This window comes from Oncorhynchus nerka, linkage group LG21 (genome assembly GCF_034236695.1).
Source record: "Oncorhynchus nerka isolate Pitt River linkage group LG21, Oner_Uvic_2.0, whole genome shotgun sequence".
Classification (NCBI taxonomy): Eukaryota; Metazoa; Chordata; class Actinopteri; order Salmoniformes; family Salmonidae; genus Oncorhynchus; species Oncorhynchus nerka.
In genome coordinates, this window is record NC_088416.1 from 31,959,007 (window position 1) to 32,019,954 (window position 60,948).

The 60,948-nt window shown below is 42.6% G+C and overlaps 1 protein-coding gene across 1 annotated transcript; it reads right to left on the minus strand.

Annotated features, from left to right (window-relative positions):
- Window positions 1-32,770: 32,770 nt before the first annotated feature.
- On the minus strand, window positions 32,771-52,380 carry LOC115104282 (acyl-coenzyme A thioesterase 1-like). Its single transcript, XM_029625647.2, has 4 exons — window positions 51,619-52,380; window positions 50,798-51,003; window positions 41,423-41,815; window positions 32,771-38,327 (listed from the first exon to the last, which is right to left on the minus strand). Exons 1-4 carry the CDS (start codon window positions 52,151-52,153, stop codon window positions 38,103-38,105), a joined length of 1,359 nt encoding a protein of 452 aa, XP_029481507.1. The 5' UTR covers window positions 52,154-52,380; the 3' UTR covers window positions 32,771-38,102.
- Window positions 52,381-60,948: the final 8,568 nt, after the last annotated feature.

Here is a 60,948-nt window from a genome sequence, read left to right on the forward strand (position 1 = left end):
GCAGAGAGAAACAACAGGTATAGACCAACCATAAAATGCTTACGGGCCCTTTCCAACAATGCAGAGAGAAAAACTGAAAAATAATAGAACGATAATAACACAAGAAATAAATACACAATGAATAATGATTACTTGGTTATATACACAGGGTACCATGTGCAGGGGTACGAGGAAATTGAGGTAGATAGCTAGGTACATATAGGTAGGGGTAAAGTGACCAGGCAACAGGATAGATAATGTGCAATATCAGCAGTGTATTTTTAAAATTTATTTTACCTTTATTTAACTAGGCAAGTAGACTGCAGTCAGTTAAGAACAAATTCTTATTTTCAAGGACGGCCTATAAACAGTGGGTTAACTGCCTGTTCAGGGGCAGAACAACAGATTTGTACCTTGTCAGCTCGGGGATATGAACTTGCAACCTTTCGGTGACTAGTCCAATGCTCTAACAACTAGGCTACCCTGCCGCCCCGAAGTGATGAGTCAAAGTTAGTGCTAAAGGGTGGGTTAATGTAGATAGTCTGGGTAGCTGTTTGGTTAACTAATTAGCAGGCTTATTATTTGTGTAACGGTTTTCATATAGTGAAGGAGAGTCGGACCAAACTGCAGCGTGTCGATTGCGATCCATGTTTATTTAAACAAACGTAAACACGACTAAACACGAACACTACAAAACAATAAACGAAACGAAAACCGAAAACAGCCTATACTTGTGTCAACTAACATCAAACAAGGACATCAAGACACTCAGGACAATCACCCACGACAAACTCAAAGAATATGGCTGCCTAAATATGGTTCCCAATCAGAGACAACGATAAACACCTGCCTCTGATTGAGAACCACTCCAGACAGCCATAGACTTTGCTAGATAACCCCACTAGCTACAATCCCGATACATACACACCAAACCCCCCAGACAAAACACACCACAATACAAAAACCCCATGCCACACCCTGGCCTGACCCAATACATAAAGATAAACACAAAATACTTAGACCAGGGCGTGACAATTTGGGGATAGAAGCTGTTTAGGGTCCTGTTGTTTCCAGACTTGGTGCATTGGTACCACTTGCTGTGCGGTAGCAGAAGCGGTACCAGAGAGAACAGTTTATGGATGTAGTGTTTGACCATTTTTAGGGCCTTCCTCTGATACCGCCTGGTATAGAGTAGTATAGAGTAGGGTACAGGGCCTTACATACCACCCTTTGTAGCACCTTGCGGTCGGATGCCAATCAGTTGCCATACCAAACGGCGATGTAGTCAGTCAATATGCTCTCAATGTTGTAGCTGTAGAACTTTTTGAGGATCTGAGGGCCCATGAAAAATATTTTCAACCTCCTGAGGGGGAAGAAGCGTTGTCATGCCTTCTTCACAACTGTGTTGGGGTGTGTGGACCAATGTTCGCTCAAAGAAATGTCGGCATCTGAGCAAATTCCAGGTCTGCTGAGCGTAAACTTGAACGTTGTGAAAATTCTGTGCAACTTCTAGCGCACATTTATTGTGAACACTGAGGATGTACCCGTGTAGTTACAACAGTGGCCAAGTAGGCTACTGTGGCTATTTGATCCTAATGTAGGCCTATCAGAGTGGCCTACCATCAAAAACAATGGAGAAAATGCATCCCATAATATTTTAACATGGAAATAGCTTTTCTGTCATTCAGCCTACTGTAGCAGCCAATGTGTGGTGTTCAATGTAGGCCTACATTCCGTGAGACTTTTGGAAAAAATATGCAGGGCTTGACATTAATCTGTTAATCCACTTGTCCTTCAGACAAGGAGGTGACTGAAAATGTGTTGTTTGATGCAAGAAACCACTTTACAAAATAAAGTTAATTATTATTCCCATAACATTATTACAGAGAATCAGACAAATTATGCTACCCTCTGCCTATTGGCTACTTAGCTTATTTAAGCCTGTCTCAAAATACAACATTGCCTCTTTAAGACAGAAAACACGCTGTTTACCTGACTCGCTTTTCAAAGATGGCTAGAAATGTACACGTTTGTGCTCTTTTTGGAAGCAACCACTCCCCATTGCTGACTATAAATGAGCTATAACTGGGCTCATAACTCACTTACTAGCAAATAACATGAACAAATGAGCACAAATAGCTACATGCAGCTGTCACCTTGATCTCAAAACAAGCACATCTACTTGCGACCACTCATTCTGTAAAAACAGTCCAGTTCAAAATGAATGGCACAGATCCATATATGGCAATGGTCACAACGGTCTGTAGAATTGTCCCTGTCAATGTAATAGAATCCTAGTCTGGTGTGTTCTGCTTAGAAGAAAATCTCTTGCATAGTTTTTTTTGCATGCTAAGTCTTGCATAGTTCGTTTTGTTTCGGTATGTATTGGTATGCATTGAAAGTGGCTAATATTGTCAATTCCCACAGTAGTTGAACATTTGATAGTGTTAACTAAAGGGGAAACTAGAAAGTTGAGAGAAGAATCTCGTGCTTCTCTGCATGGGCTGATTTTTATTCTCAGGGGAGCTGCACGCCCATGCACAGCTTAGAGGGAACATTGGTGTGGACCATGCTCATTCTTTAGTGAAGTGGACACAGAGGAACTCGAAGCTCTTAACCCGCTCCACTACAAACTGGTCGATGTGGATGGGGGCATGCTCCGCCATCCATTTTCTGTAGTCCATGATCAGCTCCTTTGTCTTGCTGACTTTGAGGGAAAGGTTGTTGTCCTGGAGCCACACTGCCATCCTGAGATGATGGCGTTGATGTGAGTCATGAACAGCCTTTCAGAGAATTTCATTGCTACAGATGTGAGTGCTACGGGGCGATAGTCATTTAGACAGGTTACCTTGGCATTCAGGGACTATGTTGGTCTGGTTGAAACATATAGGTATTAAAGACATGGTCAGGGAGAGGTTGAAAATGTCAGCGAAGACATTTGCCAGCTGCTCTGAGTATGCGTTCCTGGTAATCCATCTGGCCCTGCTGCCTTGTGAATGTTAACCTGTTTAAATGTCTTACTCACATCGGCTACGGAGAGCGAAATCACACAGTCATCCGGAACAGCTGGTACCACTCATGCATGGTTCAGTGTTGAATCCCTTGCAGTAGTATCTAACAATTCACACAAATCTAAAAGTAAAAGAATGGAATTAAGAAATATATACATGTAATTAAGAAATATATCAATATTAGGATGAGAACACTCCATACACTGGAGTTTGTTCTCCAGTGACTGTACATTCATGAACAGAACAGAGGCTAATGGCGATCAATTTGTTTGGCGATGTAATCTCGTCAGGAGGCCTCTTTTTCTCCACCACTTCCTCCTTCGAGTCCCGGGGATTAGTACCTGGTAAGCAGAATGTTTAGAGCTGCCGACTCATTGAAGTAGAAATCTTCATCCAAATCGAGGTTAGTGACCGCTGTGCTGATGTCCAGAAGCCGTTTCAGTCATAGGAAAGGATGGCAGAGAAAGTTAAGATCAGCATTAAAAAAAAAAAAAAATAGCGGAATTGGTCGGGAATGTAAAACGGCTACTATCCACTGTAACGCCATTACAAATACATTACTGTACTAATTTTACGCAAATGTTTTATAGATATCAACTCACAGACATAAAATAAGACTGGCTAGTATGGTCTCCTTGATGAACTTCTGCACACCAGGTCACGTACACATACAGTAACATGGTTAAGATGCTGCGACACACTGGCCTCCAATTCTACAATACAGTAATACGAGTCTATTCACCAGTCAATAGTTTAGAAATAATACACATACACAACCTTTCCAGTTTCTATTTTCCAGGCCCTCTTCCATCCCTCAATCATTCACACCCTTCATTCACAGTGAGGCTTAAGCATGGGAGAATGGGACTCCATGAAACAGAGAACGAAGCACCTTAATGGAGTCTAAATCAAGGGAGGCCTCAAAGAAACACTTGATGTCATCCCTCACACACACAAACACACACACACACACACACACGCACACACACATAGCCTCTTGGATTCCAAACGTGTTACACCCTCAGCATTTGACACAAACACCCTCAGACCCCCCTTCACTCACTTAATCACTCTCTCCCCATCTCCCTCTTTATTTCTCTCTTTCTCTCAACGCCTATGGTTCAAAAGCTGTATTTCTGGCTTACTAGATTGGAGCACAAAGGCTTTTCTCATGCATCTTGGAGAAGCCCCACTAGAGGCCTACATTCCTGCCTGGGTGCCCAAGAGCACATAGAGAGGGTTGGTTTTCATTCTTCTCATGACCATTTCCATACAGGATTAAGCCACTTGGCTTTTGGATGGTGTATACAATATTTTTCAGCCACCCCCTCACGATTCTCAGAGGCCTGAGGTGAATTATGGGTAAGACAATCAGCTCATAAACTAGCTCTTTTAATGTCTATTCACACACACTGTCAGGGCCAAAGTAGGTATGAGTGGAATAACATGTCAATGGTGGTGAAAGGATCTGCTCAACTAGGAAAGCCTTTCAGCTGCCTCACAGTAAACCGCTGTTCTCATCTTCCACCGTTTAAATAGACTATCCAAGAGACCAAACAAAGCAAGGAAGAAACTATCAACAATTTTTTGCCACTATTTTGGACACCTGATTGACATGAAAATTACATTGACTTTTCTAAACTTTTCTGCTGTGACCATTCCGAAATAAAACAGGGAAGAGGGTCAGAAAATAGTGGGTGAAATTGGAATGTTCCTGGCCCAGAATCCCCCTCTTTCCCCCTCACTTCATCAGAATACATTAATATCCGCAAGTGTTGGCTCAGGCGAAAAATACTCATGGACTCAACAAAGTGCACAGTGACTTTGGGGTCTGGGATCTTCAAATAAACCCTCACTTGGTGTCATGGGGACCAGGAAGTGGAATTAACTGCTATATTAGCTGACCTTCATCTTGTTGTTTCTCCAGACCTGCCTGGCTGGGCCCCATGGTGGCCTGTAACCACGGTCTCCAGGCCCAACAATGTGGGCATTTCCCTCAGCAAAACACAGGCCTGGGGTTTACTGAGCAAACAAGCCGAGCTCTGCCAAATACACTCGCTCCCACATTTCACAATCACTTTTCCCCTTTTGCTGTTGCCCCACCGAGGAGCCAAAAGAAACCACTGTACAACTCTGGGTATATATGGTGTGAAAGTCCTGAAGATGATAGTGAAGTTGATTCAAGGCATACATTTAGTGAGAGCGAGGTAGACAACCTTATATTCTCAGGGTGACTTGGTATGCTCAGTGCTTCTAGCATGCTTGTAAAGCCTCCAAAAGTGCTGCCCTACGATTTCCATAAAGTAAATGTGTCACAATACATATTGTTGAGACACTGCTGAAGATATCAGTCTCAGCATCTGGAAAGATGGTCTGTGTGGAGAATTAACTTGTACACATTGAATCACTATACAATGAAAATGTTAGAAACTGTACCAAGAAAACTCTTACCATGCTGCAATATGTTTAGGGGCATGGGTCTGGTTTTGCCATTACTGTCTGCCTGTAGTTCCTTCCTACTAAAAGCACAGTCAAAGCAAACTGCTCATAGGATGCTAATAAATCAGGCCTTTTGGTTGTCGGATTAATACAGGAAGACATCAAACTGTCACAAAGGAACATAACTGTACCTGCAGAACCGATGGAGAACTAGGAAATCAGTCTCCTTTACTACTTGACTGCCTCATAGTCCCTGTAACGAATAGAGCATCAGGTACTGTATTGATTGTTCATGTAAAAGAGAGATTTATCTTAGAAATAGAGTAAAGAGTGCAGAGCTCTGTGGCGACGGTAGGCCTTAAACCTTTTAGCTGAAGAGTCAGCTTGGTGACACATCAGCAGTCAGGATCAAAGAGGAACAGACTCCTCCACTTTGGAAATCAACTCTAATGCAGCTACTCCAAGAACAAGGGGTGATGTTCCAATACAAGTTCAGCATCGGCATCAAAACAGCATTGACATCAAAAGCCAAGCATCAATACAACATCAAAAACACCTAAGATGGCAATCTTCCACGGGATCAGAGAAGGAAAGCTTGGGTCAGACAGGAGGCTTAGCCACGGGGAAGGCCAATTCCAGCCCCCTGCCTTTACTGAGAGCACAACAAACATGTCTCTGGAAAATGACCTTAGACTACCAGGGCACCAGAAACTTTTGATCTGCCTGGTTGCCAGATTTGTGAATTCATTTTTAAAAAGTTGATACTGTATGTGTGCACTTTAAGGGATCTATTTTTGCTGCTGTTAAGGCAGCGATAGTGTCAAACGCATATTAGTTTGTAATTTTGTCACGTAAAAACTGGCGCACTGGCATTTTCCAGCCCGAACACCAGGTTCGGCAGTTTACTTGTCTTATATCAGCTCTCTTGGGCTCAGTTAGGCGCGGTGGAAATATGGTCCCTAAAAACATGATCCACAGTAAAATATCAGGCAGCGCTGATGGGAATATTTAAGACCAACCAAAAGCTGGTTTTAATTAATCATAATAATGTAATTGAACCTTTATTTAACTTACTAGTTCCCAACGCAGTTGGTTATGGCATGAATTTTGACAGCGGAAACGCAGCCTATCCAGCCGTGATGCACACTGCACATATTCGCATTGAACAACAGTAGTTCAATGTGCTTTTGGTGCCTGTATATTCCCCATTTGGTTTTATTTGATTAAAACCAAGCATGGCCTCCCCTGCTCTCAATTAATGCTTTTTTTGTCTGCCCAATGCAATAGCGAAGTAGTCAAGACTGTGAATAAATGGTTTGGCTCCTGAGACAGCTTGGAAATACATATTTATCACCAAAGCTTTATTAAAATATCAAGTTTGAGAGGAGTAAAATAGTGAGCTGACATTCCCTTTATATCTATGCACAGTAGGCAGGCCCTCATTATTTTAGCCATGCATGTGCGTAAATCCCCCTCCATGGTGTAGGCTACGTGTCCATGCCCATCAGTAGCTGAAAAGTTGCTGGATCGAATCCCCGACCTGACAAGATATAATTCAATGTTCTGAACAAGGCCATTAACCCACTGTTCCCCGGTAGGCCGTTATTGTAAATAAGAATCTGTTCTTAACTGACTTGCCTAGGTTAATAAAGTTTACGTTCACCGGTGAACCTGGTATTAAGAATTTATCTGTAACCTGTTACAATTGTCTTGTTTTCCGTTTCATATGTTCAAAACCCAAGACGTCCCTTAGACCTACTATAACGGAGGCTGGTTCAACAGCAATGCGTGTCTTTTTTAAACTGCCGATTTTATGATATCATTACATTTTATTCACCATACTGGTATTATGGTGACAATATCTGTGGCTTGCTTGCAATGCAACTTCTGGAGATGTGTGAATGCTTTCTGAACTGCAAAATGATTCCGATTATGTTCGTAAAACACAGGCCTATTTGGGAGCAGTGTAATGGTGAGTGGACATTCTCCCTTTCTATTTATATTGGATCTGTGTCCAGCTACTGTGAAAAGTTTGGATGTGCGTAAACCATCCACAGTTAGCAATGTTTTAACATTATATGCACATGGGGAGAAACTATGGTGCCTGTAAGTGCGACATAGCCTATTTAAAACCTCTTGAAACTAGGGGGCACTATTTTTATTTTTGGAAAAATAACGTTCCCAAAGTAAACCGCCTATTTCTCAGGACCAGATGCTAGAATATGCATATAATTGACAGCTTAGGATAGAAAAAACTCTAAAGTTTCCAAAACAGTCAAAATATTGTCTGTGAGTATAACAGAACTGATATTGCAGGTGAAAGCCTAAGAAAAATCCAATCAGGAAGTGAGTCATGTTTTGAAACCATTGTCTTCCTATGCACCCCTATTGGCCACTGAAAGGGATATCAAACAGATTCCCTTTTCTACTTATCCCCTAAGGTGTCTACAGCATTGTGACGTAGTTTCACGCCTTTATGTTGAAGAATGAGCGTAAATGACTACATTGCGTAAGTGGCCAGCTGAGGGCTCTCAGAGTGATTCTTGCGTAAAAGACAGAGGTAGTCATTTTTCTTCTCACTCCTACTGAAAAGCCAATTGTCCCGGTTGATATATTATCGAATAGATATTTGAAAAACACCTTGAGGATTGATTATAAAAAAACGTTTGCCATGTTTCTGTCGATATTATGGATATAATTCGATTTCTTTTCCCTGGCATTGTCGTGACCGCTATTTCCGGTGGATTTCTGAACATAACGTGACAAGCAAACGGAGGAATTGTGGGTATAAAAATAATCTTTATGGAACAAAAGGACATTTGCTGTCTAACTGGGAGTCTCGTCAGTGAAAACATCTGAAGATCATCAAAAGTAAACGGTTCATTTGATTGCTTTTCTGATTTTCGTGACCAAGCTTCCTGCTGCTAGCTGGACATAATGCTATGCTAGGCTATCGATAAACTTACACAAACGCTTGTCTTGCTTTGGCTGTAAAGCATAATTTCAAAATCTGAGATGACAGGGTGATTAACAAAAGGCTAAGCTGTGTTTCACTATATTTCAGTTGTGATTTCATGAATATGAATACTTTCTAGTAAGCTATGCTAATTAGTGTAGTTAGTTGGTAGTTCTAAGAGTTATTAAAACAAGTTGTTGCTGTCACGATCCCTGGTCCTGCTGCTCATTCTGTTCACCAGCTCAGGAGGTCTAAGTCACCGGCCTTCGAGGCGTCACTGAACTGGATTCATTACCACCAACCTGGGACTATCTTGTCTTATTACACACACCTGGTTCCCATTCCCCGTGATTAGTATGTGTATTTATATGTGCCCTCTGTTCCCTATTGTCTTTGTCGATAATTGTCCCATGTCCGTTGGTCTTGTGAGTATATGTTGTATCGGCTTTCGTGCAATGTGTTATTGCACACTTGGTATTACGGGTCTCGTCCCGTGTATTATTTAGAGGTTTACACCTCGCTCTTTTGTTATATATATATATATATATATATATATACATACACACATGCACACACACAGTTGAAGTTGGAAGTTTACATACACTTAGGTTAGAGTCATTAACTCGTTCTTCAACCACTCCACACATTTCTTGTTAACAAGCTATAGTTTTGGCATGCCGGTTAGGACATCTACTTTGTGCATGACAAAAGTAATTTTTCCAACAATTGTTTACAGACAGATTATTTCACTTAATTCACTGTATCACAATTCCAGTGGGTCAGAAGTTTACATACACTAAGTTTTAAACAGCTTGGAAAATTCCCGAAAAGGATGGCATGGCTTTAGAAGCTTCTGATAGGCTAATTAACAACATTTGAGTCAATTGGAGGTGTACCTGTGGATGTATTTCAACGCCTACCTTCAAACTCCGTGCCTCTTGCTTGACGTCATGGGAAAATCAAAAGAAATCAGCCAAGACCTCAGAAAAAAATGGTAGACCTCTACAAGTCTGGTTCATCCTTGGGAGCAATTTCCAAAAGCCTGAAGGTACCACGTTCATCTGTACAAACAACAGGACACAAGTATAAACACTGTGGGACCACGCAGCCATCATACCGCTCAGGAAGGAGACGAGATGAACGTACTTTGGTGTGAAAAGTGCAAATCAATCCCAGAACAACAGCAAAGAAGATGCTGGAGGAAACAGGTACAAATGTATATATATCCACAGGTAAATGAGTCCTATATCGACATAACCTGAAAGGCCGCTCAGCAAGGAAGAAGCCACTGCTCCAAAACCGCCATAAAAAAAAGCCAGACTACGGTTTGCAACTGCACATGGGGACAAAGATCATACTTTTTGGAGAAATGTCCTCTGGTCTGATGAAACAAAAATATAACTGTTTGGCCATAATGACCATCGTTATGTTTGGAGGAAAAAGGGGGAGGATTGCAAGCTGAAGAACACCATCCCAACTGTGAAGCACGGGAGTGGCAGCATCATGTTGTGGGGGTGCTTTGGTGCAGGAGGGTGCACTTCACAAAATAGATGGCATCATGAGGAAAATGATGTGGAAATATTGGAATAACATCTCAAGACATCAGTTAAAGCTAAAGTTAAAGCTTGGTCGCAAATGGGTCTTCCAAATTGACGATGACCCCAAGCATACTTCCAAAGTTGGGGCAAAATGGCTTAAGGACAACAAAGTCAAGGTATAGGAGTGGCCATCGCAAAGCCCTGACCTCAATCCTATAGAACATTTGTGGGCAGAACTGAAAAAGCATGTGTGAGCAAGGAGGCCTACAAACCTGACTCAGTTACACCAGCTCTGCCAGGAGGAATGGGCCAACATTTACCCGACTTATTGTGAAAGGCTACCTGAAACATTTGACCTAAGTTTAAATTTAAAGGCAACGCTACCACACACTCAATTAGTATATGTACATTTCTGACCCACTGGGAATGTGCTGAAAGAAATAAAAGCTGAAATAAATCATTCTCTCTAATATTATTCTGACATTTCACATTCTTAAAATAAAGTGATGCTCCTAACTGACCAAAGACAGGGAATTTTTACTAGGATTAAATGTCAGGAATTGTGAAACTGAGTTTAAATGTATTTGGCTAAGGTGTATGTAAACTTCTGACTTCAACTGTGTGTGTGTGTGTGTATATATATATATATATATATATATATATATATACACACTCACGTGTTTGTTTTGGGCTTGGTCATTGTCATGACGTACTTTATTTTGGGTGTAGAAATAAAAAAAACGATGATGTATTCCTGCACCTGTCTCCTATCATTATACAGCGTGAGAGTTGCTTCCTTTTTGTTAAGAATTTCATTTGAATTATTAGTTCACTTTTCAGGCCTTATCAATAATTGAATCTTGCTTATTGACAATGTTTGGTATGTCCATGCTCAGCCATAATACCATTTACAGTAGGCCTAGCCCCTATATCAGTTTGAATGCTTTTGAAGCCATGCAATTACTTAGAACAATGTGGAATGCTAGTTAACATATTTAGCAAAGATATGTCTAAATGTTGTTATTTCGTTTCTGTAAGCCATTTAACTATAACAGAGTAACATTAGAATTGGAGTTGATTTCAAGACAATACATAAGGCTGTAAATACACAATTTGAAGCAACCAAATATTTCGAGCATGGAACACGTTCTGATTGGCCAGTGAGGGGCCAAGCCTACACACACCCACAACTTGTTTATTCATCAAAACCCAGCCCTTTTGCACCAACGCCAGCAAGTGTGCCAAAATAAATCTGACACACCCCTGAACCTAGAGTTAACTCCTGCGCTTATATTTACCATTGCTTTAGGTTTGTTAAAATAGAGCCATATAAGAGTAATATTTTTGTTGTATTTACTAGTAAAAATAAACATGTTTCATGTGTTCCTGAAGTATTAAGGCAGTGTGAATATAAACTCAGTAAAAAAAGAAACGTCCTCTCACTGTCAACTGCGTTTATTTTCAGCAAACTTAACATGTGTAAATATTTGTATGAACATAAGAGTCAACAACTGAGACATAAATTGAAAAATTGAATAATGTGTCCCTGAACAAAGGGGGAGTCAAAATCAAAACAACAGTCAGTATCTGGTGTGGCTACCAGCTGCATTAAGTACTGCAGTGCATCTCCTCCTCATGGACTGCACCAGATTTGCCAGTTCTTGCTATGAATGTTACCCAACTCTTCCACCAAAGCACCTGCAAGTTCCCGGACATTTCTGGGGGGAATGGCCTTAGTCAAACCCTCTGACCCAACAGGTCCCAGATGTGCTCAATCGGATTGAGATCCGGGCTCTTCGCTGGCCATGGCAGAACACTGACATTCCTGTCTTGCAGGTAATCACGCACAGAACGAACAGTATGGCTGGTGGCATTGTCATGCTGGAGGGTCATGTCAGGATGAGCCTGCAGGAAGGGTACCACATGAGGGAGGAGGATGTCTTCCCTGTAACGCACAGCGTTGAGATTGCCTGCAATGACAACAAGCTCAGTCCGATGATGCTGTGACACACCGCCCCAGACCATGACGGACCCTCCACCTCCAAATCGATCTCGCTCCAGAGTACAGGCCTCGGTGTAATGCTCATTCCTTCGAGAGATAAATGGAAATCCGACCATCACTCCTGGTGAGACAAAACCGTGACTCGTCAGTGAAGAGCACTTTTTTGCCAGTCCTGTCTGGTCCAGTGACGGTGGGTTTGTGCCCATAGGCAATGTTGTTGCTGGTGATGTCTGGTGAGAACCTGCCTTATACAACAGGCCTACAAGCCCTCAGTCCAGCCTCTCTCGGCCTATTGCGGACAGTCTGAGAACTGATGGAGGGATTGTGCATTCCTGGTGTAACTCGGGCAGTTGTTGTTGCCATCCTGTACCTGTCCCGCGGGTGTGATTTTTGGATGTACCGATCCTGTGCAAGTGTTGCTACATGTGGTCTGCCACTGCGAGGACGATCAGCTGTCCGTCCTGTCTCCCTGTAGCGCTGTCTTAGGCATCTCACAGTACGGACATTGCAATTTATTGCCCTGGCCACATCTGCAGTCCTTATGCCTCCTTGCAGCATGCCTAAGTCACGTTCACGCAGATGAGCAGGGACCCTCAGCATCTTTCTTTTGGTGTTTTTCAGAGTCAGTAGACAGGCTTCTTTAGTGTCCTAAGTTTTCATAACTGTGACTTTAATTGTCTACTGTCTATAAGCTGTTAGTGTCTTAACGACAGTTCCACAGGTGCATGTTCATTAATTGTTTATGGCTCATCGAACAAGCATGGGAAACCATGTTTAAACCCTTTACAATTAAGATCTGTGAAGTTATTTAGATTTTTAGGAATTATCTTTGAAAGACAGGGTCCTGAAAAAGGGATGTTTCTTTTATTGCTGAGTTTACAATAGTTAAAGGTTATGGAATCTTTACAAATGGCTCAAATGCCTATTGCCTTGCTCCAATGATCGCCAGCATCCCTTCTCATGCAGGGAAAGGCCTGTGGTGCCAGCTGTGGTCGGGGCAATCTCTGTCATTACAATGCTATTGGAGGGTCAGGAAACCAACACAATGATTCCTGGTCCCACCCAGTGCTGGACATGTCATGTTTGAGATGCCTGACAGAGAGTGGGATGTAGACTGATGGCTCCCATCTGGACATAGCTCCTTCTTTCCATTGTGATGGAGGACAGAGTGTGATAAACATGACTGGGAAATGGCCGCCTTTGTCGGCTCAAAGATACCAGCCCGTCCATCCTTGTGAAAGACCACAGCTCTGAAACCCTTTCAGTTCAATGGTTCTGCATGGGGTGACACTGTGCGACACCTGCCACACATGCATGCCAGCCCGCACACAAATGATGGAGAAAGCCATGCAGTATATTATCTGTTTACTGTACACAGCACGTAAATCAACAGGTATTCTATTTGTTTTGTTGAGAAAATAACAAGCACTCAACATCCAGAACATTTTGAATTTAGAGGCAAGCTGATGAACTGAAGCCCTCTGATGGCACGGTTCCACTAACCGTGCCATCCGAGTGTGGCAGTGCATCTCAGCCCAATGTTCTGCTAATCACACAAAGGGTGGCGTGAATCTTTCAGCATCTTAATAAGCTGTGTCTAGTTGTCTCCACCTGAGTCGCTGCATCATATTATTACCCTGTGTCTGGTAAAACAACTCCCGCTAAATGGAAAACTACTTTTGATCATAACATTGAGATTGAAATGCAGAAACTCAAAGTCTAAAGGGAAAGTTCACCCATTTATACATGTGGCCTTATTTTCATTCTTTCTGTGCTTGTAGTTGATCCCCCAAAACGTTGTTTAAAAAATATATATTTTGTTTCTGTCATGACTTCTGCCGAAGTCAGATTCCTCTCCTTGTTCGGGGCGGCGTTCGGCGGTCTATGTCACCGGTCTTCTAGCCACCGCCGATCCACCTTTCATTTTCCATTTGTTTTGTCTTCTTTTCCCACACACCTGGTTTACATTTCCCTCATTACTTGTCGTGTATTTAACCCTCTGTTCCCCCCATGTCTGTGTGTGAAATTGTTTGCTGTAAGTGCACATTTTCACTGGTGCGTGACGGGTTTTGTACCCATATTTTGTAGTTCTGGATGCCGTTGGTTTTGATAATTAAACTGCTCCGGTTATTACCCAGTTCTGCTCTCCTCAGTCTGACTTCCCTGCCACCAATTACGCACCCCTTACAGTTTCATTAAATAGACAATTGATTGTCACATTTAGCTGACTTGCCATTCATTATAATGGAATAATGCAAATATGTCTAACACATTAGAAAACACGCCACACCAACTCATATAAAACCCTTCTGGGTTCCATGTAGAACCCTCTGTAGAAAGGGTTCTACATGGAACCCTATAGGGTTTGACTTGGAACCAAAGGGGTTATTCAATGGGTTCTCCTCTGAGGACAGCTGAAGAACCCTTTAAGGTTCTACAATGCAACTTTTTTTCTACGAATGTACATCAGAATCCCATTCTGAATAAAGACTGTGCACTAACTTTTTGAAAACATTTTCCACTGTGCCTTAAATCCATGTTTGAATGATACTGTTTACAAACAACAAAAAGATGCAAATAAGGACATTTGAGAAAAAAAACTTTAGTGCAGAGACATGATTCAGAAAGGGATTGTGATGTAATATGAGTTGGTGTGGAGTGTTTTAGAGTGTTTTCTAACATGCTTTAGACACATTCTCATACTGCATTATAGTGAGGGCATGTGATGACTCAGTCAATTGAAGGTGTGCGTGTTTTGCTGGGTTGCATGCAGAGGCTGTGTTTCAGGGTCAGTTTCCTGGGCTGTTCCTGACTCATTCTCACCTCATTGTTTGTATCTAAGTGATAACCATTAAAGCCTAGTTTTCTCTTTGATCACTTAAACTCCTTTTCCCTTTAAGTCTGTAATTACATCCAGCAGCCAGCTATCCTTTCTGACTCAGAGAATTCATTAGTGCTCACCAGTGGAGACTCCTCAGAGGAGAAAGGGGAGGACCATCCTCCTCAGTGAAATTTCCAAAAATTGTGAAACATTAAAAAGTTATCATTTTTAGATAAAGCTATACTCAATATATTCATGTCACCAAATAATTGATTAAAACACACTGCTTTGCAATGAAGGTCTATTGTAACTTCAACAGCACTGTCTGGGGTAGCATCATGGTGTAGCCGGAGGACAGCTAGCTTCTGTCCTCCTCTGGGTACACTGACTTCAATACAAAATCTTGAAGGCACGTAGGCCTCAGGCCCTTCCACAGACCTACATGGTAATTATGACGACCTCCAACCAATCAAAGCTTTTGCAGTATGAACTCACATGTTGTCCATCCAATCATAGGATTAGGATCAGAGAATTAACCTAATATGTTGTTTTGGGGTTGTGCTGCAGAGCGTTATGGGGGGTGATTCTATGTGTGATAGGTTGGAGAGTTGGGGAAATTATTGGATAGAGATAAGTGAAAAGTGATAGTTGAGCATTTTTTGGGGATATTACTCAATTGAAATTAGTTTATTGAAATTACAGGAGATGGAGGAGGTAGATTATAAATCGTTTTCATGATTTTAGAACTTTCTTTTTGTGCCCAGTTAGTGCAATTTATACCTTTGGGGTACACGGAAAAGGTGCGAATTAAAACCAAGTGTCGACCTCTTCCTGAGATCAGTTTCACGAAGAAGGAGGAAAAGGTGAGGGCGTTCAATACCAACTGGTATCAAAAGTATAGCTGGTTAACAAGGAGACTTTCATCAAGCAGCCTGTATTGCTGGCCTTGCCTGCTTTATGTTAAGTCTGAGCCTTATGTGAAAGGGCAGTACAGTCGTCTCTGGAACATCTATCATTCAGCTAAACGGCTAAACAAAAGCAGGGAGCATACAAAAGCCCACATCAGATGTAAGCTTCTGGGAAAAAGCCGCATCGATCTTGACGAAGGTTTGCGTACTCAAACAGCGCAACACAAAGTAAGAAGAAACAGGGATTTTCTCAAGCGGTTTATCAACACCGCTGCGTTTTTGGGCATGCAAGTAGCTTGTAGCGGTAATTGCACGTTACGATGCTTTACTTGCTGAACATATGGAACTTTTGACTGTCTTTTCTGGGATGTCGAAATCTATTCAGAATGATTTGATAGCTTCCATCGCATCATCCATTAAAAGTTAGATTAAAGAGAGAGGTTGACGCAGCGCATTTTTTTGCGCGCGCTCAAGTAGGCTTTCCACTTTCCTCCGGTATTTATTTAGCAAAGATGATAACACACAATCACTCCATACAGACACAAACAAAAACTACTTACATAAATGTTACAGCAGCCTAGGCTACACCTAAACATTAGAGATCTGACATGCTGTATGGGATGAAAACGATACCATTTTTCAGTCTGATCAACTGTAGGCTACTAATAAGAGCAACTGCATACAATCTACAGTATGTGCACTGTCCATTTGGTCAGGGTAAAATAATTGGTAACATTATGTATTTATAGTCCCAATTAAGGGCTTGTAAGTAAGCATTTTACTGTAAGGTACCTATACCTGTTGTATTCGGAGCATGTGACAAATAACATTTGATTTGAACTCATTCTTAGCATTTCTGTCTTAACTGTGTAGTGTGTTGTGTTATTGTTTTTTGTCTTCCCAGTCAAATCCTTTCCTGCACTGAAGTCAAGCCTCTGAACACCTCAACTCATGCCTCATACCCTCATTCAATCACTGCTTTGATCCCTTTCCAACACTGTATGTAGCCCTCTCATTCCCATTCCCCATAATATTGTACTATACATTTCTTTATTAAATGCTTTAGGTTAAAATAATTCGTCTTTGACGATTTTTCAAATGCTTTGTCTTCTCCGTGCGTTCCGTGCCGATACCTTGTGTCTCGGATCCTCCTCAATTTTCAAGTCACCAGCCTCCACTGGTGTTCCCCCCCCTCCTACATCTTGGAGGTGGCCAGGCTCCAATGAGAATCACCCTCTTGGGCTGACTGAGGATGTATGTGATGCCTCTCCTCTTTGATCCTTACAGAACCAGGATGTAATACAGAGAAAAGGAAAGGGTGGTATCACTGTGTTCTCTGGCCTCTGCCAGCCTTCCGGTCTGAGAATCACCCTCTTGGACTGACTGAGGATGTATGTGATGCCTCTCCTCTTTGATCCTTACAGAACCAGGATGTAATACAGAGAAAGGGAAAGGGTGGTATCACTGTGTTCTCTGGCCTCTGCCAGCCTTCCGGTCTGGTTTGGAGTAACATGGGGATTAGTGACAGTCACATTCCAACTCTGTGTGCTGTTGTCACTCACAGAGGCATTCTCACATCATCATCACATACTGCATCACTGCTGAATGCCTATCAGGAAGCAATTGTCTCAAAGGAAGAGGTTGGACTCCTTTGTTGGCCCTCCAGTCACGACACCTTGTTTTCCTCCATCATTTATATTTTACAGTGTCTGTAACAGTGTGCTTAAAGACAGTGTTATTCACGCTTCTGTTTAGAGTTTACAATGTTTCTATTAACACGTATTTCTCGTAAGCCGCCGCTTATTGGACACAAAGCCCCAAATAACAACATTCAACTGAAGGCTAATATGTGAAAAACTGGCCTTGTTTGAAATTAATAGGCAATGGATTTTGTGGACAAAGAACTGCATGAAAGCATAATACTTCACACCCAAGAAATACATCACAGTGCTGTGAGACCCAGTATTGGTCTCCTATCTGGTTTGGGCATTCATTTAAGCTGCATGTTTCATATTGTATCTAAGCCATCACAACACCTCACAAGCGCCCAGCCCAGGTATTATGATATTTCCAAGAGCCAAAGACCAAATTGAGTAGATCATTGAGTCACTGTTTACTTCTATATCAAGGAGAAGTCATGCACTATTTTGATAATATTGACCACTTTCAATGGACTTTTCTCAAGAGAATCATAGGTCAAAGTGTCAAGACATTGACTTCCCTTGGAGCGATCCTTCCAATGGGGGATTACTGGTATGACAGCTGTAACACACTGAAAGATGGGAATCATTAACCACTTTAAATAAGATGTCAGATCCTTGAGGTCAGGACAGCATCAATAAGACTGCAGACCACGAGCACCGGAACCTGTACGTGACTTTTACTGGGACAGGCAGATCATATCGAATAGATAGATGTGGGCCAGAATCCTATTTATTAGAGTACGTTCCACATCAATGAAAAACTGTCTGGAAACACTCTCCTCATAGACGCAACAAGGGATCAGTGTCTCTGAATGTGTATGTGTGTTGTGTGCGTGAGAGTGTGCGCGTGTGTGTCCATGGGTGTGTATACACTGATTTGTATGTGACTACAGTATGTGCAAGTGAGAGGCCTGACCACGCCCCCTCTCCTCTCTGGGGGACGTGGTGTGAAAACTCCAGGGTGTCTCTCTGAAGTGTCTGTGAACACATGAAGTCATTAGTTCCACCTCCGGCTGGACCCCTGCCTGCCTGATCCACACTGATGTGATCTCACAAAGGCCAGGGCGGCAGGGCGAGCCCTCCCTGGAGACCCATAACCACACGGGCACCAGAACAAATAGCTCAGTGCTTACTCATGTCTCTGGACCTCTTTATTGCAGGTGATTTCTAACCTTTTCAGAGAACGCCGAACTTCAAAGTACTGCCAGTCACCCCATTCCTTCTCTCGCCTTTCTCTCTCTTCCCTCCTCACGGCACCACGTAGCTGATTCCTACTCATAACCGAGTAGTGAGACATAAAAACAATAACAGCAGGAATCATTGAGCTATGTGTTAGTATGGCCACTTTGAAGCGGAGGGGGTCTTCAGCATTGGACCACAAGGTGAATTGGGACATCTGGAGGATGCTGTATAGTGTTGGTCTTAGATATACTACCAGTCTTATTCATATGGAGAGACATTTAGCATATTCTATTGTCAATGTAAACAAAAGTCAATCAGTTTTGATCCAGTTGATCAAGGCGTTTTGAGGAAAACTGTGATAATTAAGCTGTCATTCTTGTCAGCCTTGGAACATGGAGCCAGGAGTTGATCAGTGACCTGATACTATTGAAGTAGAATAAAGGCTGAGAGATGACTGTACTGATACAGATATCCCTTTGAATAGTCAGCTCCCATTCAGTTCAAGTAAATCAACATCTAGCTGCCTATATGATAGGCTGTCAGAGGTGGGTGGTAGATAAACCTGCTGTACAGATGTGAGCCACTATCGTTAGCAGTAAAGAACACATGACCTCACCCCTCTAAGGTCAGACCTGTCTTTAACTATTTGCCACAGGACAAATCCAACATTCTAAGCCCATGCTATATACAAGTTAGGTGACTGTCGTTTGATCCTGTTCAATATGCCACATACTGTATCTATTAAAGTGTATCTATTTTTATATATTTCTTTATATAATATGCAATAAAGAAATTACTGGTACCGTTTTTGTCCTTAACTCCACTATTTGTTGATGTGTAACAAATGCATACATATAATTGGAGGCTGCTGTTGCCGATACTACACCGTAAGCTTTGCATGTCTTAATGTAATCTAGCACTTGCTGGATCAAAGTTAAAATAGCATTTTGCTTGATGTGCTTGATTACATAGGAATGCCTTTAATTTCATATTCATTTAATTTCCTTCAGCCTGAGATCATGGAACAGAGCGAGCCAGCGTATAGGCTAACATGTTGGCCATCTTTTGAAGTGTTGAAATGGGGGAAAGGAGGAGATGGAGAGCGGGAAATGGATGGCAGAGAAAAGATGCGTGAGGCATTGGAGGTTATCCACCAGCTGAGGAAACACCGAGGCTGGCTGGGAGAGGTTGTTTGTGGTGAACACAAGCTCTGCAGCCAATACAAATGTTTTGGTAGAAAGCACTTGAAACAACTTCCCATCAGCACAGGAAGAGAGATCCCTCTTCAGTGATAGGAAACACTCGTACTTACACACACAGACAGACATAACTGACATAAGTCATGTCATCTTCTTGGCTTGGTGGGTATGATTCATTTGGACCAGAAATAATCTGCACCATATGAAAATAGCTCATTACTCATGAATTGCACTATGGTGCAACTTGTTGCGCACATTCCTCCAGTAACTTCCCCACTCTGTCTGAACAATCCCCTAGATCACAGGTTAATAATCCCCATTGCTCCTGGGGGACAACGGGAGCTCCTGCGGTGCTATTGGATAGTGTTCAATAGGCTTCCTGCTGTGACCAACAGCCTCAGCCTCTCCTCCCTCTTCCCTGTCAAACAGGGGAGCACGCTTTCTTCAATCTGCCGTGAAATCGGGGACACTGTCCCCTCGCTGAGCCAGCACACAGCCTGCTGCGGCCATGCCAACAACTGCCTTACGCTGAGTTACTATTTGCCACTGGCACCCACAGGAAGACAAGCCAAGCAGCCACTATTATCTCTTCTCTTAAACTTTTAAGGGTGCAAATGTATTCAGATGGAAAGGTATTTCAAGGCAGGACATACATATAGTGGCTATTTTACTATTCATATTTTAAACTTCTAAATCTATCTCTGAAAACTGTGAAAATGACTCAATGGCTAAACCAGTCACACAATTCATAACTTAGCAATTATTTATGTTAAATGAATGGGCATTAAAAAAAGTATTGAAAATGAATGTATTGTCGTCACTTGATTATTGAAATGCCTCTGCCTTACAATGGTCCGAACCTTGCACCCTATGACACCTAGCAGATGTTCTGGCAGTGGTAGGGAGAGGGCATTGAAACCTCCAACAGACACACTGGACATGCTGTGCCTTACAATGGTCCAAACCTTGCACCCTATGACACCTAGCAGATGTTCTGGCAGTGGTAGGGAGAGGGCATTGAAACCTCCAACAGACACACTGGACATGCTCTGTCTCCCAGAATGATAGATGGACCGATGATCCCTTTTCCATGTCCATCTCTTTTCCAACAACTATTTTGCCTCCTCCGTAACCTCTGACCTCAGCCGCTGTGATGGAGACCCTGGGGCCACAGCCCTCCCAGGGCCAAAGCCCTCCCAGAGCCCCTGGCTACTACTGAAGGCCCCTCCACTGAGCCTAACCTGCCAATAATGGATGTAACCAAGAAGAGGAGCGAGAGGAGGTGATAGCCTGGTGGTGCACACATCTGCTATCCTGCTATTCTACTGGGGGAAAGTTTCAAAATCCTCATCCATCAGATCTGTCTATGACTGATCAGGATAGAGGTATGATTCAACCTGCAACTAGTAAAGCATCATCATCCTATCCGATCATTGCTTATGGGTTGAGGAAAAACCAAAGAGATTGTTTTCAGTGACAGAGGAACAGTTGGACAAGGAGGAAGAGAAAAAGAGCCCAAATCTGTTCTGTTGAAACTCCACACAATGGAGATGAGAAAGAGAGAGACTGTGGACCTGTGGATGACATCACTGATCCAGGCTCTGTTGCCAGACAAACATTATAGGAGAGATTTCCGCAGAATCTTGGCAAGAGGGATATGTTACACACAAGACTTCTTCATTGCCATTTACCCCTCTGCCAAACCTTGTCGAAAAGCACATAGTTGGAGAAGATGGATAGATGTGAAACCGAAACGAGACTCCCAGTACAGTACTCTTGCCTCTACAATCACTCAGCCCTCTCTCTGTTTAATCATGAAAAATGTCTCTGTCTTGCTGACAGGGACCCAGAGTTGATCATGTAGATAAAGTATTTCCCTCCTAAGAGACCACAGAGAGTTGTGCTGTTACAGTACAGTAGTATCTCATCATGCTGCCAGTAGAGGTGCTGAGGGACTGCAGCATCCCACCACTGAGTCTGACCCACAACCCGACACTGTTATGTACACGAGTGCCGTGGAGAGGGGAGCGGGCCCGAAGGAGATTGGGCCGCCGCTCACCGCTCCACCCGCAGGTCATAAATCCATTGTCAGACAGGCACGCTGAAGCTGGAACGTTTAGGCACTGTGGGTCAGGTGATTTATGGATAGATATAACCACGGGAGTTTAAAAATAACGAGAGCAAATGAAGCACTTCTGAACTGATATAACCACTTTGGAGAGTTTATCCACGGCAGAGTTGAGTTATGTGAGACAGATAGTGATGTTTTAAAATGGCTTCAAGCTTACATTACAATGAAAATGGTGGTGTGGAATCAGAATAGCACAGTTGACTTACTCTTGGACTCCGCTAGACACAAAGGCTGTTAATTAAAAGCCAGATAACAGAATAATTGGACCTTACAGTTAACAGCTCTGTTGCTTACCAGTTCAGCCAAACCAATTTCCTTAGATACTTCAGTGTTTCAGTTTATTTCTCCAGTACCTCCAGTCCAGCATCACTCAGTCCTACCAAGACCCCCTTCCCACCCTAAAGGCAGGACCTGCAGGACATGGGGACTGAGTGTTACTCACGTTGTGGCAGGTCCCAGGGTCAGGGTCTGGCTGCATGAAGACCTTCTCCTGCCCAGCATTTATTCTACATGACATATCCTGTTCTTCCCCGTGTCCTGCTCTTCAGGGGCCCAGCCTCCCCTCCATATTTCTCCAGGCCAAATGCAGCTAAACCTACAGCCTGAGCCCAGAGGTCTTATTTCATCAACAGAGCTTCTAAATGCTTCTCTAAAAGCTACTGTAGTAAAAGTTGTCTGGTATTCACAGACTAGGTAGAGACAATCAAATTGTGTAAATCAAAAAAATGATTTAATGACCAACCTAGGTATTCCAGAGTATAATGGTCCACTTGTAGGATGACTAGTTTTAAGTCCCTGTCCCTACTAGTGCAACACACAGATGTATTTGGATTGTGTTTTGTTCACCCTGCAGCTTTTTATAACGACATTCTCTATTCTCAGTAACAGCCTGTTCATCGTCTATGGTAAATTCCTAGAACAGCCTGTTTTCTTTCCTTAAGTAAAAAAAAGAGAAGAAAAACATGAAGCAATGTTGAAATGATCCTCTTTCTACGAAAGGTAAGAGAAGTGCAAACAACAGTAAAGTGAACAATGCCAGATGCTGTTATCACAGCCTAGTCATACCAGGATTAACACATTTTATTTTTGGTATCCTGAGGCTTTGTAAATCAGGAATGTAATATGAAAGAATAGGCCTACAAGACTAAAGAAATACAGAGCACTGTTGTTCTACTCATCACTCAAATAGCACACTGTGGTAGGATGGTGTCATGTCCTAAATGATGCTCTACTACTCCAGGCTGCTGTCATGTCCTAAATTATGCTCTACTACTCCAGTCTGCTGTCGTGTCCTAAATTATGCTCTACTACTCCAGTCTGCTGTCATGTCCTAAATGATGCTCTACTACTCCAGTCTGCTGTCATGTCCTAAATGATGCTCTAATACTCCAGGCTGCTGTCATGTCCTATATGATGCTCTACTACTCCAGTCTGCTGTCATGTCCTAAATGATGCTCTAATACTCCAGGCTGCTGTCATGTCCTATATGATGCTCTACTACTCCAGTCTGCTGTCATGTCCTATATGATGCTCTACTACTCCAGTCTGCTGTCATGTCCTAAATGATGCTCTAATACTCCAGGCTGCTGTCATGTCCTATATGATGCTCTACTACTCCAGTCTGCTGTCATGTCCTAAATGATGCTCTACTACTCCAGTCTGCTGTCATGTCCTATATGATGCTCTACTACTCCAGTCTGCGGTCATATCCTAAATGATGCTCTACTACTCCAGTCTGCTGTCATGTCCTAAATGATGCTCTACTACTCCAGTCTGCTGTCATGTCCTAAATGATACTCTACTACTCCAGTCTGCTGTCATGTCCTAAATGATGCTCTACTATTCCAGTCTGCTGTCATGTCCTAAATGATGCTCTACTACTCCAGTCTGCTGTCATGTCCTAAATGATGCTCTACTACTCCAGTCTGCTGTCATGTCCTAAATGATGCTCTACTACTCCAGTCTGCTGTCATGTCCTAAATGATGCTCTACTACTCCAGGCTGCTGTCATGTCCTAAATGATGCTCTACTACTCCAGGCTGCTGTCATGTCCTAAATGATGCTCTACTACTCCAGGCTGCTGTCGTGTCCTAAATTATGCTCTACCACACCAGACTGCTGTCATGTCCTAAATTATGCTCTACTACTCCAGGCTGCTGTCGTGTCCTAAATTATGCTCTACCACACCAGGCTGCTGTCATGTCCTAAATGATAGTCTCTGGTGATGCTCACTGTTGACAAGTTGATGGTCGTACCACAGAGGACCTCTAGACACACACTAACTCATTCAGACGCACACAGACGTATACACATTCACAAAGACATCTCCACCATCTGGAGAAGTTGAACATGTGGTTCAAACAGCTGGCAACAAACCACCAGCCCAACGGGAACCCACAGACACAGTGTCCTCTTCCCTGCTATATGCCATGCCTTAGCCAACATGTTCAGCCACCACTGTGTAACACTGATAGTTTAACATGTATCAGTAATGCATGGTTGTATGCTACAGTATGTGTGATAGGCTATGTGTGAACAGACTCCAGATTCATATGGAAACATCTGTACAACTTATGGCTATAGTAACTGGAGATTACCACTCGCTCCCGGATGAGTGGAGGAGCGATCAATTACTCTGTTGGCCTGTGGGGGTATACTTTATAAACACTTCTGTGCTGTCTCAGAGAAGGCTGCTGGAATGACAGTCTACATGCAGTGCAGGGCCATTGAAGCCAGATGAGAAAGAGTTTATTTGTGGTTTGGTAAAAAACAACTGTATTTCATAGTATGTGGACTTTATGTAAATTGAGGAAATCCAAGTAGAATAACAGAGACTTCAACACTTGTCTACATTGTCCTTTCAGATTTGTTTAAATCTCTTAATTCTATTGTCTGATTCCAATCAAAACATGATTAAAAAATATGCTTACATGAGGTCAAAATGGTCACATACCCCACAGTCCCCAAATCAGATTAAATCATTATCATCTGAATGCATCCTGTTAGTTATCTTTAGTGAGTCATGTTTCTGTTGTCCATAATGTTTACTAAGTACTGAAATGTTTACTAAGTATTTTACCAAAGGACTGATCTCTGCCTCCCTGTGCCTCTGATCCAGCAGGGCGGCGATAGTGTGAAGATTAAAAGCTTATCCAATTAGCCACCCGCTGAGACCTGCTGAGCCAATCAGGCCCATCTAAAGCCTGTGGTCACACTGGAGTGCTGCCGGACAGGCCCAGATCAGCTGGGTCAAACAGAGGAGAATGTCTCAGGGCTGCCCATGTAGGGGGAAGTACAATGTCTTAGAATGGGGGAGCCCTGTCTCCTCTCTTTCCTGGCTAATCTTCAATGAACACGCTGTTCCTCAAATAGTTCTTGAACAACGATATCAGAGGGGGAAAAAGCTTGGATTACTCGAGCGTGAGTAACGTCACCACTGCACACAGAGACCCCACACTGTGCTTTTTAGACCACTGTTTAGGCTGACTTAAAACTGAGGGGTTCTGTGTGACGGATTTGTCTGTTCACTTTCAATTCTATGGGGATCAGTTTAAGATCCGGCTATGTTTTGTTGATCTAGATATTTCAGTGACGACATGGTGTCCTATTGTCCTACACCTCTTCTGTCTTTTTACACATCCATCTGCAGGAATTGCTGTGTTCTGACTGTCCTCAGGTTTTATCTTCTGGACTGAATTGTCATTGTTGCATCCAACAATATGACTCAACAATATCAAACCTGTCTTTATTAAAATAAAGACAGGATAAATAGAGGACATGAGTCAATGGGCACTAAAATTGACACTCACAAAATCACAGTGAGACCATTGTGAGAAGGTCCCTGACACATTACGACCAATCATACGTGTCTCTACCTAGTCCTCTTCGTCCTGGGTGGGACATAAAGCCGCAACAATCTTCTTCCACTGGTGTCTGTCTTTGGCCACAGTCCCATGTCAGTCATAACAAGCAGGGAGCTCATTCATCAGGATTTGTGCTGACACTGTGGTCACAAAATCTGCATAATGAAAAACAATTCAGTGAACCCATCGTTTCCTTTAAAACACTGCCCTCTGCAGGAAATGAGGGTTAAACAGAAATCATGACAGTTCGGCATTTGGCAGAAAAGGTCTTTCAGGCTATTATATGGAGGTCCGTATTAGGTTATACCAAATACTTCATCTACATTCTAAAGAGGGAGTGATTCTTGTATCTTCAATGTTCTTCGTATTTCTCCTGACGATGCGGGTCTAGAGGTCAAATGCATCTTTTCACTAAATACGCTCTTTCATTGGGGTGCCAAAGGTCATAGGATTATGACTTCTCCCCCTCATTTGTCATCATGGCAAAGACAAGCCTGCACTCCAGCTCACATGGTCATGAATGGATGTCTTCAACACAGCTGGGTGGTCTGAGCGGATGTGACCCCAATAAAGACCCCTACACTGAACGGTGGCTGCCCTTGCATGACCCTCACTTTTGTTGAGGCTTCAAGGGGTATTGAGTCACAACACATTAAGAAAAAGGGACAGCTATGAAGTCAGCCAATGTACCCACCTGCTTCATTCTTGTTCTTGGAGGAGCCATGGAAGGAGAAGCAGAGAAGAGTGTGCTTGCCTGGATGGTGGAGCGTAATCTAAAGCACAATAGAAATGAAATATAATATTGTTAGAGGTTCTGACAAACTTATCACACAATTCACGTTGCAGCATGAGTCATTGGACAAAATCGAGTCCCTTGAAAGGTTTGAAACATTGTAATCTCTCCCTCAACGGGGTCAAATATGGGTCAAATGTTTTGTCTGTGCACAGAGGCTCCTGGGCCAACTGTTGCTACCTCGATGGCTATGAAAAACGTTTAGTAGGAAATCAGTGTCGAAGCTAAAAAGTGAGAGTGCTTCGTAAACGTTTACCAGTAGGTTGGATGTACACAAAATGTTTCACTTATTGATCTTGATCTTATTGCCCTATATTGCTTTAAGTACAATTTTCTACACCCAGAGGGCCAACATAAGACTTCCGGGAACACTTACCAAGCAGACTCGGCAGACCAGACCGGGTTTGAGAAGTCAATGAGATAAGTGAAATATATTCCTAGTTGTTCATTTTTTAAGTCTAAAGGCACAACCTAGACTTGAGGCCAATGTCTTAAAGGAAAATTAAACCCCAAACTAACTTTTTGTATTTGTTTCATTAGTCCATTGCTGATATACAGTGGTAAGAGAAAGAATGTGAACTCTTTGGAATTACCTGGACTTCTGCATCAATTGTTCATAAAATGTGATCTGATCTTCATCTAAGTCACAACAATAGACAAACATAGTCTGCTTAAACTAATAACACACAAACAATTATAAATGTTCATGTCTTTATTGAACACACTGTGTAAACATTCACAGTGCAGGGTGGGAAAAGTATGTGAACCCTTGGATTTAATAACTGGTTGACCCTCCTTTGGCAGCAATAACCTCAACCAAACGTTTTCTGTTGTGGCAGATCAGACCTGCAGAAAGGTCAGGAGGAATTTTGAACCATTCCTCTTTACAAAGCTGTTTCTGTTCAGCAATATTCTTGGGATGTCTGGTGTGAACTGCTCTCTTGAGGTCATGCCACAGCATCTCAATCAGGTTGAGGTCAGGACTCTGACATTGCCACTCCAGAAGGCATATTTTCTTCTGTTGAAGCCATTCTGTTGTTGATTTGCTTCTGTGTTTTGGGTCGTTGTCCTGTTGCATCACCCAACTTCTGTTGAGCTTCAATTGGCGGACAGATAGCCTTACATTCTCCTGCAAAATGTCTTGATAAACTTGGGAATTAATTTTTCTGTTGATGAAAGCAAGCTGTCCAGGCCCTGAGGCAGCAAAGCAGCTCCAAACCATGATGCTCCCTCCACCATACTTTACAGTTGGGATGAGGTTTTGATGGTGTGCTCTGCCTTTTTTTCTCCAGTGTTGTGTGTTCCTTACAAATAACTCAACTTTTGTTTAATCTGTCTACAGAACATTTTGCCAGTAGCGCTGTGGAACATCCAGATGCTCTTTTGCAAACTTCAGATGTGCAGCAATGTTTGTTTTTTGGACAGTAGTGGCTTCTTCCGTGGTGTTCTCCCATGAACACCATTCTTGTTTAGTGTTTTACAAATCGTAGACTCATCAGCAGAGATGTTAGCATGTTCCAGAGATTTCTGTAAGTCTTTAGCTGACACTCTAGGATTCTTCTTAACCTCATTGAGCATTCTGCACTGTGCTCTTGCAGTCATCGTGTCAGGACCGCCACTTCTAGGGAGAGTAGTAACAGTGCTGAACTTTCTCCATTTATAAACACTTTGTCTTACCGTGGACTGATGAACATCAAGGCTCTTAGAGATACTTTTGTAACCCTTTCCAACTTTATACAAGTCAATCATTCTTAATCTTAGGTCTTCTGAGATCTGTTTTGTTCGAGGCATGGTTCACATCAAGGCAATGCTTCTTGTGAATAGCAAACTCAAATTTAGTGAGTGTTTTTATAGGGAAAGGCAGCTCTAACCAACATCTCCAATCTCGTCTCATTGATTGGACTCCAGGTCAGTTGACTCCTGACTCCAATTAGCTTTGGAGATGTTCTTAGTCTAGGGGTTCACATACTTTTCCCAACCTACACTGTGAATGTTTAAATTATGTATTTTTCTTGTCTAAGTTGAATACAATTCTTTGTGTGTTAGTTAAGCAGACTGTGTTTGTCTGTTGTTGTGACTTAGATGAAGATCAGATCTAATTTTCTGACTAATTTATGCAGAAATCCAGATAATTCCAAAGGGTTCACATACTTTTTCTTGCCAACTGTAACTTGTCAACTGTAAGTGCTGTTATTTTGAAGTGAAAACATCTAGGAGCAACAACGGCTCAGCCACAAAGTGGTAGGCCACACAAGCTCACAGAACCGGACTGCAAAATGATGAAGCATGTAGCCCATAAAAATAGTCTGTCCTCGGTTGCAACACTCACGACCGAGTTCCAAACTGCCTCTGGAAGCAACCTCAGCACAAGATCTGTTCGTCGGGAGGTTCATGAAATGGGTTTCCATGGCCGAGCAGCCGCACACAAGCCTAAGATCTCCATGCGCAATGCCAAGCATCGGCTGGAGTGGTGTAAAGCTTGCCATCATTGGACTTATGGAACAGTGGAAATGCGTTCTCTGAAGTGATGAATCACGCTTCAGCATCTTGGAGTCCGATGGATGAATCTGTGTTTGGCGGATGCCAGGAGAATGCTACCTACCCGAATGCATAGTGTCAACTGTAAAGTTTGGTGGGGGAGGAATAAGGGTTTGGGCTAGGCCCCTTAGATCCAGTGAAGGGAAATCTTAACACTACAGCATACATTCTAGACAATTCTATGCTTCCAACTCTGTGGCAACAGTTTTGGGAAGGCCCTTTCCTGTTTCAGCATGACAATGCCCCTGTGCACAAAGCGAGGTTCATGTAGAAATGTTTTGTCGAGATAGGTGTGGAAGAACTTGCCTGGCCTGAAATTTAACTGACCTCAAAATGATACATTATTTTAAAATAATGAACGACCTTAGATTTCAGCATTTGTGGCCTCCATTTCAGAAAATCCTAATTTACCTCAAATGTCTCAATGCCTATACCATCATTGGTGTTACTACTCCTACTGGTTGCACAAAGTTTAAATATTTTTGTTACCATTATTTTAAGTCATAAAGCTACCATATTAGTTGATTTAGAATGGGAAGATCTAATTTTTTTCTTTCCCAAAACGACATGCCCAAAATGCCACCATAAAACGAGTCAGCAGCTAGCCATCAAAACCATTTTCAGTTGAATAAGTCTCAGTCAAACAAATTCCCCAAAATACGCTGTGTGTCTTTTGTTTACCAGGTCATGTAATCTTTGGTGTAAAAGTCAACTCTAACAGAGAGCACCTTATCTATCCACTGGGCTGCAATATCATCCTCAAAAGAAACAGGAGTTTATGCATGGCCACACCAACAACGTCTCCTGTGTCACTGTGTCCCAAGGTGGAAAGTATGTTGCCTCATGGTCAGGTCACTTTCATGGGCTTCAAGGTAATGGGCTAATGCAAAGATGAAAGAAAAATGGATGGGCAGAAACTGTGATAAAAGATAATTATCTGGTCTTCATCATTCTTTGAACAAGATGTTATAATATGGGACTTTACCAAGAGAGGAATATATGCTCACCTGCAGCTCCACAAAGCCTAAGTGGAAGGTTGGCCTTCTCCCCTCAATGTGGGGGCGGCAGGGTAGCCTAGTGGTTAGAGCATTGGACTAGTAACTGAAAGGTTGCAAGTTCAAATCCCCGAGCTGACAAGGTACAAATCTGTCGTTCTGCCCCTGAACAGGCAGTTAACCCAGTGTTCCTAGGCCGTCATTGAAAATAAGAATTTGTTCTTAACTGACTTGCCTAGTAAAATAAAGGTAAAAAAAAAAAAAACATGTCAAGTACCTGGTAACTCTTGAGAGTCACGATGCTGGCAGATTGTGTCAAACTTTGTGAAAAATACTGACATTTGACTCAGATCCTATAATATAATAGGTGTAATCATACATTTTAACTGAATAACTGTGTGTGTCTGTAATTTCCAGATAGTGGGGTGTAAAATAGAAAACAGAGAAGCCATTTGTGGAAGCCCGGCCTCAGCCCACAGTGGTGGTCACTGCCTTACTCTACAATACTCCAACACAAGTGACAGCATATTCGTATGAAGATTACACACACAATGTCAGACAGGGCAGCCGAAAACAATTGTGAAATGCATTTGGGTAATTATAACATCAGAACACATGGCTATACACAGGGCTCTATGCTGACCTTTCATACAAGGAGTATGTGTGCACCGAAGTTGAAAAATGTAGGCACACACAAAGATATTAAGTCGCACTGTAGAGCCCTGATACATTTAAACACGTGAATAGTATGACTCTTTGTGAGAGCGTCATTCCCTCAGCATACTGCAGGAAGTCTTGCAGCCCGAATGACTTGTTACTTCTTGGTACAGATCCCTGAGGAAGGCAGCTATTTCTACTGTGGTACAAGTGAAGATATCCTGAAAGTCAGTTTCAAGACATAGTTTCTTAATGGGCCGTGGCCCAGTGAAACAGAAGTTCAGCAAGGTGGCTTCAAAAAAGGAACACAGTTGGAGGAGTTTAATATCTGGCTTAGTTAAATAGACTGCAGTACAAACCTCAGAACTCAGCATGCATTTCCCCTTGTTGTCTACATGGGGTGAACACAATCTGTGATGAGGACAGGCAACATATTGTCGGCTCAGGAGATGGCACGTTCCCTCTGTTCAGGAGCCTCATCCAACTTCAAACACATCAAGTGAGTCAAGTGTCTGGAATGGAGGTCTTTATTCACTTTTATAGTTATTCTCTCACTTCAGTAATCCTGTGTGCATCTTCTAAAAGCATCTAATACACCACTGTACTACTCAATGAATACTACCTGTATGTATTCTTTGGCAGGAAGGTTCAGCAGGAGGTGTGGCATACATAGCGCCCCGTGGTGATGTTCACCAGTTCTCTGTGGGCACAGAGACAACACAGATTTACTGTTTCAACTATACTGACTTCAAAGAGGAGTTCATCACATGATCACCACCAGCCAGTGGTGTGAACACAGTGCTGTGAACAATGTGGACCTTCTTTGGCAAATGCCACAACAGGCTAAAAGATCACGGCATCACATTCCATGTGTGCAGGCTCAGTCCCCTACGGAATGCAAATAGGAAACTGTTTCTGCTTGACTGGCTGTTCATTTTGAAGCCAATTGACACCAGTAGAGGGGGCTATACAATCATTTAGTAACCTGGTATATTTCTGTTAAGTATTATGTTTCCCAATAGATGGCAGTATCGACTCAATACAGGGTTTGCTTTATGCTATCCTTTCAAATGTATGCCATATAACCGTGCTCGGGAAATCCTCCGGGTAATATACGCCAGGTGCATTCTGGTAATGTTATTCTAAGTTACAATTCAATTCTAAAATGTACTTGTGAGGTCCGGTGCCAACAATCTACGCAAGATACTACATCCTCCAAAGTTTATCATAGTCATGGTCAATAGCTAGATCGATTCATTATGGACTGATAAGTGCTTTACCCACCTATGTTGTATATCTAACAGTGGCTCATCTGAGCTCTTTGCCACGTTCTGAGAATGACATCTGGACGTGGCATACGGAAACCTCTAAAGAAGTGCTACATATCACTGTGCCCAACTTGACCTGGCTGCAACACTGTGGAATTCATGATTGACGGCAGGAGCATCATCAGTGGTGGATTTCCCATTCCATTTCTTAGCAGCAGAAACTCAGGGGCTTTCTATTATCAGCCGCGTCTGCTGTCTGGAAATGCAAATACATTCCTCTGTTCACTCCTCTGGTGGTGATTTAGTTGGGCAACAACAGTTGTGCCATTTTTAACTCGGATGAAAGAAAAGCAACACTTTCTGTCACGCATTCATGTTTATATTTCTCCCAGTCATTGACTTTTTGTGTTGTTTTCTTTCAGCCTGGAAAGAGGCTGCAGGGGAGGGAGAAGAAGATAAAGCACCATGGACATAAAGATAAACAACAATGATGGAGATAAAGCATTACAAAGTACATATAGGGTCACCGTTGATAATGGAAAACCCTGGCCGTGACCCCACTTTCCGAGGGTGTCTCAAGGAGGGTTGGGTTATGCAAAAATACACATTTCCAATTCACACATGCATATTAATACACACTTGTACATGCATGAAATAGGACAATAAGCACCCACACAATTATTTTATTATAGATACCTTTATGCCTTAGAAGGTAATTAGTGGGCATGAAACCAATGCACTGTGTTATGGCTTACCAGATAAACAACGTTTTCAAAAACCACAAGCATTGCACGCCTTGGCTCATGTTTATTCATAACAAAATCTGGTTACAATGCTATTGATATGAAGAAAGGACTAATTGTTTAACAAATATAATCATATACTAAGTGAAACAGTGAAACAAATAGAAACAGCAGATATACTCTGGTTAGAAGTGTCTGCTACCACCGTGAGGAATAGCAGATCATCACTAGTGACACAAACAGAAAGGTACACCCACCACCACAGTAGGATATAGAAGAGCATTTACTGAGGTCAGGCTCATTTGTGCCACAGACAAAAGTAGAGGGAGAATTCAACTCTGATTGGGTTAATGACTACCATAGTATTTATTTACAGTTATTACCATGAGTTTTGAAACACAATGGATGATTGATCGCACAGTGAGTGAGTTGTGTGTGAGCGCCATCTCCTTGCCACTGGTCATATTTTAGCGCCAGATGTCATAGTAGCGTAACGCAGTGACAATGACAGTGCATTCTCTTCTCTGCGAAGGGATTGTTTGTTCCTAAAGCAGACGGCATAGCTATGACTCAGGCAACCAGATGGTCTCTGTCACCCACTTCATCTAGGATGATGTTTACTTCTTCACAGAAAACCACATTGGAAAAGTTTCTCTCCATGTTTAGCTTATTATTATTTATTTTTTCACTGCTTTACCAGAGCAAGCCTTAGAGTAGCACACTAACATCATCTATTTTTGTTATTTGAGGTATTCCACAGAGATTATTTCCCTTGGGGGTTGATAATCAGAGTCCTTCATGAATTACAGTCCATAATGTATTGATGACATTGGGTACATAATGCTGGTTTAACAGAAACCTATATTAAAAGTATCAAAGCTGACCTTACAGTACCAGTAAATCAAACTGCAACACTTTTAAAGAACCACTTTGCCATTTCTTTTTAACTGAGGGGGAATGTTCTGTGTATACATAGAATATACTTTTTGCTAGCATCATTTCTTTACATCAAAGGACTAGGTATGTCTACACTCTACAGTACGGGAGCATGTGTTTTATCATGAAAAGTTGAGGCACAATCACATAGGATAAACAATCTAAACCCCCCCCCCCCTCTCTTCCTGAGCACATTCTGTGTAATTTTGCAATGACAGATAAAATAGAAAGGCACCTGCGTTTAAAAAAAGTCGTGTTATTTGTGGTCTAAATCTAACTTCAAGTAACAATTGCAACAGGAGGCCAAAGCTGGAAGGAGACAGCTGCCAACCCCAGAGTTGATTATTGCTTACTCACACACAAATATAGGTTAACTGCATGTTACTATTTGATAGACGGTAGCGGCGACCATTTGCATACTGTGAAGTACTCATTAGGATAAAGTCAAGGGCTTAGGTCAAAATCCCCCCCCAAATTATTTACCAGCCAATAAATTCTGGTGTGCACGATACATCTGCTTATACGACACAAATGTTTTAATTAAAAAGTTTGAATAATGAATAATAGTCATTGTCAAAGACTCGCTGCATACTATAATCCTGGTTGAAAAATAATGAGCATGTGCTTTTGGAAACTATTGGATGGATTATGAAATCTTATTTCAGTGTCACTTTTCTATAAATGTTACCATATTTGATTTCATAATGACACATTGTATTTCCCAATTTATTTTTTCATTATAACGTTTATCACTTCATTAATGGCGCTGTATCACATGATCCATTTCATAATTTCATGGTCTTGTTCAAAATAAAAGGGATATGTAAATCAAGGCAAGTGGGTGGTCTTTAGCCACTGATTGGCTAATCCTCTACTTTACCCTGTGAATTTGACCTAACATTATAACGGAGAGCAGAAGACATTTATTTATATTGTAATAGCATAAGCAACTAATGATAGCATTTCAGTGAACTATCCCAGAATATAAATATTTCACACAAATAACAGAAACTCTCTCCTCAGTATCTGTTAGTGTTTGTGAATTAAAGATGACACATACCTAGGGTTGCAAAGGGTTGGGAATTTTCCATGGGAATTTAAGCCCGGGAATTTGGGGCATTTTTCTTACATTCATCAAACAAAGTTAGCTTATAACAGTGAACTTTTTTGTGGGATACACATAAGGCAATTCTAGGTCTTGTGGCATATTTTGGTTAAACTATCCCTAATTCAATGGAATTGCAACCCTCTGCATGCACAGTGCATTCTTCCACCACATGTACAACTGATTCTCAAGATCTTGCACACTTCTAAACAGCCTTCTGTACATTTGCAAATACTGTGCCAAATCATATGTGAAGAATGCAACAAATATGCAGAATATTCTGGCCAAGTGCATAAAGTTCCCTCAGCACTCACAACCTCTGACAAAAGTACCTCTACTTCTATTCGTGAAACTTATGAATCAGATTCCTTATCGATAGCAACAGCTCATGGTCCTCCTGGAATCAGAAGTTTGACTCAATGGAGGAACGTAGTCATAGAAATGCTGATGAATGTCTTGCTCGAGCTGTGTATGCAACTGGTTCACCTCTGATGCTCACAGGCAATGTGTATTGGAAGAGATTTCTGAATGTTCTTCACCCAGCATACACCCCTCCAACCAGACATGCTTTATCTACTAATTTGCTGGATGCAGAGTTCAACAGAGTTCAAATGAAGGTCAAGCAAATCATAGAGAAAGCAGACTATTGCAATCATCTCGGATGGGTGGTTGAATGTTCGTGGGCAAGGAATAATTAACTACATCATCTCCACCCCTCAACCAGTATTCTACAAGAGCACAGATACACGGGACAACAGACACACCAGTCTCTAGATTGCAGATGAGCTGAAGGCAGTCAATGACCTTGGACCACAGGAGGTATTTCCACTGGTGACAGACAATGCTGGGAACATGAAGGCCGCTTGCTCTAAAGTGGAGGAGTCCTACCCTCACATCACACCCATTGTCTGTGCTGCTCATGCATTGAATCTGCTCCTCAGGGACATCATGGCACTGAAAACAACAGATAAACTCTACAAGAGTGCCAAGGAAATTGTTAGGTATGTGAAAGGTCATCAAGTTAGAGCAGCAGAAGAATAAGAGCACAACATTGAAGCTGCAATGCAACACCCGTTGGGGTGGTGTTGTCATCATGTTTGACAGTCTCCTGGAGGGGAAGCAGTCTCTCCAAGAAATGGCCATACCGCAGTCTGCCGATATGGACAACCCCATCAAGAGGATCCTCCTGGATGATGTATTTTGGGAGAGACTGTTAATCAGCCTAAAACTCCTGAAACCTATAGCAGTAGCCATTGCACAGATTGATGTTCTGATGTTCAGACTACTTGCAGATGTAAGAGAACAAATCCATACTGCCCTGCCCACTTCACTGTTGCTCCAAGCAGAGGAAACTGCAGTTATGCCTGAAGCCCACACATGCCGCAGCGTACATGTTGGAGCCCAAGTATGCTGGCAAGAGCATCCTGTCTGGTGCAGAGATCAACAAGGCCTATGGTGCCATCACTAACGTATCTCGCCACCTTGGCCTGGATGAGGGCAAGGTTCTTGGAAGTCTGGCGAAGCACATCCAAGCAAGGGATTTGGGATGGAGATGCAATATGGCAGTCGTGCCAACATATCTCATCAGCCACCTGGTGGAAGGGACTTTGTGGAACTGAGGCTCTTTCCCCTGTTGCCTCCATCATCCTCCAAATCCCACCAACATCAGCCGTCTCAGAGCGCAACTGGTCCTTGTTTGGGAACACACACACCAAAGCACGCAACAGGCTGCCCAATGCAAGGATTGGAAAATTGGTGGCCATCTGGGCAAATTTGAGCCTGACAACGAGCCATCCTCAAGATGGTTGGAAAGTGACTGAAGATGAGCCCTCAGAGTCTGATGTTCAAGTGGTGGACATTGAGGAGGTCCAGGGAGAAGACATGGAAGCATGAGAGGAAGACAACCTAAGCTTTAGTTTGTAGACTATCATTTTACAGATGTATGTTGAAAACATTTTTTGTGAGATGCTATGGATCATTGGGAATCATTCAATATTCTTTTTCTTTTGTTGTTCAGTGAAATCATTCCATGTGAAGAGTCAACTCATTTAATTAAAGTTCAATTTGTAACTAAATTGGTTTTGTAATTTCTATTGGAAGGATTTAATCATTTGCAATTATGTCTATTTATGATAAGGTAAAAGGTTTCTGTTTCTGTCTCCATATGATATGGTAAATATAATCCAATGCAAAAAACATCTACATTTAAAATGGTATTAATATCAATTTGCATACATTTCCGTTATTCCCATATATTCCGTTAATTCCTACGGAAAGTTTCCACCTCTGAATATTCCCCAAAATGTGCAACCCTACACCTACAACAATACTTATCTTATGTGGGGTCCTCCTCTCGCATTATTGCTTGGGGTTAGTGCCATCCGGGGTTCTTGGGACGTTCCTACCCTTACCTAACCTTTAAGACACCCACATACTAGGTTTGGTTTGTTCCAAGCAGAACTCTGCTAAGCAAAGCGAATGTTTGTGCCTCGCATATTTTTTTCTATCCTTCGTCGGTTATTAAGTCAAATTAAAGTTAGAGGGGGGAAAAGTATGTCTACAATGAAAAGCTTACAAGAGGAATGTCCTCTGTGTGACCAAGTTTTAATATTGTAGTAGACAAAGATTAGAAGAACGTTGTCACGTCCAAATGCAGGCTCCTGTGCATTTGTATTTATTTTCTTATTTATAATAATTTGTTTTATCATTACCCTATTATTGTATATGGCTATTAGTGTAGGCCTATTTATTCATCTAAACCAGTTCTTGAAATATGTCAAATGTGTTTTGTATTATTCTGTTGAGACATTTTAATTTTAAGTCCGATCTGTGTGTTGTATGCCACTGGCATAGCTTCTCTCTCAGTCTCTGGGGCAAGGAATAAGTTTCTTATTTTACATGTATTTTTGTTTTAAATATTCATATCATACGGTGGACGTCTAAGCCTATAGGCATATGCACGCAATGCCCTGATGCATTTAGTGCTCAAATCTCCGACAGCTGAACCGTGAGGTGGACAATTGTTTTAGGAGTAAAGTAAAACCCAATAAAACAATAGGCCTGTTTGCTTATGCTACACATCTAAAACACTGAAGTGTTTTTGTATTTTGTTATAGGCTGTTCAGGACAATTCAAATGTGGCTCATTTGGCCAATAGGCTATCCCTCGTTTATTGATGGCACTGCCTCGCCAGGTGGGCAGTTTCTTTCCCCGTCTCTTTGTAGTCGAATCTGAATGCATACGAATGGTCCAGTACATTTCTAAAATATCTGGTAAATTAAAATCTTTCCGGTTATGTTGTCCGGGGCCAAATGTTCCTAACGGAAACCCTCGTCTTACCCTCTAGTATATAATGTAGCTTTTTCACCAGTGTTGTTCCCTTCCAGGTGTTTCCTGAAGAACTCCTGTACCCTCCTCCACAGGTCCAGCTGAGCCTGATGGTGGGCTTTAGCCTCTCCCCCAAACACCACCACTTGACCAACCGCGGGATGGAAGCCAGACGGGCAGTGGGGCATGTAGGGTACTTCCAGAAAATGCCCCGCCCTGGGGTACATCACCACCTGGTGGTGAAATGACAAGAGGACAGAACATCAACCAACGCCAAGTCAAGGTGCAGTCAAAAGCATTTAAGACGTACACAACAACGAGCTGTTTCTGAAACAGCACAGTTTAAAAATAATATGGCAAATAGAAAAAACTGGAAGCCCTACAAAGATCAATGGGAGGGGTTGAGGGTAGCTGAAGGATGGGTCGAAAAAAAAACAAAAGATAACTATTGTAAAAATATACTGTGTCTGTAAAAATGTATATAGTACAGTACCAGTCAGAAGTTTGGACTGTGAGAGCAAAATGCAAGATTGTTATAATGCTGTACCTGCAGCAAATGGTTGTTTATGCAACAGAATAGAGGGTTCTTATAACTGTATTGTGTCTGTGTGAACTGAAAGTGGGCCTCTGGGAGATTTAACATTGACAGGAGATGTACGATGTCTTTGGGTGATACCGCATTCCAGAGCATGAGTTAATGTTTCTGTACTGGGGTACCAGGGGGAGATGGCTCCAGTATGGAGTTGGGGGGCCAGACCCTGGTCTCTACACAATGAGGACAGTTTTTACAGCAGATAGTCATGTGAATTATAAGTGTCTTTCATACAAATCTTAACCTTGTGACCCATTCCACACTGTTCTTTGTCATGTAGACTAAAGGAGGATGGGCCTTGCTATAAAATGCTGTGGCTCAAACCAGCTAGTTGAGTTCCTAGTGATCACCTCCAGGGGTGATTACCGACCAGCTCCATTACTGCAGTAATTAAATAATAAAGTTTGATTGTTTTGAAGAAATCTAAAAGTCTCTTTTTGTTACAATAATTCCACCACAGGACACCTACTCATTCAAGGGTTTCTTTATTTTTTACTATTTTCTACATTGTAGAATAGTGAAGATAACAATACTATGAAATAACACATATGGTCTCATTTATTAACCAAAAGTGTGAAACAAATCTAAATATATTTTATATATAAGAATCTTCAAAGTAGCTACCCTTTGCCTTGACAGCTTTGCACACTCCAGGCACTCTCAACCAGCTTCATGAGGTAGTCACCTGGAATGCATTTCAATTAACAGGTGTGCCTTGTTAAAAGTTCATTTGTGGAATTTCTATCCTTCTTAATGCGTTTCAGCCAATCAGTTGTGTTGTGACAAGGTAAACGTGGTATACAGAAGAGGGCCTTATTTGGTAAAAGAGTCCATATTATGGCAAGAACAGCTCAAATAAGCAAAGAGAAATGAGTCCATCATTACTTTAAGATATGAAGGTCAGTCAATGCAGAGAATTAAGAACTTTGAACGTTTCTTCAAGGGCAGTCACAAAAACCATCAAGCACTATGAGGAAACTGGCTCTCATGAGGACCGCCACAGGAAAGGAAGACCCAGAGTTACTTCTGCTGCAGAGAATAAGTTCATTAGGAGTTACCAGCCTCAGAAATTGCAGCCCAAATAAATGCTTCGGAGTTCAAGTAACGGACATCAACATCAACTGTTCAGAGGAGACTGCGTGAATCAGGCTTTCATGGTTGAATTGCTGCAAAGAAAACACTACCAAAGGACTCCAATAAGAGGAGACTTGCTTGGACCAAGAAACACGAGCAATGAACATTAGACCGGTGAAAATCTGTCCTTTGGTCTGATGATCTCAGCATGTGTAGTTCCCACCATGAAACATGGAGGTGGTGTGAAAGTGCTTTGCAGGTGACACGGTCAGTGATTTATTTAGAATTCAAGGCACACTTAAGCAGCATGGCTACCACAGCATTCTGCAGCTTTACGCCATCCCAACGGTGAAGCATGGTGGTGGCAGCATCATGCTGTGGGGCTGTTTTTCAACGGCAGGGACTGGGAGATTAGTCAGGATCGAGGGAAAGATGAATGGAGCAAAGTACAGAGAGATCCTTGATGAAAAACTGCTTCAGAGTGCTCAGGACCTCAGACTGAGGCGAAGGTTCACCTTCCAATAAGACAACGACCCTAAGCGCACACAGCCAAGAAAACGCAAGAGTGGCTTCGGGACAAGTCTTTGAGTGGCACAGCCAGAGCCCAGACTTGAACCCGATCGAACATCTCTGGAGAGACCTGAAAATAGCTATGCAGTGACACTCCCCATCCAACCTGGCAGAGCTTGAGAGGATCTGCAGAGAAGAATGGGAGAAACTCCCCAAATACAGATGTGCCAAGCTTGTAACCTCATACCCAAGAAGACTTGAGGCTGTAATCGCTGCCAAAAGGTGCTTCAAAGTACTGAGTAATAGGTTTAAATACTTCTGTAAATGTAATCATTTAAAAAAAAATACATTTTCAAAAATAGAACGGTTTTTACTTTGTCATTATGGGGTAGTGTGTAGATTGATGAGGGGGAAAAAATTGAATCCATTTTAGAATAAGGCTGTAATGTAACAAAATGTGGAAAAGGTCATGGGGTCTGAATACTTTCCGAATGCACTGTATGTATGTCTCCATTAGATTTAAAACATACATTATTTAAGGCACATTTTAGTGTTAGGAAAGTTTGTATGAATAAAAACCCAAACTTCAGATTAATAAAAAAAATGTTTTGATTCATCCTGAAAGTTGTCATATTCAAGTTCAATCTATAAAATATAATTAATATATAATATTACATAATAATAATTCTACCCCAACTGTAAATGGGTGGGGGGAAATACATTTAATGTGGAATAAGACAAGGGGTATAAATACTTCCTGAAGGGAAGTATGGAAGGTTTCGTTCAAATCAAATGGGTGTCTCTGCCTTTCAGTGTCTGCCTGCCAGCTAGTTTAGGCTAGTTAAGAATACTATAGTTATCACGTCATTGAGACAACTCTGACGCTCAAAGTTCCTCCATATTAGCCGATCCTCCATAAGCATCTAGCTAGTATATAATTCAGTAAACTAACTTCATTATTCTGGTACGAAACAATGGAACAGAACAAAATAAATAGAGGTTCTGTTCAGAACGAAACTATTGGAAGAATAATTTCAGTTTCAACCCCTGCTATTGAGTAAAGGCAGTTTAGGCTAAAACATGTGTTTATCTAGTAGTACGTGATTCAACTTTTTGCTATCAAAATGTTTGTGTTCAGGTTTATTTCCTTACCTCAAAGTTCTCTTTCCCATGATGCCTCAGCCGGGCGGCGGCCTGTTGGGCGAAGAGACAGCTGTTCCAGTTCCTGTCGTCCTCAGAGGCGGCGAAGAGGAACCTAGAACTGGAACCCTCTATTGGGATCACGGAACCGCGGTTCACCTCAGTCTCTGGGTCCGGTAAGGCGTCTCGGATGTCAAGGATGCCGGACGGGGAGAAGGTGACGTTCTCAATAATAGGCGTGATGGAAGGGATGATGAGGTCTTTGTAGTGCAGTGGCACCAGCGTATTAGCGTTGCTGCCGTTGATCCAGGCTGTGGCTGAGATGCCAGAGAGAAAAGAGGCCATGGACAGAGCAAGATCCCCACTCTTCGAGATGGACAGGATTCCTATTCCTGGACCCTGTACCTATAAAAACAATAACAAAATATGTTTTATTGTCACAGGGGTTAAAGCATAAAAAAACATTACCAGATCGATTGTCTGGGGCCAAGTTAACCTCCCCTTTAATGTAGACAGTCATGACCATCAAGGTTTTAGGAAAGAGGATCATTTTGTTAATGATAGAGTATGATGGGGCCGACAGACATGGCAGCTCAGCTTCTAGCTCCTAAGCAACTTTGCAGTATTTTGTGTGTTATTTCTTACATTATCCCCAGAATGTTTTTTGTGTTTTTACACACAGCCAGAAATAACTTCTGGATATCAGAGCAGCGCTAACTCACCAGAATTACAACTTCCCAAATTGGAACCTTTGTTCTTACCCCCCAGGGCAATTGAACTTATCCCAGCGACTGCTCCAAGTGTACGTCTAGTCCGACTCAGGAGGCAAGCACACCATCCACCACTTCCGAGTATATTACTCGCTAATGTTCAGTCTCTGGACAATAAAGTAGACGAGCTCAGGGCAAGGATCTCCTTCCAGAGAGATATCAGGGACTGTAACATACTCTGGTTCACTGAATCATGGCTCTCAGGATATACTGTGCCCATTCACACAGCTAGCTGAGTTCTCAGTTCATCACGCAGACAAGAATAAAGAACTCTCCGGGAAGAAGAAAGGCGGTGTTTTAGGTTTCATGATTAACTACTCCTTGTGTGATTGTGATAACATACAGAAACTCGAATATTTTTGTTCACCCGACTAGAACACTTCACAATCAAATGCCGACCGTATTACCCCCCCAAGAGGATTCTCTTTGGTTATAGTCACAGCCATGTATATTCCGCCTCAAGCCGATACCAAGGACGGCCCTAAAGGAACTACACTGGACTATATGCAAACTGGCAACCACATACCCTGAGGCCGCATTTATTTTAGCTGGGGATTTTAACAAAGCAAATGAGGAAATCACTACTTAATTTCTATCAACAAATTGACTGTAGTACTCGCTCTCGAAAAACACTAGACCACTGCTACACACCCTGTCATGATGCCTGCAGCACCCTCCCTTCTGCAAAATCAGATCACGACTCCATTTTGCTCCTCCCTTACTATAGGCAGAAACTCAAACAGGAAGTACCAGTGCTAAGGTCTATTCAATGCTGGTCTGACCAATAAGAATCCATGCTTCAAGACTGTTTTGATCATGTGGACTGGGCTGTGTTCCATGTAGCGTCTGAAAATAACATTAACGTATGCAAAGACACGGTGACGGAGTTCATCAGGAAGTGTATAGGGGAGGATGTTCCCATGGTGACTTAAAACTGACCCAAACCACAAACTGTGGATAGATGGCAGCATTCGCGCAAAACTGAAAGCGCAAACCACAATTAACCATGGAAAGGTGACTGGGAATATGATTGAATACAAACAGTGTAGTTATTCCCGCCACAAGACAATCAAACAGGAAAAACGTCAGTACAGAGAAAGTGGAGTCGCAATTCAACAGCTCAGACAAGACGTATGAAGCAGTGTCTACAGACAATTACAATTGGAAAACCAGCCACGTCACGGACACCAATATCGCTCCCAGACAAGCTGAACACCTTCTTCGCCCGCTTTGAGGAGAACATAGTGCCACTGACGCGGTGAATTGTTAGATACTCCTGCACTGTTGGAGCTAGGAACACAAGCATTTCGCTACACCCGCAATAACATCTGCTAAATATGTGTACGTGGCCAATAAAATGTGAGTTTTATTTTGAATAAAAGTATTAAACTGCGAGTTTGACCAACTCCAATACCCTTAGGGTCCGGGATTCTCCTCGGGGGAATTTCTATGTATAAGGACTGAGAAGCTCAGTTACTGTGACTTTAAAAGTATATTCTACATCAAAATGAGTGAAAACAAAAATGCTGACAAAATCTCAAATCTAATTTCCACCTCCAGAAATATTGCAGAATAAATGTTGAGAAAATCCACACACAATACCACATAATGAGGTATAGATATTTTAGCAAAAGTGTTAAAAATAAAAAAACTGAAATATCAGATTAACATAAGTATTCAGACCCTTTACTCAGTACTTTGTTGAAGCACCGTTGGCAGAGATTACAGCCTTGAGTCTTCTTGGGCATGACGCTACAAGCTTGGCACACCGGTATTTGGTGAGTTTCTCCCATTCTCCTCTGCAGAGCCTCTCAAGTTCTGTCAGGTTGGATGGGGAGTGTCGCTACACAGCTAATGTTCAGGTCTCTCCAGAGATGTTCGATTGGGTTCAAGTCCAGGCTCTGGCTGGGCCACTCAAATACATTGAGACTTGTCCTGAAGTCAGTCCTGAGTTGTCTTGGCTGTGTGCTTGGAGTCGTTGTCCTGTTGGAAGGTGAACCTTCACCCCAATCTGAGGTCCGGAGTGCTCTGGAGCAGGTTTTCATCAAGGATCTCTGCTCCGTTCATTTTTCCTTTAATCCTGTCTCCCAGTCCCTGCCGTTGAAAAATATCCCCACCATACTTCGCCGTAGGGATGGTGCCAGGTTTCCTCCAGATGTGACGTTTGGCATTCAGTCCAAAGTGTTCAATCTTGGTTTCATCAAACCAGAGAATGTTGTTTCTCATGCTCAGAGTCTTTAGGTGCCTTTTGGCAAACTCCAAGCAGGCTGTCAGGTGCCTTTTACCGAAGAGTGGTTTGTCTGGCCACTACCATAAAGCCCTGATTGGTGGAGTGCTGCGGAAATAGTTGTCATTCTGGAAGATTCTCCCATCTCCATAAAGGAACACTGGAGCTAACCAAGGCCCTTCTCCCCAGATTGCTCAGTTTGGCAAGCCGCCAGCTCTAGGAAGATTCTTGGTGTTTCCAAACGTCTTCCATTTAAGAATGATGGAGGCCACTGTGTTCTTGGGAAACGTCAATGCTGCAGACATTTTTTGTTATCCTTCCCCAGATCTATGCCTGACACCATCCTGTCTCGGAGCTCTACAGACAATTACTTTCGACCTCATGGCTTGGTTTTTGCTCTGACATGCACTATTACGTCCCACAGTTGACAAAGATAAGTGTGTACCTTTCCAAATCATGTCCAATCAATTTAATTTACCACAGGTGGAATCCAATCAAGTTGTAGAAACATCAAGGATGATCAATGGAAGGAGGATATACCTGAACTCAATTTCGAGCATCATAGCAAAGGGTCTGAATACTTACAGTTGAAGTACTCAAGTTGGAGTCATTAAAACTCGTTTTTCATCTTGTCAAATCAAATTTTATTGGTCACATAGACATGGTTAGCAGATGATGTGAGTGTATTGAAATGCTTGTGCATCTAGCACCGATCATGCAGGAATATCTAACAATTTCACAACTACCTTATTTATACACACAAGTGTAAAGGAATTAATAAGAATATGTCCATATAACTATATGGATGAGCGATGGCCGAAAGGCATAGGCAAGATGCAGTAGATGGTATATAGTACAGTATATACATATGAGATGAGTAATGTAGGGTATGTACACATTATATAAAGTAGCATTGTTTAAAGTGGCTAGAGATGAGTCAGTATGTTGGCAGCAGCCACTCAATGTTAGTGATGGCTGTTTAACAGTCTGATGGCCTTGAGATAGAAGCTGTTTTTCAGTCTCTCGGTCCCTGCTTTGATGCACCTGTACTGACCTCGCCTTCTGGATGATAGCGGGGTGAACAGGCAGTGGCTCAGGTGGTTGTTGTCCTTGATGATCTTTTTGGCACTTCCTGTGACATTGGGTGGTGTAGGTGTCCTGGAGGGCAGGTAGTTTGCCACCGGTGATGCGTTGTGCAGACCTCACTACCCTCTGGAGAGCCTTACAGTTGTGGGCGGAGCAGTTGCCGTACCAGGCCGTGATACAGCCCAACAGGATGCTCTTGATTGTGCATCTGTAAAAGTTTGTGAGTGTTTTTGGTGACAAGCCAAATTTCTTCAGCCTCCTGAGGTTGAAGAGGCGCTGCTGCACCTTCTTCACCACGCTGTCTGTGCGGGTGGACCATTTCAGTTTGTCTGTGATGTGTACGCTGAGGAACTTTAAACTTTCCACTTTCTCCACTTGTTAACAAACTATAGTTTTGGCAAGCCGGTTAAGAAATCTACTTAGTGCATGACACAAGTAATTTTTTCAACAATTGTTAACAGACAGATTATTTCACTTATAATTCACTGTATCACAATTCCAGTGGGTGAGAAGTTTCCATACACTAAGTTGACTGTGCCTTTAAACAGCTTGGAATATTTAATAAAATTATGTCATGGCTTTAGACGCTTCTGATAGGCTAATTGACATTATTTGAGTCAATTGGAGGTGTACCTGTGGATGTATTTCAAGGCCTACCTTCAGACTCTGTGGCTCTTTGCTTGACATCATGGGAAAATCTTTTTAAAAATCAGCCAAGGCTGCAGTAAGTAAATTGTACACCTCCACAAGTCTGGTTCATCGCTGGGAGTAATTTCCAAACTCCTGAAGGTACCGCGTTCATCTGTACAAACAATAGTACGCCAGTATAAACACCATGGGATCACGCAGCCTTCATACCGCTCAGGAAGGAGACGCGTTCTGTCTCCTAGAGATGAACTTACCTTGGTGCAAAAGGTGCAAATCAATCCCAGAACAGCAGCAATGGACCGTGTGAAGATAATGGAGGAAACAGGTCCAAACTTATCTATATCCACAGTAAAACAAGTCCTATATCGAAGTAACCAGAAAGGTCGCTCAGCAAGGAAGAAGCCACTGCTCTAAAACCGCCATATAAAAAGCCTACGGTTGGCAACTGCACATTTGGACAAAGATCGTACCTTTTGGAGAAATGTCCTCTGGTCTGATGAAACAAAAATAGAACTGTTTGGCCATAATGACCATCATTATGTTTGGAGAGAAAAGGGGGAGGCTTGCAAACCGAAGAACATCATCCCAACCGTGAAGTATGGGGGTGGCAGCATCATGTTGTGGGGGTGCTTTGGTGCAGGAGGGACTGGTGCACTTCACAAAATAGATGGCATCATGAGGATGAAAAATTATGTGGATATATTGAAGCAACATCTCAAGACATCAGTTAAAGCTTGGTCGCAAATGGGTCTTCCAAGTGGACAATGACCCCAAGCATACTTCCAAAGTTAAGGACAACAAAGTCAAGGTATTGGAGTGACCATCACAAAGACCTGACCTCAATCCTATAGAAAATGTGTGGGCAGAACTGAAAAAGCATGTGCGAGCAAGGAGGCCTACAAACCTGACTCAGTTACACGAGCTCTGTTATGAGGAATGGGACAAAATTCACCCAACTTAAATCTCTTTCAGAATAAGGCTGTAATATAACAAGTGGGGAAAGTCAAGGGGTCTGAGGGGTTCCTCAAACTTTGTCTTCGAGACCCCAAGTGGTGGACGTTTTAGTTTTGTCCCTAGCACTACACAGCTCAAGTAATCATCCAGATTTGATCTTTTGAATCAGCTGTGCACCCTTTGGGGTCCAGAGGACCGAGTTTGGAAAAAACGGCCCAATAGGTTGCTGATTTATACCTGGTCAAGATGGTGCTGGAGAAGAAGACAGACGTTTTACGTGCCCCCAGCCGATTGTGTTTTTTTGTTTGTTTATAAAAAATACATAATGTTGCAGCTACAGTCACTTATGATCAAAAATAACTTCTAGACATCCGGACTGCGATTACTCACCACGGACAAGCAGAATCCTTTTTTTCCTTTCATGACTCTGACAAGTTATGTGGAAGATTAAACTACCAACAGGACATAAAAAACGAACATCTTATGCTTCACGGAGTCGTGGCTGAATGATGACAAAATCCACATACAGCTGGCTGGTCATACGATGTACCGGCAGGACAGAACAGCGGCGTCTGATAAGACAAGGGGCGGCGGTCTATGTTTTTTTGTAATCAACAGCTGGTGCACGATATCTAAGGAAGTCTCGAGCTATTGCTTCCCTGAGGTAGAGGATCTCATGATAAGCTGTAGACCACACTACCTACTGAGAGAGATTTCATCTGTATTCTTTGTAGCTGTTTACATACCACCACAGTCAGTCAGAGGCTGGCACTAATATAGCATTGAATGAGCTGTATTTCGCCATAAGCAAACAAGAAAACGCTCACCCAGAGGCGGCGCTCCTAGTAGCAGGGGACGTTAATGCAGGGAAACTTAAATCCGTTTTTACCAAATTTCTATCAGCATGTTGCATGTGCAAGCAGAGGAAAAAGAACTCTGGACCACCTATACTCCACACACATAAATGCATACAAAGCTCTCCCTCACACTCCATTTGGCAAATCTGACCATAATTATATCCTCCTGATTCCTGCTTAAAAGCAAAAATTAAAGCAGGAGGCACCAGTGACTAGATCCAATAAAAAAGGACACAGATGCTAAGCTACAGGACTGTTTTGCTAGCACAGACTGGAATATGTTCCGGGATTCCGCCGATGGCATTGAGGAGTACGCCAGATCAGTCATTGGCATCATCAATAAGTGCATCGAGGACGTAGTTCCCACAGTGACTGTGCGTACATACCCCGACCAGAAGCCATGGATTACAGGCAGCATCCACACTGAGCTAAAGGCTAGAGCTGCCACTTTCAAGGAGCGGGACTCTAACCCGGAAGCTTATAAGAAATCCCGCTATGCCGTCCGACGAACCATCACAAAGCAAAGTGTCAATACAGGACTAAGCTTGAATCATACTACACCGGGTCTGATGCTCGTCGGGTGTGGCAGGGCTTGCAAACCATTACAGACTACAAAGGGAAGCACTGCCGAGAGCTGCCCAGTGACACAAGCCTACCAGACGAGCTAAACTACTTCTATGCTCGCTCCGAGGCAAATAACACTGAAACATGCACACCAGCTGTTCCCGGAAGACTGTGTGATCACGCTCTCCGCAGCCGATGTGAGTAAGACCTTTCAACAGGTCAACATTCACAAGGCCGCAGGGCCAGACAGATTACCAGGACATGTACTGCAAGCATGCACTGACCAACAGGCAAGTGTCTTCACTGGTATTTTCAACCTCACCCTGTCCGAGTCTGTAATACCAATATGTTTTAAGCAGACCACCATAGTCCCTGTGCCCAAGAACACGAAGGTAATCTGCCTAAATGACTACCGACCCATAGCACTCACGTCTGTAGCCATGAAGTGCTTTGAAAGGCTGGTCATGGCTCACATCAACACCATTGTCCCAGAAACCCTGGATCCTGGACTTCCTGACGGGCAGCCCCAGGCAGTAAGTGTAGGTAACAACACATCCGCCACGCTGATCCTCAACACAGGGGCCTCTCAGGGGTGCGTGCTCAGTCCCCTCCTGTACCCCCTGTTCACTCATGACTGCACGGCCAGGCACTACAAAACCATCATTATATTTGCTGATGAGAGAACTGTGATCACCGACAACGACGAGAAAACCTATAGCGAGGAGTTCATAGACCTGGCCGTGTGGTGCCAGGACAACAACCTCTCTCTCAATGTGATCAAGACAAAGGAGATGATTATGGACTACAGGAAAAAGAGGATCAGGCACGCACTCATTCTCATAGACGGGGCTGCAGTGGAACAGTTTGAGAGCGTCAAGTTCCTTAGGTATCCACATCACCAACAAACATGGTCCAAGCACACCAAGTCAGTCGCGAAGAGGGCACGACAAAACCGAAAAGATTTGGCATGGGTCCTCAGATCCTCAAAAGGTTATACAGCTGGACCATCCTGACTGGTTTCCTCACTGCCTGGTATGGCAACTGCTCGGCCTCTGACCGCAAGGCACTACATTGGGTAGTGTGTACGGCCCCGTACATCACCGGGGCCAAGCTTCCTGCCATCCAGGACCTCTATACCAGGCAGTGTCATAGGAAGGCACTAAAAAAATTGTAAAAGACTCCAGACACCCTAGTCATAGACTGTTCTCTCTGCTACGGCACGGCAAGCGGTACCGGAGCGCCAAGTCTAGGTCCAAGAGGCTTCTAAACAGCTTCTACCCCCGTGCCATAAGACTCCTGAACATAATAGTCAAATGACTACCCAGACTATTTACAGTGCCCCCCATCCCCTCCTACACCACTGCTACTCTGTTATTATCTATGCATAGTCACTTTAATAACTCTACCTACAAGTACATACTATCTCAAATAACCGGTGCCCCCGCACATTGACTCTGTATCGGTACCCCCTGTAAATAGTCTCTCTAGTGTTATTTTACTGCTGCTCTTTAATTACTTCTCTCTTCTTATCTATATATTTTTTAAACTGCATTGTTGGTTAGGGCCTAGTAAGTAAGCATTTCACTGTAATGTCTACTACACCTGCTGTAGACAGGTGACTCATAAAATTTGATTAGGTTACCAGATTAGGAAAAGCCCCAGGGGAAACAATTTGCCCCACCACTCTGGAACCTGTGGTGGCACCTCTGCATCATCAGCCCCCCAAAATATTTTTGTAGTGGGGGGAGGGGGGATGCAGTTTGTCAAACATGTGGGTCAAAAATCAATGATGTATTGCAATTGCAATGAAATTGGCATAAAACTCTTAACCATTGACTTAAGGACTCAAAACCCAAAATTAGGGACTTGTGACTTGACCTGAGCTATTAAATTTGGAACTTTACTTGAGACTTCCCCATCATTACTTGGGACTCGAAAGAGAAGACTTGCTTGGGACTTGGTCTCACCTCTGTTGGGTGGTCCCTGATGAAATTGCTAACACAAATGGGGTCCCGCCCCCAAAAAGTTGGAGAACCCCTGGTGTAGAGCAAATAGAAGCCACTAGATAGTAGCATTTACCACAGCTAACAAAATATTGAAGCATAGTGAGAGGAACCTCAAGGTGACATTTTCTTCTCATGGAACAAATGGCCTATATTCACAATGTGTCTGAGTTAAGAGTGCTGGACATTATATGGACATGAGGAACCTGTTCCTAGATCAGCACTCCTATACTCAGATGGGTTATGAGTACGGGCACTGAGCTTCTTCGTCCACTAACCTGTGGCTGTTGCCTCAGGAAAGTGATAGCCTCTTCAAAGTACTCCAGGTCAAAGTATTTGGGCACGGTTCTGGGCAGGTCCTGGAAGCCATAGTAGGCCAGAGCCAGAACCACAAAGCCTTTGTTAGCCAGCAGACTGGCCCGGACCTCTGATATACCTCCACCCAGAGTATACACATCCAGTACACCGGGGAATGGACCCTGCCCTGTGAGGTTTGGGGAATAAAAGAGGAATAGGAGAAAGAGAATAACAGAAATGTACTGTACTGTTTTGTCACTCACTGCAGGTGGAGATGCTTTCTGGCCTAAAAATATAAAACCTATGCAATGCAAAGTAGGCTTTGTTATCTAATGCCTTGATCATACCGACAGAGTCATTGGATTTTGGTACACCTGAAGTTTGCCTTGCAGCATTGCGTTCTGGGGCAGTTGCAGTGCATTCTGGGTGGTGCATACGTTGGATTTATTGAACGTATGCATCAAACTGAATGTGTAGAGGGCTTGACAGAAATGGTAGCAGAAGGTGAATATTGAACTTTTGTTGCACACACAGTACCATTTTGCACAATGCAATGACGCTGTCCGTGCGATCAAGGAATAACCTTAAAGGCCTTCTAAAACTGTAATTTGTGCTTTTCTTAGGAGAGTTCACAACAAAATATTCAGACAATTTTAATCATAATATAGACCCTTTCGTTAAACAGGTATGGATACAGTACATAAAAAATCTATGGATTTCTATTTCCTTAGAACTTAATCCTGGTCCCATAGACACAAAAATATAATTTCCCACTTCAGGGCATTTTGAATTGCCTACTAACCGGGTGGTAGAAAGAGGACTCCCCGTATTCTCCCTTCATTCATGCCCAACGGTATTCTCCTTACCCCTTCCGTCATGAACCGCCTCTCGTTAGTCTCTGTGGCCAAGAGCTCACCTGTGCCCCCATGCAGCACTTCTATGTCAACCATCATTGAACCCAAAACATTTTTTTTTAACAGTTTGCTGTGTGGAGTCTCGGCCACCATGGCCCAAAACAAGCCCATGGATTCAACTCCCGTGTAGCTGCCGCCCAGAGAAGGAGAGCGACACAGGTCCACCTGTCCGCTAGCATCTGCAGCGACCAGAGCGGAAGCTCTGAAGATGACCCCTTTATCGTCCTTGAGTTTGGACCTCAACTCTACTTTCTGATGGGGAGAAAGTCCATCTACCTTCACGTGCACCGGTTCGTCGAAGAAACAGCGAGGGCTGGGGAGAAGCCGGACGCAAACCTGTTGCGAACTCGACCTCAGTGTTGTTTGAAACCGTATAAACCATATTTTTGAGATAACTTCACCGTAAGCCCGTTGGTGCAACATGGCCACAGATAGAACAAGTAGCCAGATGTTTCACCGGATGTATAAATCTGAAGCATCCGGTGAAATTTCCACTCGGTTTTGACTAGATGGATACAGCTTTTGTCATAGTTCACTTTTCGTAGGTTATGAGAATTAACATAGCAGGTTAGGAATATAGTTAAGGGTTAGCTAATATGCACTTTTGACGTTAATTTGACAAAAGCTGTAGCCATAGCATACCGTCTTCGCTATACATCCCTTCTAGCTATGACCTTTCCACGAACCACCAAATATGGCGAAGTATCATTGGCCGTGTTCGAGAGCATCAAAATGACAGCTGTTGACTGCCGGATCTACAAATCACCTTGCATCATACAGTACATAAGAACTCAATGGTACATTCCGCAATGGTACATTGCGGTTTTGATCCTCTCGAACACGATCATAGTCTTACGTCATTTTCGAGTCACTCCTACGCGAAGCTCGTCCTTCAACCGATATTGGGGTCATGGCTAGATGGAGTCCAGCTTTTGTCAAATTAACGTCAGATTTAACTTTTCGTATCGGTTTAGGAGAATTTACGCAGCAGGTTAGGATAATTACTTTAAGGTTAGGAAACGAGTTGGGGTTAGCTAAAATGATTTTTAGAAATTACTTTTGACGTTAACTTGTCAAAAGCTGTATCTCTTCTAGCCATGATCAGATCTTGGTATGTTTGCAGTCATGGCTAGAAGGAGTCAAGCTTTTGTAGAAATTGCATTTTAGTTAACCCTAACCCTTTTCCTAACCGTAACCGAATTATCCTAACCTGCTACTTTAATTATTTATGTTTAATTGTGCGTGCATCTGAACAACCACATAATTCATGTCAGTTCTCACTGGACATGATTCTCAGTTATCTGAACCATGAGTGGTCAGATGTGTGTGTGAATGTGGACATCTTCTTCCATTGAACTCCCCTTAACCTGGACATCCGCCTCATCCCTGTTCTAACCGGACATTCTGTAGTGGTTGAAACCGGCCTTAAGCCAGCACCTAAGGTTTCTTATTACATTCATGGTCCTTCGATTCTTTTAAAACCTACCCTTGTTTTTCACTGTCCCTTTCGCTGTGATTGTCATTCTAATGGAATCCAGAAAGGACAAAACCGAACATTCAAACATTTACATCAAAAGATGAAAAGGTGAAAAGACACAAAACATCCACATCAAATTCAATATTTTTCTTGATCAAATAACATGGAAAACAACCACTTTTTATGCAGTATTCATTTATCATCCTTACAAACCACAATGTAAATGTACATTACTGTATTGAACATAGGCTTGTCATCTCATGGACTTCCAAGATGGCGTAGCAGTAAGACATCTTTGTCCTGTCATGTCCCTTGTATATATCTTTTTACATCTTTTCTTCGCATATCTTTTAAAAATATTTTCCTAAACCTCAACTTCTAACTACTCTCCTGCAACCCGCCTCCCCCAATGTGGCGTGGATCTGCTTTTTTCTAAAGTATTTCTATTTACTTTGGATCTGGAATCCCTCAACTGTAGCTAGCCAGCTAACTACCTACCAGCTATCAGTCATCAAACCATTGCTAGCGGTCATCAGCTAACCTTTAGCTCGGAAAGCTCTCGCCAGTTCGAACAACGTGACTCAAACCAGAGCACAACGGACCGATTTCTCTCCATATCCCCGGATTCCTACCGCAAACTCTGAACATTTTCATCTGGATCTTCGCAACTAGCTAACCGCAATCCCGGGTGACCACTCCTGGCTAGCGTTTCCATCCCGGAGCAAGCACCAATTAGCCTGAAGCTAGTCCGGCCAGGGCTCCTGTGCTACTACCGAAGCCCACTCCTGGGCTACAATATCCGGACCCCTTCTACTGCCGATACGGGGCACGGACCCCACCGATCCTCTACGACTGGAGTACCGACATAATCTGCCCGATGATTCCAACAGCCCCCTCAGGCGCGACGCCCGCTGAAGGCCCATTCTGCTAACCTGCTAGGCCTGCTAGCTACCTAGAGCTACTTGGAACCCTACTAATTCCACGACTGGTCTATCGACGTCACAACACAAAGAGGCAAAAACAGACTTACCCCCATCGCGACGTCCCCCAAAGGCTAACTTGCTAGCCCCTGTCTGCTAACTGCTAGCTTGCCTACCCCGGTCTGTTAACTGCTAGCTTGCCTGCCCCGGTCTGCTAACTGCTAGCCCCTGCTAACTGCTTGCTTGCTAACCCCGGCTGCTAACTGCTAGCTTGCTGGCCCCGGTCTGCTAACTGCTAGCTTGTTTAGCCCCGGCCTACTAACTGTTAGCGTGTTAGCATCGGCCTGCTAACTGTCTGAATCGCCGTGTCCCCAGTCAGCCCAACCACTCACTGGACCCATATGTTCACTTGGCTATGCATGCCTCTCTCTAATATCAATATGCCTCGTCCATTATTGTCCTGGTTAGTGATTACTGTCGTATTTCACTGTAGAGCCTCTAGCCCTAGTCAATATGCCTTAACCAACCATGTTGTTCACCGCATCAAAGGGATGATGGACGGGGCCATGTACCGTCAAATCTTGGGTGAGAACCTCCTTCCCTCAGCCAGGGCATTGAAAATGGGTCGTGGATGGGTGTTCCAGCATGACAATGACCCAAAACACATGGCCAAGGCAACAAAGGAGTGGCTCAAGAAGAAGCACATTAAGGTCCTGGAGTGGCCTAGCCAGTCTCCAGACCTTAATCCCATAGAAAATCTGTGGAGGGAGCTGAAAGTTAGAGTTGCCTAACGTTAGCCTCGAAACCTTAATGACTTGGAGAAGATCTGCAAAGAGGAGTGGGACAAAATCCCTCCTGAGATGTGTGCAAACCTGGTGGCCAACTACAAGAAACGTCTGACCTCTGTGATTGCCAACAAGGGTTTGGCCACCAAGTACTAAGTCATGTTTTGCAGAGGGGGTCAAATACTTATTTCCCTCTTTAAAATGCAAATAAATGTATAACATTTTTGACATGCGTTTTTCTGGATTTTTTTGGTTTGTTATTCTGTCTCTCACTGTTCAAATAAACCTACCATTAAAATTATAGACTGATCATTTCTTTGTCAGTGGGCAAATGTAAAAAATCAGCAGGGATCAAATACTTTTTTACCTCACTGTATATCTGTCCGCTACTACTAGTAAAGGCCCAGTGCTCTACGTTTGTGAGAAAAAATATACATATTTACTGTACCAGTCAAAAGTTTGGACACACCTACAGTACTCATTCAAGGGTTTTTCTTTATTTTAACTATTTTCTACATTGTAGAATAATAGTGAAGAAATCAAAACTATGAAATAACCCACATGGAATCATGTAGTAACCAAAAAAGGGTTAAACAACTGAAAACATATTTTCTATTTTAGATTCTTCAAAGTAGCCACATTTTGCCTTGATGACAGCTTTGCACACTCTCAGCATTCTCTTAAGAAACCAGACGGTAAACCAGACGGTAGAATGATCACGGATGTTCTCTTGATAAGTGCGTGAATTGGACCATTTTCCTGTCAAAATGTAACGACTACTTTTGGGTGTCTGGGGAAATATATGAAGATAAAAGGACATCATTTTCTTTAGGAATGTAGTGAAGAAAAAGTTGGCAAAAATATAAAAAGTATAGTACAGATACCCCAAAATCTACTATATTTTTACAACCTGTTGTGACTAGGGGGCAGTATTTTCATTTTTGGGAAAAAAAACGTTCCCGTAGTAAACGGGATATTTTGTCAGGGCAAGATGCTAGAATATGCATATAATTGACATAGGATAGAAAACACTCTAAAGTTTCCAAAACTGTAAAAATATTGTCTGTGAGTATAACAGAACTGATGTTGCAGGCGAAAGCCTGAGAAAAATCCAATCCGGAAGTGCCTCCTGTTTTGAAAGCGGTGCGTTCCAATGAGTCCCTATTGAGCAGTGAATGGGCTATCAACCAGATTACTCTTTCTCCGTATTCCCGAAGGTGTCTACAGCATTGTGACGTAGTTTTACGCATTTATGTTGAAGAATACCCGTAAGCGGCTACATTGCGCAAGTGGTCACCTGATGCTCCCAGATAGATTCTCCCGTAAACTACAGAGATAGCCATTACTCCAATCGGTCCTACTGAAAAACTAATTGTCCCGATGGATATATTATCGAATAGATATTTGAAAAACACCTTGAGGATTGATTATAAACAACGTTTGCCATGTTTCTGTCGATATTATGTGTCTGGGGAAATATATGAAGATAAAAGGACATCATTTTCTGTAGGAATGTAGTGAAGTAAAAGTTGGCAAAAATATAAAAAGTATAGTAAAGTACAGATACCCCAAAATCTACTTAAGTAGTACTTTAACAAATTTTTACTTAAGTACTTTACACCACTGGGGAAACCAAGCCAGGAAAAAATTGCCATATTACAACCTACTGTATGTGTTGTGTTTTGTTTGCTCTATACCCTGCTTGTTCAAATGCCTTGCCACTGTAATATATAGGCCTAAGGCCGAGACAATAAAAGACACAGTGGCAGAACAAATTCAACCACACCAGTGTTTCATCACAAAACCGCAGAGCAGGGAGCAACATCTGTCAGGTGAAGTCCACAAAGCATATTGCATATAGGCTAACAAACAGTTCTATGACCTATGACCTACAGCATGGTCAAGCAACAACTATTGATTTTGAACCACAGACAGTTACTGCAAGTCGCAAAGAAAAATAGGAGCTGCCTACACTAGTCCAGCACCATTTCAAAATAAGCAAATCCCCTATGCCTAGTCTAATACAGTGCCAATCAAAATATACCTTAAACAATTTAGTCCAATCAACATCAGCTAAATATGATGTGGCTGTCCATGGTACTGATGTCTGTCTATGCGTGTGTCCGTGCGTGCATGCTTGCAAGTAGCAAAACATGTTGACTCACCCTACTTGTAGAGAAATGCCAATGCCATCCTCCTCTCTTGAATATGTGTGAAGGAAAGTTTTATATTTGCTTTTCTAATAACCAATTCGACTGGGTTCATGCAAGTGACTGATTGATCATGCCTGGGAGGAATTCTCACTATTCTCACCTGGACGGCTTTATCGAAATAAATCATTTAAGTCCTTAGGGAGTTTTGTAAATTAAATTATCTAAACGTTGGGCACTTTTACCCAGTTAGGAGACGTTGAAGCGCAGGATTCAGAGGACTACGATGGAGGGTTTTGTGAAGGGACATCTTACACATATATCAGAGGATGTCCAGGTCACTGGGATCATTCTGTTATGACTCAATCACACCTACAGCATCACTGCGCAAAATGGTACGCAGCATCATCTGGATATGTGTGAAACTTCTGCTACCATTTCTGTCAAGCAATCTACACATACAATTTGATGCATACATTTGATAAATCCAACAATTCGCATACCACCCCAACAGATCCACAGATGACGCGATCTCAATCGCACTCCACACTATCCTTTCCCACCTGGACAAAAGGAACACCTATGTGAGAATTCTGTTCATTGACAGCTCAGCGTTCAACACCATAGTGCCCACAAAGTTTATCACTATGCTAAGGACCCTGGGACTCAACACCTCGCTCTGCAACTGGATCCTGGACTTCCTGACAGGCCGCCCCCAGGTGGTAAGGGTAGGCAACAACAGGTCTGTCGCGCTGATCCTCAACTCTGGGGCCCGTGCTTAGTTTTCTCCTGTACTCCCTGTTCACCCACGACTGCGTGGCCAAACACGACAAAAAAGTTCTACAGCTGCACCATCTAAGAGCATGACTGGTTGCATCATCGCCTGGTATGGCAACTGCTCGGCATCTGACTGTAAGGCGCTACAGAAAGTAGTGCGTACAGCCCAGTACATTACTGGGGCCAAGCTTCCTGACATCCAGAACCTATATACTAGGCGGTGTCAGAGGAAGGCCCCAAAAATGGTCAAAGACTCCAGCCACCCAAGTCATCGCACAGCAAGCGGTAATGTAGCGCCCAAGTCTAGGACCAAAAGGCTCCTTAACAGCTTCCACCCCCAAGCCATAAGACTGCTTAACAGTTACTCAAATGGCTACCTGGACTATTTGCATTGTCCGCTCCCCCACCCCCATTTCTACGCTGCTGCCACTCTCTGTTTATTATCCATGCATAGTCACTTTACCTCTACCTACATATACATATTACCTCAATTACCTCGACTAACCTGTGCCCCTGCACATTGACTGTACTGGTACCCCCTGTATATAGCCTCACTACTGTTATTTTATTGCTGCTCCTTAATTATTTGTTATTTTTCTTTTTTCCTTATTTTTTCTTTTTGTTTTCTTTCTTTCTTTTTTACTTCAATTTATTTTTTGTAAATACTTTCTTAACCCTTTTTTTCTTAACTGCATTGTTGGTTAAGGGCTTGTAAGTATGCATTTCACTGTAAGGTCCACACCTGTTGTATTCGGCGCATGTGACAAATCAAATTTGATTTAATTTGAAACACATTCACAAAGACATCTCCACCATCTGGAGAAGTTGAACATGTGGTTCAAACAGCTGGCAACAAACCACCACCCCAACGGGAACCCACAGACACAGTGTCCTCTTCCCTGCTATATGCCATGCCTTAGCCAACATGTTCAGCCACCACTGTGTAACACTGATAGTTTAACATTTATCAGTAATGCATGGTTGTATGCTACAGTATGTGTGATAGGCTATGTGTGAACAGACTCCAGATTCATATGGAAACATCTGTACAACTTATGGCTATAGTAACTGGAGATTACCACTCGCTCCCGGATGAGTGGAGGAGCGATCAATTACTCTGTTGGCCTGTGGGGGTATACTTTATAAACACTTCTGTGCTGTCTCAGAGAAGGCTGCTGGAATGACAGTCTACATGCAGTGCAGGGCCATTGAAGCCAGATGAGAAAGAGTTTATTTGTGGTTTGGTAAAAAACAACTGTATTTCACAGTATGTGGACTTTATGTAAATTGAGGCAATCCAAGTAGAATAACAGAGACTTCAACACTTGTCTACATTGTCCTTTCAGATTTGTTTAAATCTCTTAATTTTATTTTAATTGTCTGATTCCAATCAAAAAAACATGATTAAAAAATATGCTTACATGAGGTCAAAATGGTCACATACCCCACAGTCCCCAAATCAGATTAAATCATTATCATCTGAATGCATCCTGTTAGTTATCTTTAGTGAGTCATGTTTCTGTTGTCCATAATGTTTACTAAGTCCTGAAATGTTTACTAAGTATTAAACCAAAGGACTGATCTCTGCCTCCCTGTGCCTCTGATCCAGCAGGGTGGCAATAGTGTGAAGATTAAAAGCTTATCCAATTAGCCACCTGCCGAGACCTGCTGAGCCAATCAGGCGCATGTAAGGCCTGTGTTCACATTGGAGTGCTGCCAGGAGAGGGTCTCAGGGCTGCCCATGTAGGGGGAACTACAATGTCTTAGAATGGGTGGAGCCATGTCTCCTCTCTTTCCTGACTATTCTTCAATGAACACGCTGTTCCTCAAATAGTTCTTGAACAACGGTATCAGAGGGGGGAAAGCTTAGATTACTAGAGCGTAAATACTGTAACATCACCACTGCACACGGAGACCCAACACTGGGATGTTTAGGTTTCACTGTTTTTAGGTTTAGGTTTCGAAGGGTTCTATATGACGGATTTGTCTGTTCACTTTCAATTCTATGGGGATCAGTTTAAGATCCGGCTATGTTTTGCATTTCAGTGACGACAAATCTAGATATTTCAGTGACGACATGGTGTCCTATTGTCCTACACCTCTTCTGTTTTTTACACATCTATCTGCAGGAATTGCTGTGTTCTGACTGTCCTCAGGTTTTATCTTCTGGACTGAATTGTCATTGTTGCAACAAAAAATGACATGGCACAACATTGCTTTCTCTTTTAACAGCCAGTACTATCAAAATAAGACAATGGGCACTAAAATTGACAATTGAAATTGAAAATCAGTGAGAAGGTGTGTCAGTGTCTTTACCTAGTCCTATTCGTCCTGGGCGGGACAATTTTTTTCAATTTAACTAGTCAAGTCACTTAAGAACAAATTCTTATTTACAATGACAGCCTAGGAACAGTGGGTTAACTACCTTGTCAGTGGCAGAACGACAGATTTTTTACCTTGTCAGCTCAGGGATGCAAACTAGCAACCTTTCAGTTACTGACCCAATGCTCTAACCACTAGGCTACCTGCCGCAACAATCTTCTTCCACTGTTGTCTGTCTTTGGCCACAGTCCCATGTCAGTCATAACAAGCAGGGAGCTCATTCATCAGGATTTGTGCTGACACTGTGGTCACAAAATCTGCAGAATGAAAAACAATTCAGTGAACCCATCAGTTCCTTCAAAATACTGCCCCCTGCAGGAAATGGGGGGGAAAAAAGAAATCAACACAGTTTGGCAAAGGTCTGCATAAAGAGGTGTGTAATTAGGCTATACCAAATACTTGGACAGAGGAAGTTAATCTTTGGTGTGAGACATTCTAAAGAAAGAGTGAGTCTTGTATCTTCGATGTTAGTCATATTTCTCCTGACGATGCGATTCTAGAGGTCAACTGCAGCTTTTCACTAAATACGCTCTTTCATTAAGGTTCCTAAGGTCATACATGATCATGACAGGATAATTACCGTTTTCCCTCATTTGTCATCATGGCAAAGAAGCCTGCAATCCAGCTCACATGGTCATAAATGGGTGTCTTCCACACAGAGCCAGATGTGACCCCAATAAAGACCCCTACACTGCACAGTGGCTGCCCTTGCATGACCACTTTTATT

Excerpts from the sequence above, each read along its gene's own strand:
- LOC115104282 (XM_029625647.2), bottom strand. The coding sequence starts at position 52,153 with ATGTTGCACCAACGGGCTTACGGTGAAGTTATCTCAAAAATATGGTTT. Across the intron at positions 41,816-50,797 it reads TCCTGAGGCAACAGCCACAG|GTACAGGGTCCAGGAATAGG; the intron begins GTTAGTGGACGA and ends TTGTTTTTATAG. Across the intron at positions 38,328-41,422 it reads ATGGGAAAGAGAACTTTGAG|GTGGTGATGTACCCCAGGGC; the intron begins GTAAGGAAATAA and ends TTTCACCACCAG.